The following is a 68,544-nucleotide window of genomic DNA, read 5'->3' as shown; positions in this document are numbered from 1 at the left end:
GTGCTCCCCATGCTTCACACGGCCCAGGTCAGGCCCCGGCTGCTGAGTCTCCCTGCCTTGTGAGCAGTGTTTGCATATCCATCATTCCTTGAACACTTCCAGGGACAGTGGCACCTCCCTGGGCAGCCCTCACCTCCAGCTTAGGGCTGACAACACGGGGTAATGGCATGCATTGGTCAAAACTTAGTCCCTGTGCATTGGCTTAGGTGCATCTCTGCAAGTTAACTTCTGGTCAAAGGGAACTCCATGACAGGCAAAACATCACAGGGAATGTGCAGATACAAACCTGAAGACCTTCAGGGAGGCAGCACTTGGTGGAGGAAACCAAAACCACGGCCAGGCCAGGCAGGAGTGACAGCACAGCTCTGCCAGGGAACTCCTGTGGGTGCTCTGTGTATAGGGGCATAGTCCTGCAGCTGTCCAGCAGGGGTGAGGCCGTGGCTGGAGGGAACACTGGCTGTGGGAGGAGTGCAGGAGCTGGTGCTGGGTCTGCTGGAACACATCGGGAAACAGTGACTGCTGGCACTGCTGCCCAGACCGTAAAGCAGCACTCTGTGGGTATCCTTACCTTGTCACATACTTACAGGCAGAAATCACAAATCATTTCTACACAATCATGCAGTGAAGTAAATCCTATAAAGTACTGTTGTTTGAGAATGTGGGTGCTGTGTAGAGTAATGTGTAAATGCAGCAGAGCAGGCTGGAAGAAGGAAGCCAGCCCCTTGCTGTCCTGCCCTCCGGGGGACGAGGCCCAAGCTCAGTACGTTTTTTCCATCAGAGCGTGGTCAATGGAACAATTGTACAACGTGTTGATCAGGAAAAGGATGTGGGAGCTTAAGTGGAAAACCTGATGCTATCATGCTAATGGCAGAGAGCAGCAGGAAGGATGGCAAACAGGATACTCACCACGCTCAGAGGAAAGAGCTCAAAGTGATGCTGGGGCTGCAGGGCTGGAGTCAGCCAGGGTCTGTTCTGTGAGCTGGGACAAGCTGGACCAGAAAGCAGAACCTTCCTGATCTTGCTCTCCTCTGCTGGGAACAAAGGCTCCTTGCTGATTCTTTTGGGGAAAAGTAAGCAACTGTTAGGCAACATACCAAAGCTGGTAAAAAAAACATCAGGAGAAAAACTTATTACAGTTGCCTTGGAGGCTTGGAAATGAGAGCAGTGGGAAGCTGAACAAAAGGGTGGGGGATACTCTTGGCAGGACCTCCTTGCATCCAGAGCATAAATGTGGGAGCAGGGAAATGGCTTTTAGTTGCTTCTTTTGGAAGAGTGTCTCACAGGGAAGGGATCCCATATGGAATAAGGAGCCGTTAGTGTACGTGGGACAGTTACTGACTGTGTGTTTGGGTGAGGGGAACCAGCTGTGTTTGCTTCTGAAATTGCCTGTTTTTGTAGTGTTTTGAAAACCAGGTGTTTAAAAAGTCTGTATCTCAACTGGGCAGAGTATGCTGGTCCAAAGCTAGATGTGGCACCCTGGGTTCCCTTCCTATGTCATGAAGGCTGGCAGGTGATGTTACAACATTGAAGTGATACTGGTGCTGGAGTTAAGGTGCACTGAAACAGATCATTGATGTAACTTTCCCTAAAATCAGCCCAGAGGTGTGAATTGGATTCAGCCCCAGACCCCTCCTGTTTGCCTCTGGAGCTGGATATTTCAAAGTGTGTTCCTTGGTGTGTTGCTGGTGCTGCAGTAACATTTGTGTGTGTGTAGCCTCATTTACAAATGCTTTGCATCTGGGTTTGCCCACCCTACTCATGGCTGACAGTTTTATACTGATAAGATAGTGACTATTAATTAGTTTATTTTAAAAGCAGCCACGTGCTTGTCATTCCTTGTTGGGTCAAAATGCTCTGAAGTCACCCATTGCTCAGCTTGGTGTTTTAATTAAAAAGACCCTTAAAAGAGGGTGGTTCTGTCTCCCTCTATTGCAGTCATGGCAAGCATTAGTGCAGCAGGGTGCATCACTGCCGAGAGCATCCTCCACCCTGGCCTCACATCTATTAGCAAGAGTAAACTAATGAGCAGAGAGCTGCTGGTGGTCACAATATCCAGTGTAAGGGGTTCCCAAAACTGCTGTAGGCTGACATGGAGAGATTACAAAAGGCTGCAGCCCCTGACCTCAATAAAGGCCTCAAAGGCAACTCCTGAAAAGTTTTTGCTGCCCAGAAAGGAAATTCTTCTGGTAGTGCAGCACTTTAATAGCCAAAACTACGCCAAGGCTTCTGCTGACTGGGTGAAACAGTGTCTTTGTTTCACATGTGAATGCTGTTCTGTAAAGTGGTTTTTTTCTCCATTTATTAAAAAAAAAAAAAAAAAAAAAAGACTTGAGGCTTACAAGATGAAGGTACAGCTTACTCAGGCAGCCACCTGCAGCGACCCAGCTGGGCAGGGTGTGAGGGCAGGAGCAGGGAGCAAGAGCCACACAGGCACCAGTCCCTGTGATGGGCTGGGATGATGAAATCCCAGCTCCCAAAGAGAGAGAGGACAAGGGCATGTAGTGACAGGACAAGGGGGGAATGGCTCCATGCTGAAAGAGTAAATTGAGGTTAGATATTAGAGAGAAATTCTTGGCTGTGAGGGTGTTGAAGCCTTGGCACAGGTTGCCCAGAGAAGTTGTGGCTGCCCCATCCCTGGAAGGGTTCAAGGCCAGGCTGGATGGGACTCTGAAGAAAGTTGGTTGGTTGGCAAGAGGGTTGGAATTAGGTGATATTTAAGGTCCCTTCCAACCCAAAACATTCCATGATCCTGTGATTCTATGAAGACCTTGGGGAAATCAGCAACTGCTCAGGCACCCACATTTGCTGTGGGTCTGGCCCTGGAACAGGAGCAGAGAAACCGTTCCGGGGAGCCCGGGTAGGAGGTGACAAGGACAGGAGTGCGATCCAATCCCCGGGACTGCGCCGGGGGAGAGGCTGCGGAGCTGGCGCCGCTGGAGCTCCGGCCGTTCCCCTCTCGGCAGCTGCCGCCGGGGCGGGCTGTGCTCCATCACACACCGGGTCATTCCCTTTGCCCGGCACCGTTTGCCCCTTGTCAGGCTGCGAGCGCTGAAGGCAGAGACAGAGCCGCGCTCTGCCTGCGCGCTGGACCGTGCTCTGCCGGCCGTCATTGCCGGGGCCGGGAGCCGCCGCTGCGGAGATGCTGAGTGCTGGGGAGAGCGGGGCAGCTCATCCGGCCAGGACCGTTTGTGTCTAATTAAGTTGAAAACTGTCATCCTGTCTCTCCTCCTGCCTGCAGCCAGCCCGAGGCCCCGGCCAGGGGCCGTGGGCAGCTGACCCTCATCGCCCGGGCTGCCCCGCGGTGCAGAGCACAAAGCTCCCTTCATTTTTCCAACTCTTTTTTTGTTTGCAGGTATTCGAGGTTTCCCATGAGCTGCAAGCCCCAGCCCAGAGAATGGAAGGTGACGGGCACCTGGTGTGGTTCTCCCACATCCCAAAGGCAATGCCCGTGGGACACAGCTCAGGTATGACTGCTGGCAGGCAGCAACCCCCTTTGTTTGCCCAGTGTCTCCCCTTTCCTTCCCAGGAACGGGGCTCTGTGACTGTTGCGTGTTTATGAGGGAAAGATGGAAAATGGCCCAGCACCAGGTAGGGGAATTTATGCACATCAGACTGGGCTGGAAAACCACTTGGAGGCCGGCTCAGGAAGCCCAGGGTGGGAGCAGACACTTCCTCAACTCCTTTACACACCTCGGGGGGACCTGGGAGGATGTGCTGTCCTGTCTAGAAGGTGGAGGGACAAGAGGTAAACAGAGGCAGGTAGAGAGAAAACTGAAAGAACCAAATTTCCTGGCTTTTAGGAATTTAACCCTTAGTGCTCTCCAATCCTGGATTTTGTTTCCAAATCAAAAATGGGGAAAGATTTTGGTAACCTTATAGTATCACCAACAGTTTGTTAAAAGACTAATTGCCAAGTAGCTTATGCATGTGGGACCATTAGTAATTCTGTAGCTATGCAAATTAAAACAGTGATGTATGATTTATAGCTTTAATAATGTTCTGAAGGCTCTTAAATTTTAATCACTTGCAACATCCTTTTTAATATTCAATTACTTTATTAACTAATTAGGTCACTTGCTGAAAAAGCACATAAGGCTGGTGCTATTTTAAAATCAGCTGAACATCACAAAATACCTTTGAAATGGTGTAAATGGTTTATTTATTTTAAATAGATCATTAAGATGCTGTAATTAATAAATCAATTACAGGAAAAAAGACAAGAAATTGATAGTTGCCAAATCACAATGGTAGTGGCTTCTCTGCTTACTTTATAAATGTTCACAGAGATGCTGAACTTCGTGAACGTGGCCACCGAAGCACCTTCCTGGATAATTCGTATTCAGCTGCAGGGATAAGGTTTGAGATATGCTTGCTTCATTATAGATGCTTTTTGTATGGATTTAGCTTTCTGATTGATAAAAGCTCCACAAATGACCTTGAAAAGTGAAAGCACTTAAAAGGACAGCCCTCCTTTGCCTCGTGCTCTTTTGTCTGCCTCAAAAAAGATAAACCCGTGGCAATCTGAGAGCGCTGGGCTGAAAGGGAGAGCTCGGGAGGGCAGTGGGCGGCTCCCCCTGACCAAGCTGCTCCCCTCACCGTGCACGGCCCTTGCTGCTGCCCAGGGGCTGTGGCAGTGCAGCAGCCAAGCGAGGGAAAATTCCAGGCCGGCTGTAGTGCAGAGTTCACTCCTCCCCTGTACACCAAGCCTTGAAGTAAAACTTCAAGTCTCAGAAGTTAAACTTGTCACCAGGGCGGTTGCAGCTCTGAAGGGGACTTCTAGTAATCTACTGTCTTAAAACTAAGGGTAAGACAAACACTGTTCTAGGAATTAAGTCAATCTTATTAACAGATTTTGGTTTAAATTATATTGATGTGATGATACAAAGTGCAAATTTTCTCTCTTGAGAAGCTGCTAGTAAGATCTGCAGTAATTATAGAGCACTCATCTTCCCATTTTAACTTCTCTTGCTTCCATTTTCTTGTAACAAAAACCTGTAAATCTGTGAGCAAAAAACTTTGTGTTAGAATTTCTGCTAAACTGAAGTCTGCTCTTTATAACTGAGCTGCACAGAAAACGACTCCAAATCTCAATTTTTAGAGTTTCCAGGGAACTGAAACATACATGGTGTAAGTCTGGCTCTAAAGCAGAGTCCAGGGGAGGTACCACAATGTTACTCCAGGTCCCCAAAACCAAAAAGAAATGCTGCCCCTATCCCAGGGTGCCTGCAGCCCAGATCTGCTGCAGCTGACAGTGCCCTGTTCCAGTAGTGGGGCTTGAGCTGAAATAATGGATTTTCTCTCAGGAAAATACCACCTAGGTACCATTCCTCAACTGCTGTGAGCAGCCACTGCCTGGGGGACCATCCCAGGAAAGGAAGGACCCACTGCACTAACACAGGCTGTGCAGGAAGGATAGAGAACCCTAAAATAAATCCAATTCACATTTTATGGGAGCTGCCACAGGAAACAAAGGTGCAGAACAACTGTAAAGTACCAAATGCTGGTACAGCTTGGGACAACATATGAGCTTCCCACCTTGGAACAAGCACAGATACAACTCTTGAGGGGTCAGAGATACCTGTACAGTCACATGAGGTCACTGTCACTGTTTTGAGGGGATTTATTTCACCCTACAACAATCCTGTTGTACAACACGGCTCAGGGGCTGTTCTGAGCCTCTTTACAAAGCCCCAGGTCTCAGTCAAATAGGTGCATTTTTATCACATTCCTGTAACGTCTCCCCAGTCGTTCATTCACGTGAGCAATTCCTGCGTCGCTCCAATCATTTGTGTGGGAAACCCCACATCCTCCTGTGTCAGCCCCAAACAGACACAACCGCAAACAAAAGGCCACCGGTGCCTCAAACCCAGCTGGTACCAGGAGAAATGAGGGAAAAGGCTGCAGCAGCCCCCGCAGAGCTCGGCGGGCCCGGCCCTGGCCCTGTCCCTGCCCGGTGCTGGAGCTGCTTTTCCGCCTTCTCCGGCGCAGAGCCGCCGTTAACCTCCCCGGCTCGATTCAATGTGACAGTGACACTTCACAGCACATTGCATCCAATCTCATTTGAAGCTGACAAAGATTGTTTCTGTTTTATATCTATTGGTTTATTAATGGCCTACAGCCTCTTAAGCAGATGCATATTCATTAGATAGCCAGCTGTTAGGAGGTTCCCAGATGTCGAAAGTAGCTCTGTCTTGGTATACATTCTTTTTTTTCCCTTCTCATGAAACAAAGTAATTGTAGCTCGATTAAAGAACCAGTTAATTACTGAGCCAGTACCTTATGGCACGATTTAAAAAAAAATCTGGAAATCTGTGAGGAGTAAAGACATTTTTAAAAACACACATGAGCTGAGCCTTTGCTGTGTTGTACAAATGCAGGATTTACGTAGAAATAGAGACTGGATTACTCCATGTAAAGAACCCTCAGCTGCAGAATCCAGGGATACACTGAGTTTTGCAAAGGCATCTTTATTCATTTTCCCCATTCTGCAGATTTTCTCTTACCTCTTATCATTCCTTAGGTGAATAGTGGATGCAGAAGCACATAAGAAATGAAAATTAGACACATCTCACTTTTTAAAAGGTCATTTTACATGGAGAAGAAAAATTCCATGGCATCCCAGCTAGATAAAACTGTGACCAGATCATTGAACAAGCTGTAGAGATTGACCTACAAATTCCAGGGACCATCCTTCTGAGTCTCACAACATTAACCCAGCTCACCGAGATGTCTTTGCAACTTCTTTGCTCCAAGCTCTAAAAGCAGCTCCCAGGAGCAGGGCTATCACCACCACCCTCAGGAAGCCCTTTGCCCATGGAAATGTTTAAAACATTGAAGTCAGTTCCAAGTCCATGGGATCTGGGCAAAAAAGGTTCCTGGGGACTGTGGTTTCTGGCTAACTGCACACAGCAACAGCCCCACTCCATCCCAAGAAGGAGCTGCACTTCCATCACCAGGAGAGAAAGAAGAGGTTGAAACTCTGAAACAACTGAAAACCTGAAAAAATTCTAAATTTTTGTCAGTGACACCTTGGAATAAAACTTGTGAGGAAGGAAAAAAATGAAAACCAAAAGTGCCCTCAGCATTAAAAGCCTTAACCAGAAGGCAGCGATGGCAGTATAAAATGTCATCTGCTGTGAGCGCGTTTACAGGCGAGCACAGAGGAACATGGAGGCAATTTTGTAGAGTGACTCCTGGAGCAAAGGCCTTTGAGAATAAAAGTGTCTTTAGATATTTGTTATCCTGTTATAGCTGGTATCACCTTGAGTATACAATGCCTGCCTGCATTATGTAAACACTTCATTGATAAATCCCTCCCCCACCTCCCCTAAGCTGTGTCAGACTGTTCTTAGCTGACAGATAGAGCTGAAACAGATGCTGCTATAAATACCCTTGTTTAGCTGTTTTGAATATAATTTCTTTTGTAGAACATGGTGGATGCTCTAGTTATCATTGAACTTGCACCTGTGCTGGAATTTACAACTCCTTTTTACACATCAAGATGCATTTTTTAATGATTCTATAAAAAAACCAAACACAGAGTTGGATTCTGCTGCCCTTTTCTCCCCTTCTGAAGTAGAGACAAACTTTACTAAGGATTGCACTCATTTTAATTGAACTCTTTTTAAGTTTAAAAGTTACAGAATCCAGAGGTGGTAAAAGTTTAACTCTCAGGACCAAACACACACAGTTAATTTACAGAATCATGTAATTCTATATATTGAATTCTATGTTTCTGTATTTAGATATACAACACCCAGCCAGCCAAACTCTTCTGGAGAGATCACAGGTACAGCTGGACCTGGCTTCAAAAATGAAGAAAGCAGTTGTACTAAGACAGCAGCATGATTTTGAATTCTACAATGCAGCAGTTGATAACTGGTAGATCTGTCCCCATCACACAGTAGCTCATTTGTATTTTCACCAGGAAAGGTAATTTCTAGCTTAAAGATATTTGGTTCATACCTGAAATATCAGAGATGGAAACATTTTATGGTATTTATCTTATACAAGTTCAATATTGTTTTAAGCAAATACCCATTTTATATTCAGTCTTTAAATAAACATGTAAACTACATTCTACCAAGCACTGCTACCTGTGATCCATGTGCTTGAGCTGGGGAGAGAACTTGCAGGCTCTCATCCATGCAGAAAAGATGCACAGGGATGCACCTGGCCCAGGTTCTCAAGGAACCTTCCCAGGGTTTCTTTTCTGATGTTTGTTTTGGTTTGAAGGCCTTTGTTCTCACCCACCTGCAGAGGACCTGGCTGGGCTGGCTGACAAAGCTGCTTCTCACACTCCACACACTCCCTGCTTCATAGGGAGGATATTGACCCATGGGATGAACAGAGATCAGGTCACCCCTAGGGCTGTTCCCTGAGCCAGGGCACCTTGACTGAGGTGGAATTGGCACAGCCACAAAGACCCACCCAAAGGCACCACATTTTCTGCTGGAGTTACTCCAACCCCTGACAAATCTGCTTTGTTACCACCAACGTCAATTAGAAGCAAAACCAAGGGTTCATCTGAAGAGATGTGAACAACCTGAACAGGAACATGGGTCCTTCAATTCAGAGCTATTTCACTGGCCAAACCCACCTCAGAAGGACAACATGAGGAACAGACTCATCCTATTCATGCCAAAACCTTCCAAGGAGGATTGAGAGGCACTGCACCCTCCAGCACGACAGGATAACAACACTGACTCCAGGTTTAGCTTTCCCCAGTCCCATCTCCCAGCCCTGGAAGGAGCTTCCTTCCCACCACAATTCTGCATACATTGAACCAGTCTGAGCCTTCCCATCTGTTCCAACGAGAGGGTTTGAAGATGATTATTCCAAATAAGTGTAAAGGTTTCAGAACAGGAACCAGAGCCATCTCTCCTACTCAGCCGTTGAAGGCTGCCTTGATTACTTTGATGTAACAACACTTGAAAGCTCCTATTCTTTGAAACTAATTTAAACACATTGAATTGTTGAAAGATTAAAAACCGCAGTCAGCTAATTACACTCACTCTCATCTCTTATTCAGCAAATGAATCACTTTTCATTACCACTTAGCTGAAGTACATGAATTTCTGCCTAATTAGAAATGTTGTAGATGGAGCATTAGCAAGGCTGGAGCGGGTCAGGATATCTTGCCTGCTTCATTTTTAATTCCTAACGGTAGAGCCAGATAGGAAAGGCTTCAGATAAGAAGTCATTAAACAATTTTAAATTATTTATAAAAATTACTTTGCCCAAATTATAATTATTTTTTTTTCCCAAATGCTCTCATAAACGTCAAATGGAATGAAAGGAAAAGCAGCCCAACATTGATTTTAATGAACATTTTAATGTTATGTATAACAGAACATTATGAATACAATGGAAACAAAGTTTTATCAATTTAATAATAAAAAAGAAATCCAACATAAGAAAAGGGAGGCAATAAATTTCATACCTATAGTATAGTGCTTATTCTTAACAATATTCCCAGCTTGTGAATATAACAATGTCTTTGTGTTCCAGATTCTAAAATCTTGATTCATGTGAACTTAAATGCAGAATTACAGAAGGAAAAACAAAACCCCCCAAAACCTTAATTCACTCTTTTGCTTTCAGTAAATCAGTAAAATCTTTGACTGCTACAGGTCTCCTTTATTAATATATATATTTTTTTACTCCTCTATTGGATTCCACAGCTGCTAATGCCATATTTACACAAAAGAATCACCAAGTGTTGTATAAAAGTCAGGATCCAATGCCATTGGATTAAGTTAGATTCTAAATTTACATCACTGAAGTGTGATTCACCTGCTGCTGATGCCCTAAACCAGTGGCTCCTCAGGGACATTGGTGCTACAAAGGATGCCAAGTGCCACTGGAAAAGAACTCCAAGAGTGCATTTTCTGGAGTTTTCTGAAAGGAAACCTTCCAGCTGTCTTGGATAAAGCTTCTCCCAGACTTGCACGGGATATCAGTTGTAACATTAGAAGCAGGTTAAGACCCCAAAAATCTGTTGATCACCAAATTGCTGAGAGAGAATTTTTACAATAAAAATTTGGGTAATACAGCAGTGTGGCTGGAACATTAGCAAAAGTATATATACATTCCAGGTCCCTTTGAACTAGCCACAGTCACATATGTAAGCCATTTTTGGACAAAAATATATATTCTTATAAAAAACTGATCATAGTACTTGAGTGACTTCACAATTGTGGACTCAGTGGTAGTAAAAGGAATGATCCAATTATGACAAAGCGATCAGGGAGAGGGGGAAAAGAAAGTCAAAGCTCTTCAAGAAAAAGAAAAGTATAAAATTAGATTCAAACATTTTTACCCAGTCCCCAATCCAGTCTTCCATCAAGTCTCAAAGTTAAAATTGGTTCTTCTACGTAGGAAAGGTTTTTTGATGGTCTTAATACAAATTATTTTGCAAAATCATCCAACACATTCCTTAGAAGAATCTCTGACCTCTCCAGAATTTGAACACTAGTTATTTCAACACTTAGAAAATAGCTTTTGGTTCTTTATGTAGACACTTTAACTGATAAAGAAAAAAAAATTGATCAGTGTTTCCCATCCCTTCCCCAGCTATATTTGTGCAGCTAAAAATCCTTCATTCGGTCTGCCCATTTATTTTATTTTAATCTCATCTTATTTATTTATTTTACAATCTTTATTTGCTAAAATTGGCAAAATTTGCAAAGGCATCTTGCTTGGGTTGTACAGTCCCAGGAGTCAGAGAGGCCATAGCCATGTTGGGTACCCCCATTCCTATTGTGCCCATTCCTGTGGCCGGCACTCCCATGTTCATGCCCATCATTCCCTGGTTCATCAAGGGCGCAGGGGCCATGGAGGCCATGCCCATGGTGCCTGACATCACCCCGGGCACTGCCAGCCCCACGGGCCCTCCCAGCAGGGCACTGCTCTGCGCCCTCACGGGCATCATGCTGGGCTGGGGGCTGAGGTTCACAGCTGCAAAGTTCTGCGTTATCACATTCATCGGTTGTTGCATATCTGCAGCAAAGAGAAAGAGCACAAAAATCATTGAGTGGAACCTGCTCATAGCAAAGGAGCTCATGTGATTTAAGGAACGCATGTGGTCACTTCTGTGAACATGGATATGATGGCCAGGCCTGCAGCTATTTCCTGTTTGGACACCAGGAGGAATTTCTTCAATGAAATGGTGGTCAGGCATGGGAAGGGGCTGCCCAGGGATGTCTGGAGTCCCCATCCCTGGAGGTGTCCCAGGAAGGCCACTGGACGTGGCACTCAGGGCTCTGGGCTGGGTGACAAGGCGGGGATGGGTCACAGGTTGGACTCAGCAAACCCTGAGGCCTTTTCTAACCTTAATGATTTTATGATTCTGTTCTAACCTAAATGATTTTATGATTCTGTTCTAACCTTAATGATTTTATGATTCTGTTGCACTTGTTTCCCTATTTTCTGCATGAAGACTCAGAAAGCTTCCACAGAAGGTATGAAAGTCATTGTATACCGATAAATATTCTAGAGAAGTTCTCAAGATTAGGAAGCCCAAAGTCAAGATAAAGCCATGGTGCAAGCTCTACAGCAGAACCTGCACACACACAGCCTCCTGACACACCAATCTCCATTTAAAGAACACTTGTGTCACAATGTCACTGTGGTTTAGGAAACAAGTGTGACTAAAGGAAGGAAAACAGTAAATGGACAGAAGACTTGGATCTCAGGGACAGCCTATGGAACACAGACAGGGCTCAGTGTGCACAAGAGTGCGATGATCACTTACTCTGTTGCTGCATCATGGTATTAAGCGATGGCTGTTGGGGTTTGGAAGGCTGCATCCCAGGTACTAAATTGTCCAAACTGATATTTACACTGGGATCTGACCAAGTTGAGGGTAGAGTTTTGCTTGCATTTTTCTGGACCATCTCTGTCCTTGCATTATAAAGGGAGTTAGGCTTCGGCATCATCGGGTTCACGCTTTGCAGAGGCTAAAAAAGAAAAGTTTGTTGGGATTCACTTGAAACAATCTATTGGTAAGAAATAGGACTGAACAACAAGTATTTAGTTTTCCACAGAAGACAATAAAACCCATGAACTTTATCTCTTCCAAAGCAGGGCTGCCAGGTGCCGTTCCAGTTAGATTAGAAGAGTATTTGTAAGCAGAGGTTAAGTCCCACATCAATGTGGAGTGACAGTGACCAGCAGCAGCCAAGTTTTGAACTCAAACATGCTGATTCTTTCCTCCTAATACCAAGCTGATCCCTTACAGTTTCCAAACCACTCCCCACTGCAGCAGGCACTTCTGTATTTTGGAGAACAGACCAGTCCTCACCTCCACCTACTTGAGGCTGGAAACCTGTAACATTCTGTGGAGAATGGCCTTACACTACCAAACTCAACTGCTCCAAAAAAGCAGTTACATTTCCTAGAGGAATGAAGCCCATCTTCAAGAAGAGACTTTTCTGTTTAGGATGCAATTGAAACATTTTTGACAAAATGCTGATCCCATCTGAGTGACCAGGCCTAATGCAGTCCAGGGGAGGAATGCATTCACTTTTAAAGATGTGATTAAGGAGAAGGTCATTAGCAAACTGTAGCAATAGCAGCATACCTGTGACCTGGACATGGGTAAACTGACACCCATGGAATTGGAACTCATCATGGAGAAATTCATGCTTTGTGAGGAAGTCATGGTTGTCTGAGAGGGTCCCATCAAATCAAACAGATCCATAGAATTGGAAGCAGCTGAAGGCTGGCCCGGAGCTGGCTGTGAGCCACTGAAGAGCTCTAGAGCTGGCTGCTGTGCTGTGCTGCTGAAGAACTCTCCAGATGAAGCACTGGCACAAGGAGAAGCTTGGTTGAAGGCACTCCAGTCACCAAAGTCTCCATTTCCACTTGTTGCTGTACCTGAAGAAAAGGCAACAGTGTGGGAGGAAGGAAGACAGAGAAGAAAGACAAGACTTAGAGAAAGGCACTGAGCAAATGCCATATTCCATGAACTGAAACAAATGAGAGCTGATCTGTGTCCGTCCAGATTAACATCTGCAGGTAGAACCTCCATCTGGACATCACTCCCTCTCATGAATATTCCAACAATTTTAACAAGGTATGAAAGGAAACATGAGACACTCGTACACAGAAAGTAGAAGATGTTTGGTAAGATGTCACCTGTGGATGCCAGGCAAGCAGGGACAGGTTTGTTTCAGCTGAAGTACAACTGGAAGATAACTTGGGGTAGACTAGAGACTACAGTCAGAACAACACTGAGAACTTGGATAATATTGATCAACCTTTTATCTTGGCATTCTGGTATTTGCAGAGAGAGAAGTTGTAAGGAACAAGCTACTGGATAAAGCAAATTCCATCATAATAAAGACAACTACATCCAAATTTGGTTGTATATAACGGTATCTTTTCATATAAAACTACACTGAGGGGAATAAAACTCAGAACTTTGAGAGCAGGTTGCCAGGAAAAGCTTATTTGAGGTGATAAGGAATAAGCTTTTCCCATCCATGGAGTGCTCACATAAAACACATTAGGTTTTTAAAATTTGATTCCTGAACTAAATGCCTTGATTTGAAGCAGAAATTCAGTCTTGGATCAATCATTTCTCTCAGCAGCAGCTTTGCTGAACTCTTGTAGTTCATCACTTAAACACTGTTCCATTTCAATAGTTCGAGTTTTTGGAGACAATCTTTAAATCAGAACACAGAACTCTGAGCTCTCTCTCTGTATTTCTCTGTGAAGGCAGAGCCAACAGCACGAGCTGTTTGTAGACACCTGCAAGGGCACCTCAGCATCACCACAGATGTTGTGACACAAACCAGTGAACTGAGAGCGTGTCAAACCTTGGAGTCAAACAGGAGGAGATGTTCCTCCCTCAAAACACCTGTTTCCCCATTAACAAGGAAACTGTTGATTCACAGCACTGACGGGGCAGAAAAGCTTCAAACAGCATTTGGAGAAGATGCTGAATATAAAGCAACACCATTTAAACAGCTCACAGGCTACACAGTGAATCACACTCTGAGCTTGGGCCACTGGCCAGCTCAGCTTTTTGATTCTCCTACTGATTCACTTCTGGTACTTCAGCTACATCACAAACAACAGCACTGCCATAGGAAATGAGCTTTGAGTGCTGGTGAACATTTAAATAATCTCTTGGATTTCTTTAGCTGACTGAACAAAGACTCAAACACATAGAGCTGGGGCAGATGAATCCAGTGCCAGTTTCTATTTCCTGCCCTATGCAATGGCTGCTTCCATAATGTATTCCACCCACTCATGGGTAACTGCAGCAGTCTTTAACACTTCCTGTAAATATTTATCAACATACACCTTCAACCTTTAGTCATGTTTGTTTACCAATACATTACAATTTAAAGAAAAGCAGAAGAGTAAATTTGTTCACAAAATCCAAGTATTGCCAACAACTTCAGTGCATGAAGTGGGCTAATATTCATTAGCTCAGGGCCTTACTAGAACATTTGCTTTGATCTTCCTCACAAAGAGGCACTATATTAGAATGTTTCAATTAGTATTACATATTAAAAATTAAAACCTACTTTAAATATTCCTGATAGATAAGTAAATGCTGAGTGTGCTCCTTCTGTGTTCAGACCTGTGCATTGAGCACCAATAATGGAAGAGGGGGTAAAAGGGAGGAGGTTTTGCCCCTTCAGTAGGACTTCAAAGATGATTAATCAAGAAGGCAAAGATTTCTAGAGGGGCTTACACTGTTCAGGAATGATTAATAATTTCACAGGACTCCTTGTCCCTTGCATAATGGTGATTGGAATAGATTAATCATGTTAATGCAGATAAAGGATTATATCAATTTAGACTGTATTAACACAGGAGTTATTTGCATAGTGGGCAGCTTTGTGTTTGCAAAACATCTTGGGTTTGACTGTGGAAGCTCGTAAAAAACCAGAGCAGTTCTTTCCTACCAAGTACACTGAAGGTCTATTAACTAACCCAGGCCCAGCAGAGCCTTCCCAGCACAGCAAAATAAAGGAGGAGTTGGAAACATGCTGACTAAAAGCTCCCTCCAGGTCGATTTGCTGTTCTTTCCTCATTTTGTCCCTGATCCTGCACCCTGGCTGAGAACCCCTCATCACAAACATCACTATTGCTCAAATTAACTTCACAAAGGACAGCCAGCTCTCCCCACTCCAGGGTTTTCTGCAACCCTGTAGATCCCACAAAGATTCCACCAAAGGAAAATGGATCACTTTAGGAGGTTTCCAAGCATATTTTATTGATTTCTAGTCCAATTTTAAGGGAAACCTTTTCAGATGGTGGCCATGTCTCCTGATAAGCTTGTCTGTCTGCAGGTAAAATGTCTGCACATGCACTGAGCCAGGCTGCATCTTCCTTCCTCCCAGAGCACTTGTGGTCCAGCTACACACACACTTTACCCTGGAAAGGGAAGGGACTTTCAATAATGCCACATGGCATCTCTTGCCCTCCTTCCACCCTTCAGCAGCACTGCAATCCCTACATCAATCCTACCTTGTGATGATGGGAAACTCGCTGAAGCAGCAGGTGAACTAAAATCAGCAAATCCTCCAAATGGGTCACTTGATCCACCTAGGAACAGAGAAGCCAAAAGCTGTTACAGGACTGTGCAAAGATCCATTGCAACAACTGCATGTGGGATTTATGAAGAAAAGCTGTTCTGCACTTGACATGATGCATTTATTGATTCTGCTCCCCAAGTCAGCTCTGTTTTCCTGTTCATCCCCACACTGTGTTTATACAAGCCTGAGCAACAATAAACTGGATTATTTCCAACTGCCTTGCAGATCTTGCAGTTTTGTTTTCCATGGGAAGAACTAAAACATGCAAGTTTTTGTCACCTCTAAAAATAAATTCAGAGATATTAAAAAGATTAACAAGTTTTTAACTGGGGAGTGATGCTACCAGCTTGGCACTTTGTAAAATTAAAAATCTGGAAGCATAATATAAAAAGGCCAACCATTTCTATTGTATAAAAGTTAATTTATTATGCTTCCTTATGAAAAATTACATGTCACCTTATATTTAGTTTTTGTGTTACTTAAAGCATGAATGATTCTGCAGTGATCTTGAATTAGGATTTCAGGGACAGAGCTTCCATGTGTGTTCATTTTTTTATAAGTTTGCTTCCTTTCTACAGCAAGAACATTAAGTTTTCCAACCAGACACTTGTATACAGCATATAAATTATTGACTTCTGAATATAGCATAGTAACAAATTTTCACTAAAAAGATTTGGCCAAGGTATAAAAGCAGAAGACTTAAGAACCATATTGAAAAGCTGATTCTTAAAATAAACTCAGAAAAGTTATAAAAATCACTAGTTATGGTTGGTACTGTTTTCAAGCAGGTATTCCACTGACCAGAGGAAGCCAAGAAGTTGACCTTATTTGTTTGTCCTTAAAGATTTCACCTCCAAGCAGTCCCACCCTCAGAAGAAGCTGCAGCAGTTCAATTATTTTGCTTTTAGTGTTCTGCATACATTATATAGGTTACATCACAGCTGCTTAGCCTGCAGTGCTTAGGAGGCAGCCAGGTGGGACTGGAACATCTGTGCTGCACTCAAACACCACCAGGGACAGCTTCCAACATCTGGTGCCATTTCGGAATTGTCTTATCGCTGCAAGACATTCTGCCCCATCTGCTGCTCTCAACTGGGTTAATTAAACCAGAACCATCTCTTTTTTAATAAATGGCCAGCAGTAATAAAAGGAACCATTCACTTCCTAATACATGTGTACTTGTATTTCTTTTTAATGTTATTTTACTGTAGACATTGCCAGGAAGGCGACAGTTCTTCCAAGGGGAAATGTCTTCTTGCTGAGCGTGTAGTGCAGGACATAAAACATGAGCAGAGAATGCAAGGATGCTCTCTGAATTTTCAGATACAGCACTACAGAAACTCTTTCAACACCTTTTCAAGAGGGAAACAACTTCACACAAAGTTAAGGAATTTCTTCAAATTCCCTAACACAAATTCTGAAGTGATCTAATAAACATCTCCTGTGTGTTCATACACGTTTTATTCTAACACCCAAGAATGAAAAAGGAACAGTGAAATATCAAATTAAAAATCTGATCTGATCCTATTTATCCTGTCTCCTGCAATGAACACTTTCAAGTGTTTTTTTCCCCACATATGTGCCTGCAGAGTTCAGAACAGGTTAATGGTTTGAGAGTTTATATGCTGAATGAGAAACACAGATGACACACTCCTGACCACTTGCTTGGAGGAAAAAATAAAAATCAATGCTCCCTGCTACACCCATTATCCTTGGGCTGCCTGACAGTGCCTAGGGATTAATTTAATTTTAAAAACAGAACTGAGTTCAAACCCAAAATAACCCCTTAACATCTTTGGTCAAATTTAACTTTTCTTCCCCATCTCTTGCCTGTTTTCAAGTGAAACTGAGTTTCAGAGAGAGGTGACAGAGATTAAGCTGGATGCAGCAATTCTCTAAAGAAAGGTTAAAGAACCTCAGCTCAGTAACACCAAAAAATCCTCCCAGCAGGTCTAACCAGGGATTTTACATCTCTTTTATGGCAAACAAGCACCTCCTCACATACAAACTGTGTTGCTCCAATAAAGAGTAACACTGAGCCCAATCAACCCTTTCACATCTCTGCACCTGAAAATACACAGATAAGCAAACCCCAAGTTCCCTGAATTGACATCACTTCCCTGCCAGCTCCTTCACAGGACACATCAAAGGCTGCATTTGACCCTTTCCCTCTGCCTTGCCTGACACTGGGAATGCTCCCGCAGGCTGTGCTGCAAGGAGCAGTGGTCAGAACAAGTGACCTGCATGTGAAGGACAGTGCTAATCCTCTCAACATGAGCAAGCTCAAAGGTTCCCATACGAGATCTGTCACTACAAATGAACCCTTTCCATCTGCCTGCTCAGGTCAGCAGAGGTTATTTAGCAGGACAGCTGGTAATGTGCCTCTTCTCAGCACCATTTCTAAATGCTGCTTTGGAAAAAGGAGAAAAAAGAGTAATAAAAAAACAAGAAAAAAGGCTGACTACAACAATGAGCCAAACTGATGAAAGTTTAAATACACTGTAATACAGAAGCTGCCATAGTTCTGTTTGAAATATGAGCAGGTTCATTTTGAAGTGGAAACATCTATCCTCAACGAGATCTTATTTTTATAAAAATAAAAACATACACACTGTATATAAAACAAAAAGGTTCCAAACCTTTCAGCCATAAGAATTAGGTAGAAAAAAAAATCAGTATTGACTTGGGATAGTGGTTCTGATCCAGGATCTTAACTTTCATGGAACTGTGGTAACTCTGCTGTAAAAAATCCTTTGTACTCTTACCAATCCCATAGGAAAGCACTGAAATTTAACACACTCCTAAAAAGCATCTGCATTTTGGGAGCACAAGGGTAAGTCCACTGAAGACTAACAGGTTTGTTACACATTTAGAGAGTGAAGGATGTGTTTTAAATGAGTAATTTCATTTTTAGATAGCAATTTCTTTTTGGTTCTAGGGTTTGGATCAACCAAGTGCCAAGAGAAAATAAGACAAAGAAACAAGTTTGCCATATACCTCAGATGAAAGCTTCCATGAAGATTATCCATCTCCACCTGCCCAGCCTTTGAACTGTGCTATGAGAAATGCTTGAATATGAATGGATTGCACTTGCTTTTAGAGTTAATTATAAATAACTGCATTACATACACAGTTTCTGACAGACTGATCTAGCAGTTAATCTTTGTGTTCTTAACATTTATCAGTCCCATGCAATAGCACACACAGTACCTTGCTACAAAGGGTTCTTTCTAGGCAGTTTTACATTTTTTCAAGTATTCATTTCTCTATTTATCCACTTCAATTTTATTCCAGCAACAAACAAATTTCTCCTCAGAACTGGACCAGACCCCAAACCTACCTGTGGAAGCTGGCTGGCTGGCTCCATCAAACAACAGGTCCACCAGGTCGTTAGAGGACTTGCTGCCAGAGGGGACAGCAGCCTGGAAAAGAAATGACACCAGATCTCAACTCATGATGCTGTTAATCCATCAAATGACACTAAGAAGTTTTCTGGGGTTTCGAAGGATTTTGTTTGCTTTTGCTTTGAAGATTTGGCTTTAAAGCCAACAACCATGTGGCTAAAATGTGAAATCAAATACTGAAAAACTAAAGCTCATATGTTTTTATAACTGAAGAATTTGGTAAGTTTTCAGTAAATGTGCAGCTTCATAGAATCTTTAACACATCATGCCAAAATTCTCTTCGTGTCCTGAAGAGAGCAAAACATGCTAATGACTATATTTAAAAAATTCTACACCTTAAAGCAATCACAATTAATTACAGTTATACTGTTCCACAGTGATAAACTAAACATTTCACATAAAACAGCTCCCTTGAAGGCTGCATCACAAAACCTACCCTAAATCAGAAATTGTCTTAGAGGCTAGAAGAAAACAGCTTCCCAAATGATGTGCTGTCCTGCTGTCTCACCTTTGTCGTAGGCTGTGCAGGATGAGCAGCAGAGTTCTGCTCTGGACTTGCTTTGTCTCCTGTGTAATGAGCTGCTGCTCCCAAGTCAATGGTTTTTGAAGGATTTGCTGAGCGTTTCTGTCTGATGGTGGTAATTTCTGTAGCTTGTGCAATATGAATGTGTTTTGTTGTCACAGTCTCCTCTTCATCTTTAAATTCAGCTTTGGGAGATTTGCCTCTTCTAGATTTTTCCTCATCACTGTCACTAGAAAAACAAAAGTGATAGCACAGCATTTGTGATGGACATCTCAGCTCCTTGAGAAGACATTTGGCTTAAGCTACAAGAATTTTGGTCACTGCAGTTTCTTGTGGGAACAGTTCATGATAAAAATGCTGCTTTTTCCTACATTTGAGAGAGGAACTGTTCCACCCTTACATAACACATCACACCACACAGCATTGCACCTGTTGTACAGAAGCAGGGGAGAAAAGCAGGTCATTTTGTTAAGCATGAACTGCAAGTCCACGACAGAGGATAATAGGAAATCAGTGTTTAAACCCAGTACATGGAATCACCTTTTGACAAGAACTCTCCCACACATTATGTAACACTTCAGCAACAGAAAGTTAAGTTGGCAGGTGTGCTCAGTACTTACACCACGAGACAGAAAGCAGTGAACCATATTCTGTACTGTCTTTTGGGTTTGCACAACTCCATTTGTATTTCAGCTCATTTCCTTTTCCAGGGAAACAGGCTTTCATATTCTTTGAGATGTTTGTGGGAACAGACTGCTTACAGAATTATGCAATGCAATGTTACCATTACCAGGGCACGCACGGTTGTTCTCAAAATGTAAAAGAATAAAAATATCACCCTTTTAGGCAAAAACTTTCTAGATGTTGTTGCACACTGTTTGATTCATTTGTTATATTTTCTACTTTTGTATTTTAAGTCTTTCACAAAGAAAGCAATTGGCCTCCACCACCAGTCATGTTGCCTGTTACCATCAGGATTTGTACATAACACCGAGAATTGCTGTAGAGAAAGCTTAAATACATTGGAATGTATTTTGAAATTGTAATTCCCTTAGCAACAGAGTTGAAAGTGGAAGGGTTTTATATTTTAATAATGCATTAGAATACTAAAACTGAAAAATTTAAGAAAGGCTGTCCCTTTGTCAGAGGGAATGTGACAGTAACTGCAATATACTCTGGGGGGGAGCCTTTGTTCTCTGCTAACAATGGTGGCTTTTTGGGAACATGCTGCATGTACCATTTCCTCTGTGCATGTTACCTGCTCACCACTGGGGATGGCTCAGTTCAGTAACATCACTCAAAACAAATGCTCACTCCCTTTTGCAATTCTTTTACTGTTAAAAAGATAAATTTCACAGCTGCTGACCACCCAGCAGCTCCTGGCATTGGTTTGAGCCAGCCTTTCACAGATAAGGGAGCTCAAACATCATTTAACTTGATTTTCCAAAGCACTTCAACCCTGCTGCCCACCTGTGTGCACAGAGGGGACCCCAGCCACCTCCATTTGTGACATCATTTTAACAGGAGCCCCCAGAGCAAAGGGATCTATCTGCACATGATCATGGTGTACACAGGGCATCCACCCCAAGGGCCCTGGAGGAGGGTGGAGGATGCTGGAAACATCCAAGACCAGACAACACAACTAAGGCTCAGTCTCTCCATGTGCTGTATTTAATACCTGCAATACATGTCCACACTACAGAGTCCAACACTGTTCTGTGGGCTAAGGAAACAAGTGACAAACAAAGTCTGATTGACACAGAACTGCTACAGATCAATCTCACTAATGCAAGAATGAAGAAAGTCAGTCTTTGGTGATATACAGCAAAATAAATGACTAAAGGCTCCGAGGAAAGAAATTAAACATATATGCCAGAAAGGAGAATAAATATTACAAGATTCAATTTTCTATGGCAACCTGTACTTCTTCCAAAGTCTCTCAGGAGATCCACTTTTTATTTTTCTTTAATGGTCACATTAACAAAAAAAAAAAAATTACAGATTAATGTTTGCTCTAAGTATGTTTACTGTGCTCAGTAAAATTGCAGTGCTACATCTGAGAATTGCACAGAGAACTTAAAAATAAAATTACAGCAATGTACTAAATAATGTAAAAACTTCTGCAAAGAAAGTATAGAATTACAACTTTGAGAAATCAAAGTATGGACACATATTCTTTTCCTTTGCCTTAGGTTTTTGTAGTAAGGGTTTTTTCTTAACAACCTTTAAGAAAACAAAACCAGTTTACTGAGACTTTAGGTATATCCAAATTACACCCCAATATAAAAGTTATCCTTTACATACAAGTTGCCCTTAAACATGGCTGTTGCCTCCTTTCAGAAGAGTACTGGAATTTTAGCTTCTTTCCATTCTGTTACATCAACCTTCCTGAGTACTGGAGAAACAAGGATTAACAGAGTTTTAAGAATTCTTAGGAAAAAAAATGCAGTGTTTCAGAAGCACCTCTGTGTGTCTGCAGGTAATTCAGAAACAAGTTTTCAGTGTGCAGTGCTGGACTCAGAACAGCAGCTGGTTTATCCACCTAAGAACTAACAAGCTCTAAGAAAGAAAACCAGAGGCTTTCCCACCCCATGGGGTATTGCCTGAGGTTTTCACTACTTGCACAGGGATATATTACTGGAAAAAAGAATTCATTTCCTCTATAACACTGTTAGAATTTTTCATCTAAATTTAAAAAACAAAAAAAAAAAAGGCAGCAGACTTGGCTTCTCCAAATCTCACTGTGTAAAGCAGTTGCACTGAAATCTACTGTACACTCATTATTTTGTATCATTTAGCTCTCTGGTAAAGTGATTTCCTTCAAGCATTTTCTTCCATCTATGCAAACCACTGGCTTTGCAAGTAAAGTCAGAAATCCACAAGTTTGGCCAAGTTCTTCTGGTGTGTAAAGACCATGGCTTCCAAGTTTTCTTGGCCACAGGTAAGATGTGTAAGACACATTTATTCTTTGTGCTTCAAGGCTTTTATTGGCTTTACAGTACTCAAGCAATAATGGTTTATAAAGTTATTAAGACTGCAACAATAGAACATAACAGCACGTTTGCCAGCTGAGTGAGTATCACATTTAGTCACTTTTCCAAGTGAAATGGCAACTTAATTGTTATTGTATGGCAGCAGGCTACAAATTAGTCAGTACATTTTTGGCACTTTTTTCTACAAAAAATTGCTGAAGTGTGAAAACACAAATGCAGAGATTTCACGAGGCATTTAAAAAGAATGTTATTTTGAGCCTAACTTATAGATGATAATTAAAATTTTATGCCACCTTCAGTTTTAATATTTAAATATAGTATTTTGCTAATAGAGCATGCACTAAGCCATGTATTTACAGTATTCTTAAGGATAAATACAGACATTCTATAACCATCTGTTCAATCTTCTTCTGATGGCTTCTGTAGAAACAAACCTCTTCACTCAAACCCTTGGATAAAATCCTTTCCATGGTATTTGATCCCCACGCCAGGAGAAGAGAAAAAGAAATTCCAGGCTGGGATTTGAAGCAAGGTTAGAGGAGCTGAAATGCTGCAGCCTGAATTCCTTCTTACAGCAGAATAACCTGCAAGCACCAAACTGCCTTTGCTCATGGATGTCCCAAAAATTCCTCCTTTTAATCCAAGTCTCAAGTTTATCACTTTTATAAATTTTGAGACAAACAAAACCTGACATAGACCAAAAAAAATAGGAGAAAAATCAAACAGAAGAAACAAGGGTTACAAGAGCAAAGCAAAAATGTAAAATGTAGTAGTAGTCAGAGAAAAAGAGCAGTGTTACTTGGGGCAGAGATGTACAATGGAGAAGTTATCAAAATACACTGCTTTTGCTAAAGATTAGACTTCAGAAAGGACTGTCTAAGCCACTGAAAAATACAAGACTTTATCCAGCACAAGTAAGAGACAGTTTTTATTCAGAAATAAAACAAAGGAAGTAAGACTAAAAAAAAAAAGAAGTTTACTGTACATCCCCTACATGAAACATGGCTGGTGAGGTCTGCAGACATCATGGGACAAGTTGCTTTTGAAAGGTAAGTACAGAAATGCACACAGAAATGCACCATTGGTACATGTGAAATTGTTTACTTTTCTTCTGATCCCTTCTCTTTGTAGTCCATTGATATTAGGTTCTAAGAGGGAACCCTGATGTGTGCAAAGAATACCAGTTTTATGATTTATTAATGCCCCAGCAAGAGGACCACAAGGGCTTTCCCCCAGAAATGCTGCCATTATTATTATTTTTTGTTTCCATGCAAAATTGCTTTAGTTTTGCATCACACAGATGTGTGCATGTGGATTTTTATGTTCATATACATGTGAGACTATCTAAAGATATTCTTGTAAAAAATATTAACCAAATCTCAGTGCAAATTTGATTTTTCAGTTGTTTCCCAAAAGGGAATTATTTCAATATACTTGAGCACTTTCTCTACAGCGATTTCAAATTCTATTAAGTACAAACTTGATCTCCAGATAATTAAATTCAATGCACCTGTTGAAGTGTGACAGATGTTAAGTTCTTTCTGTAGCCAAAGCAGGGTAGACTTTCTCCCTTACTGAAGAAATTTAATGACCAGATGTAAAATACAAGTATTTTCCTGAAAAGCCTCAACTGAAATTGACTTTTTCTTTTTTTTTTTTTAAAGAAATCACCTGCAGGCTGTTCTTCCTGAGATCAGCTCAGGGAAGCAGCACTGTGTCAAAGCAATTTCAATTTTCTTCCTTGGCACTCCAGCATTCAGAGTGTGTGCAGCATTAAGTGGCAGCCTTCAGTACACTGGCACATGAGCACTGAATTGCTGAGACAAGGAAAAACTCAGGATATTTCAGCCAAATTCCCTGCTTTGCCAGCAGCTGGGGCAGTAATGGAAGGCAGCCAAGAGCAGTTAACTACTGCCAGAGCCACACTGCTCCCCAAGGCCAGGGGAGCTGCAGAGGCCCAGGAAGCAGGTACTGAACCCACATCTGCTTCCCCCTACAGACAAAAAGAATGGCAGGGGATGTAGCTTATATCCAGCAATGTCAAACTGCTTCCTAAGAGCAATCTCACAGATAAATTCAGGGTACAACAGCCCCAGTACCTGCACCTCTCTGGAGAGTCCTCTCTATCTTTCCTTCGGAACTTGCTGATGGTGTCATCGATGGTGCTGCCGATCTTGTCACTGAGCTCCCCTAACTTGTCACTGAAAGGAAAAGTTGACTTTTTATCCCATTCTTCATCCCATTTGGACTTGGGCTCAGGATCATATCTTTCACCTGGTAAGACAAAGATAAGAACTATTAAAGGCACCAATAAAAAGCCTGTGGCTTTTCTGGAATCCCTCTCAAGCCCCCCCTGCCCCACACACCTGAGCTGCACAAGTTCACAGAGCAAAAAAAGCTCCCCCAGCTGAATCAACTCTACTACAGCAAGGCACAGCATGGAATGCCCATCACAAAGTGGCAGGAATGGAGGCTCAAAGACTTCTGCTTATGGCAATGACACAAGCTCAATGCCCAGCACATCAGGAGGCTGCTGGGCTCTGCTGGAGAAGCAGCAGAGGCAGGAGCAGCCCTGGCTGCAGGAGCAGCTGAGCAGGAAGGGCCCAGGGCACTTCTGGAACAGCCCCTTAGTGCAGGATATTCCACTCCTGGCTGAGCTGAGTGATCACTGGGGGTTTTACACACTGACATTAATACACAAAAACACAGTACCAAAATACTGAAAGAATGTGCATAAAACTTTTCATTTTCCACACTCAGCAATTTAGAAAAGGTTTAAAATTTTTTAAGAGAGATGAAAAAAGAAAAGGCAGTAAACTCACCTTTTCAGGGGCCACTGGATACCCTGAACATCTTTCCTGAACACTATTATCAAGAAATCAAAAACTTTTTTTTCTAATTTAGTATTCCAGAACTCCATACTGGTATTTTAGATTACAAACAGCTGCCAGTTTTACTTGAAATTAGCACATTTGTTGTACAATCCCATCAAGGAATTCTAAACCACTGAAGAGTCTTGTTTGTACACACACAGCCAACTTGAGTTTAATTCAAATTAAAAAACCAACATTTTAACAAAGACTTGACTATCAGAAGCACTGCATACTTCAACTTGTATTGTGATCTTGTATCAGATCTTCTGCACAAAATATAGGTGTATAAAGGAAACCAAACCAGCTCAGTTTCTACACAACATTTGTAGGCAAACATTTATATTCTGGGCTATCATACACATGAAACAAGCCATTTCTTGTGCATCTTTTAAAAATGTGAAACAATAGTGATTTTTTTTTTGTTTACTTAGGCTGAGTAAAATTGAGCAGCAGAAAGGAAGGACAGTGAAATAATCCCTACTTCAAGTTACATACAAATGACATTGCAGCTCATGTGATGTTCAAGGTATATTCAATTAAAGCCATTTTAATAAAAAGAAAATGATTCCAGCACTACAAGGTGCAAAATTTGAATTATACCTATCTGGTAACCTCATATCATATAGGGTGTATTTTCTTAGTAAAGACATAGGTGCAAGTCTCCAATGACATTTGTTTAGATCCATAAAACTTTTCCATTTGAGAACCTGCTACAAATCCATGAGATACTCAGTGAGATCTTTATCATTGGAAAAGAAGACACTGCTCAGAAATGTACTGCTGTAAATTTTGCAGGAGAATAAAATGGCCTTATTTCAGTTTATGTCAGGCTCTCAAGCATTTTAATGCAGATTCCTTTAGATGGGTTTTCCTGTGCAATACAGATTTTTAAATTAAAATAGACACCAACTAGAAGCTCAGTATTTTCAGGACAAAATAAACTAACAAAAAAATCTTAATAAAAGCATTTTTGTTTAAATAACTTGAATCTTTTTGATTAGAAATCTCACCTGGGAAAGGGTTTGCTTAGTGCTGCTAGAAAGACTTTTTAAAAACCTTTACTCGACAAATGAAGGAATAATTCAAAACCCTTTACCACAAAAATTAAATACAAGACAGAAACTAGTCCCTTAAATTTAAAAACCTGAATGATACCTAAAGAGCACATGGAGAAATGATCCTACCCAGCCTAAAAGGATGGATCACGACTCTGCACAGAGAAGTCAAAAGATAAGCTCAGTGAAAGAACAAAGGGACATGTACAAAAAGTACAAATACAGTGACTCATACGTATTTCCTAAAAAGAGAATCACCACAATTCCAAGCAAGTAGCAAAGGCTAAAGGAATGTAATAAAACAAGAATTATCCTGCCTTGGAAATTTTTTAACTACTTTGCATATAAGGAAAAGGGAGAATGGAGAAGCAACCTGTCAAAAACAGGAGGGATCAAATCTAAGTGGAAGGCTCACAGATAAGAAAAGTAAAAAAGCCAGAAAGCATCAGGCAAACAGGTGAAGTTTAAGCCCTGCACAGCTACTACTGAGCTCTTACAGCAAACCCTTCTCTCAAAGAAATCACCAAACCAGAGCCTTGTGCCGTTGGGACTTTGGTACTCATCCCTTAGTAAAAGCAGCCAAGGATTTACTCAGGCCAAAGAAAACACAGACTGGCAGCTGGATCATGGATGGCATGCTGGGATACATCAGATGGAAACCCCAACAAAAGCTCAGACCCCTGCTACACACTATGAGAGGGACTGGGAGCAAGGAGTAACGTACTTGGTGCCTGTAAAGTCAGCTCTGACAGACCCCAGGAAACTCACACAAAATCCACAGCTGCATTTCAAGGCTCCAAACAGTGCTATTTGGGACAGCAGAAGTGGATTGCAATCCTTGCCAAGGCAGCCCAGTACTCACTGTATCTGAACCCTCCGACACTGTCCGAGGACACCCCAATGTATTTGTCTTTGTTCTTCTTTGCTTTCTTCCTCTCCTCCCGGAGCCGATCATCGTCTTGAGCAAACTCAACCATTTCTTTCACCTTCTGGCGGATGTTTATCCCCTGGTCCTTGCCATTCTCATCTGTCAGTAATGCAGGACAGAGATGATGGATGGTAGATGGGAGGGAAAAAGGAAAACAGTAAGTAAGAGGCAGCAATACTGAACACCAAATTGATACAAAAATTTGAATCGTAAACACAACGGTTTATGAGTCAAAGATTTCGGGACTACTGCATGAGGTCCACTGCATCTCTTTAAAAGGGACTAATTAACATAAAATTTAGATAAATGAGTTTGCACTTAAACACAGAAGAGATTAACAAAGACTGAGACAGAACTTGTATTCTCCACTTGAACAATTTTAACCCCTCAAAACATCACCCTTTTTAGCACAGTTTTTGCAAGTTTCATTGCAAGAACTCAGTCTCATGGCAGAACTGATTTTGTGAAAAATTGCTTTCAGTTGGGAAGTACTATAAGCTAAATGTGCTCCTTTCCAGCCTTTTTCACATTCAAAACACACACTGGCCTCGCTGCCTTTGCACTGTAAATATTATTTGGTGGGAGGAAAAAACCCCAGCTTCAAACAGATGTGTGTGTTTTGGAGCTCTAACCTTTTCTTCCCATATGATTAAAGCTATTCCTTTACGGACACCACAGGGGACCAGTCTCTAGTGCATATTTTAATATAAACCCCAACACTCATGTTGTGTTGGTTCTGTTGTTATTAGCCAGTCTTTTCTGCAAGTTCTTGTCTTCACTAATTAATACTCTAGGGCCCCACGTCTTGGATTCTGCACTCTTCACACAACTGGCAACAGTCACATTTTAATTAGACTGGGGAAGCTTCTAAGCTGGTTCAGGTGACTGACAACTCCAACTACTGTTTTAATTTGCTTATAAGATTTTTCTATTGCTCACCTACAAAGTGGTAATTTTCCAGGGATCGCAAATCATAAATGTGTTCTCTGGCACTTGTAACAACGCGCTCTGATCCATTCCTTATGAGGTAAGCTAGGAGCAGCAAAGACTATAAAAATACAAAGCACCTTATGATTGCATGAACAAAAACTCTACCTTTCTTTTTTTTGTAAAAACCCCAAACCTACCCCCCTCCCCAAATTAGTAAATGCTAACCTTCCCTTTTTAAATACATGTTTATTATACAAGTCCCATGGAAAAATTTCTTTCCTTACATGAATCTTTTGCTCTTTAGACTATCAAAACTGTATTTTTAAAACTTCAGCTTGTTATTACAAAATCACAAGTAGTTACCTTTATCAGCCACTGCTTGTCTTAAGATAAAGCAGTAGCAATTAAGGAGAAAAAGTTAACCTGTGAAATGAGGCATTTTCTTTTGCATCTTTTGTTCACAATTTTCCAGTGGCTTTCACTGAAAGGTAACTCCTACAGGAATTTAAGAAGCCTTCTGCAGGATTCAATGGATATACAAAACTGCATTTCAGGACTACTTCAGAGAAGTGACAAAACAAATGAAGTTTAAATAATACTTTCACATTTCAGTTCTCTACGTTGAGGATTTATATCTAGAAAAAAGTAAGGCTCTTTCTCTCACGTAGTGCCTTTATCAGCTAAAACTATAATTTTATTTCACCCAATCTAAACCTGATAAGCAATTTCAAGAAGTCTTTATAATATTAAGTAGTTATGTGTGATAGCATTAAATATTAATTTCTATTGTACTTCAGGGAAAACAATTACTATGACTACAAAACATCAAGCACCTGTGAAAAACACAAACCATGCTTTAGAATTAATTGTGTCTTGCTACAATCCTGGCATCAAGAAAAACAAAATATAACCTAGTCTAATACATCAGTTCTAAAAAAGGAGGTTATATTTGCATAATTCAGTGAACATTGAACACCACTTAAAGTGCAGCACAACACAATCTCAAGCAAAAAGTTTCTGTATGAAAGACAAGAAAAATGCAAATGACTCTGATCTTTTCCAAAACACAATTAGGACATAAAACTGTCATGTAAGATCTGCAAGAAAATTTGGCCCACTCAAAGGTAAACTACAACTTTTAAAGCATTACAAATTGACAGAAAATTAAGATTAGTTTGCATTTTATTTCAGGTATTCCTGAATTCTGTCAAAAAATGTTTTCCTGATAGCACAGTAACTTAACATCTTCTCATGGAGCTCACAGCAATTCCTTTGGGTAAATTGAAATTGTGAGCACTAGTTTAATACCTGAATAGCAGCAAAATGGAATTGCTCTGTTGTGTTCATTAGGTAACGTGTTAACGTGCTTCTAAACCCAGAAATTCTGTGGGTTTTTTAATATACATCATTTGAAAAACACCTTTGACTTCACCAACAGAATTATAAAACATTCAGGGAAGAAATTCTATGTTGCTAGAGGAGAAAGTGCTGTAGGATTATCTAAGCAAGAACTCCACCAGGACACTGCATGAGCACCCTGATCCTTACACACCTTATAAACTCTCCTCCAGTTCTTTTTGTTGTCTTTCAGCATCCGAGTCCACAGCATGTTCATGAGCTCTGGAAACTGCTCGTACATGAACGTAGCCCTAAGGAATGGAACAAAAGCAGCACAGAAATGTCGTTTGCTGGGCTGGCCACAGGAGCCTGCTCACACTCGGGGCTGGCAGTAGATGGCAGGAGTGATCTAAGCCCAGCCACATCGGGTGACATTAAAGGGAAAAAGCTGTCCCTGTTTTAACTCCTAGATCAGTCATTTACATCCCAGGACTACAAAAGAAAAGAGTAATTCTAAATATCTGAGGTACTCACCCCTTCACTAATTTGTAACGAAAATAATGCTGAATATGAATACCCTAATAACCACTGCAACTGATCAAACACACAACTTCCAAACTGATTTTAACAGGAAAAAAAAAGCTCAAGGAAGAATTCAACATGTTTTGCTGTTTTTGTAGAAGTTACAAGAAAGTGCTTTGAAAAGAAATACTGCAAAAAAATCAGTTATATTGAAAGAATTCTGAGGATACATAAATGAAAAAATCAATTTAAGAAAAGAATTTTAAAAATACCTGGGCTTGATTTTTCATTTGACAGTTTTCAATACATTCTATGATTATGCATTAAAAAACTTAAGACTTTATTTACAGCAACTTTTGGGCATTATCAGTCTGAATACCACAGAGTTGATTTAGCATCAAATTTCACATTCTTATATAAAATGTACCTTTCTTTTCTTCATCACTGAGTCAAATTATCACTTACTTGGCAATCTCTCCCATGAGTTGCCCTGAAGGTCCCCATGGATCATCATTGGTTGCTTCTCGAACCTTAGACTCTATTTCTGAATAATTCATAACCACATTGGTGCTGCAAAGGAAAAAAAATTCACACACATGAAGATTAGCATCAAAACTGAGAAACACATGAAAACTTAATAATGACACTAGTGCAGATCTCACTTAATGAGATACCTCTACAGAGTGGGAAAGAAAACAGCTTTAGTGCACAAGTTACCCTGAGGACACTATACACCACATTTAAGTTATCTTTAAGAAGGTTTTACTATTCTATTAGTCTTCAAGAATACAGATGAGAAACTGGGGATTACATTACAGCTGGATTCAGTCCAGTAAAAATGGCTTTGGGTCAAATTAAAATGCAAACCAAACCACAAGAGTCAAAGCTGATGGCTTCTGCAGTTAGGTATGGTTTGCTTACAGGTTTGTAATGGTACAGAGTTATTTGCAAGAGGCTTTATAACTCAATCAGAGGCAATTTTTTTTGGAATGATGTTACAAGAGAAAAATCAAGAACATCAGTACCAAACAGGTGTTAGTGAAAAAGTAACAAATAAAAAAATCACATGGAAGACTAAAGTAAAGGAGATGAGACTCACTGGAAAGTCTGTTTCCTAGCTTGAATTTAATTAATTAAGGGAAAACAGCCAAAGAAGCTGCAGAGCACTCAGTTACAATTACAGCAATGCAAATACTGCAAGGAGCTCAGGCTGCCTCTTCAAGAGGTCACAGAAAAACCTTACTTGGAAAAGATTTTTTTCTGTGATGTTAACATTAAAATAGTAAATATGTGATTTCTTCTTAATTAATCCTTAAAACAGGTAACATCTGAGCCCAGCAACCTCCTTTGTGCCCCTAAAAGCATTCAGATGTGTTTGGTAACACAATCATTTCCCTCATCTTTTAAGGTGAGTGAGCAGCCCTAAAACCTCATCCATATCCATAGTGAGAATGTTTGGAAACTGCTCTCAGCTTCTGGAGCACCAGGACTCACCCCAGCAATGAGATCAGCAGTGACAGGAGAGCTGCTGGTCTCTGCTCCCCCTTCATACCTGGACTGTACTGAAACAACACATGTACACCTAGCATGTCACAAGTTTGAAAGTTTACTTCAAAGGACATCATAACTGATTCAGAAGCTAACAAAAACCCCTCTGAGTTTCAACACGAAGCAACCCACAATGACAAATTAAGTAAACTGTAGGAAAGATCTAATGAATTATAATGCAGTGTGGAGAAAGCATTTGCTGCTTAAGAACTTCTTCTGAACCTGAATGACTTAAAAGGAGAAAAAAAAAAATCAGAATGCTCAACAGTCATCCCAACAGTTATCCTTCTATCCATGTAGGAGTTTGCACAGTGCAGCATTCAAGCAACTCCTGCTCAATTTTATTTGGCATAAGGATAGCAAAGATCTTGGAACTGGGAGATATAAACAGCAGAAACAAGAATGAAATCCCCTCAAGTCTGAAAGGGGACACAGAAGGTAATTGTTAAAACAGAATAAAATTTCTGGACTTAATCTTGGATTCTCAGCATGAGAATTCCTGCTGTCAGATCCTGATGTATGATTTTATTCAACTTTGTGTCTAAAGAGAGCATAAGCTACATGACTGAATAAATAATCAGCAAGCTCCCAGAACCTATCTATATTACAACAAGCATGTAAGAACACAGCAGCAGTTTGGAACAACAGCAATTAATGTTTTACAAATTCATTTATGCTGAATACACCTCAAGCTTCTGTTTCTGGTATTTTCTTTACTGTACATACAAATGTAAACCAAGCCCATCTTTATTTCCCACATATATGGAAAAAACACAACCCTAAAGCTCCAGGATTTGCAGCTTCCAGCACACTGGGTCCCTTGTCCAAAGCAAGGAAAGGCAGGGAACTGAATGGAAAGGTTCTGCTTGTTTTTATAACCCCTCCTTCTGCACTTGTTTGAGAGACTTGATGGAGACTTGGGAGGGGGAAGCATAAAATGAAGCATTTCCTTAATTTCTTAGAGCAAAAAATTTAAGAATATAAAATGCTTGAAGAGATGCAAACTTAGTGTACAAAAACAAATGGCAGCATTGGCTATGCAAGAGCTCAGGGCACGTGGCTAAAGCAGCAGCAGGGCTGGAAGGGGGAAACGGAAGGAAAACAAGGGAAATTAAGTAATGCCAAGGGAAAAAAGGTGCAGTTAAGCCTCTCTAAGTACAGAAACATGCTTGACTTCTAAACCCCTCTGCAGAAAAGTTATTGTTCTCAGCAACCAGGAGAAAGCTCTTTTCTAAATGCCAAGCTGAGATCTAATGGAATGAACCATTCCAAAGCAAAGCATCTTAGAGCCACATTTAATTCAGGAACAAATGTAAACTTCAAGGAGAAAAAAAAAACCCTCACTGTTGTATAGTTTGGCATCATTCCAGGTCACTTAAAAATAACCATTTCTAAAAAGGTGGAAATACAGTTTTATTCTTCCTTTCCCATGTTTTCTATGGCCCTCATTCCCTGCCCTACCCATGATTCCTGTGACCTTTGCAGCAAAAAAATAATTTATGTCCAGATGTGAAGGGAAAAAGTGACTAGCTTGATTGCCAAGACTTCCTGTGATTGATATAAATTTAATATCCGAGGACACTTTCCGACACCAGGGGGGGCTCTCTGATTAGTTTATCCTGGGCAGCTTCCAGAGAATCGTGCTGGATCGCATGGGGAGGCTGCTCTGCAAACAAACGGCCCTGAAACGGCCGGGGCTGACAGAAAGGAACTTCTCAGGCAGGGCTGAGAACCCCCTTATCTGCCAGACTGCATCTGATTCACCCCAAATCCTTCACTGAGACCCTGCACCACTGCCATCTCGTCACAAGAATATTTACAGAAACTTCTGACACGGACAAAGATACTAAGCAGGAAAGTGTATTTTGAAAGGTACATCCAAAATAAGGGTACAGCAATAAAGGGGTTGACATGGACATCACAAACTGTTACATTCTTCTGTGTCTTACATTCAGATCTATTAAAACAGATTGATGACAACAGATTCTTTTTACTCTTTATTGTATCACTCCCAAGTGATTTCAGTATAATTTTATTTTTTAAAATATAAAATTGTTTCCAAAAGCCAAGAAAGGGAACTATCACATCTCTATGGAACAAGCAACACTGTGACAGTGAGCAAAATGCTTTTAATTTTCTTGCAACTTTAAATGTTTGCAAGAACATTTAAAGGAATTTACAGCAACACTGAACAGGTAGCTCAAGTCTGAGACTAAATTCCTCTTAAGAGAATAAATGGACATTTCTAATAAAGTCAGTGGGTAATAGCTGTAAATACCTGACCATCTCTAGCTGCAGCAGAAAAAAAATCCATTTCCCCTTAAATATTTTACATGCATTTTATTAACTATCATATGACATATACTGAAAATTAATTGTTGTACCATGTACCCTGAAATCCTACTTTGTCCACAATTTTGTCTGCATTTTTCAAATAATTCAATCAAGTGTAGATAGCTTCAAATTTTGTTCTAAATCACATTTTGAGATTTGTACATTTGAGGTAAAGATATCATCTGGGTCCAGGTGGATTACTGTACAGTTTTTTCTAAAAAAAACAAAAAATAAGCAAGAGGGGGAGAGGAGAGGGATGTGAAAGGGGAGAGCAATATTGAACACATCTCAATTGTGTAATCTGAGGTAAGAATGATGTTTAGCTGGTATTAGGGATAATAGGCAGCAAGAGGGGACAAGAAGTTCTGCAGCTCCTCATCTAAAACTCAGATCAGAGGATCTGTGAAGGTACAAAACGTCCATCAGTGTCTGCCACTTCAACATTTACAGTTGCAATAGTCTGAGAGCATTTGAACTTCCAGGCATGAAGAGGATAAAAATCTTATGGATCTGAGATTGTCCTCAGCACTTTTCTTTGAAACAGGGAAATGAAAGGCAGCTTGTGGATGGCCTGCATGAAAATAAAACCTTACAGACTGCAGGAACCCTGCACAGATGACACACAAAGCAGGCAGACTAAGAGCAGCCCTGTCTTCCTCCTCCTTATCAGAGGATACTGAATGTAACCCACAACGTGGAATGCCCACTACTAAGTGATAAATGTATCTGCAGAAAACTTCTATTTGTGTTTCATTTCAACAGACTCCAACAGATATATCTGCCTACTCTGCTCAGGCTTCTGATTTTACACATGAATCAAGCTGTAATGCTCAGGACAATATTGATGGGCATGAGGTATATTCTGCTCTCAGCAACACATTAGTGCTTCATCACCATTAGTTTTTCTTTTTCCCCCTATAAAATAGCCACAAAATAATTACTGAAAAAGAGTTTTCTTTCTATTCCAGACTAAGAAATTCTTTTTAAAATTACTTCTGTGCTGGCAAAGTAAAATCATTGTACTTCCACCCAAGATGCTAATAAAAAATTAAATAAACACTACATCCTGAATTGAAATGTTTGTTTCAGAGTGAAGATTTTTCATTGCTCAGGACTACAAGATTCTCTACAGATTCATATGCTCTAACTGAAGTCAATTATCTGTTAGGAGATTACAATCACTTATACACAACTATAACTGTACTGCTTCCAGTAATAGCTTCCAATTGGTAACACTACAATTAGTTTTGTTGTGCCTGAACTAATTATCCACATCAATCATTGCTGGTTCCAAACTGAAAAAGAATCCCACCCTAATTCTCTCTCCACCATACACCTTGAATTAGAAACTCTCTGGAAACATGGATGTGGGGATACAAAACTCTGTATACAGTCAGCAGCATACATAGAAGAGTATTTTCTCAGCTAATGTCTACTCTAAAATTAACCCTCAAACAACATTTCATGGCAACAATTTAAATACACTGCCAGCAAACCTGCTAAAGGACAAGATGCAACCATTTTTGTTTATGTGATTGAACATTTTGGTGAGAACTCAGGATTCAGCATAAAGCACTAAAAAGAGTAAATACTCCACTGCCCATGGTCTTTCCTGAAGAACATCACACAGATATTTCCACTTCATGCTCCCTCCCAGCATCTCCTCTATCTTCCACATTTTTTCCATGGTCAGTGGTGCTCTGTTCCCTCACCACCCTGACAATACATTCAAGTGCATGAAATCACAACTCATGAAGAAAGCTTGCAGTTCATGGCCAGATTTTGGGAGCAATGTTCTTTGGAAGAACTACTCCTAAGAAAATCATTCATTAGGAAAGAAATAGTGTTATACATCAAATTTTCAGATCTTCAAATATCAAATAAACTCAGCACTTTGTATGAATGCTCAAATACCAGCAGTTTCTTAAACATGCAGAAACCTTTGAACAGCACATGCACAGCTAACCTGCACTTGGAAAAACAGGCACCATGAGAAAAGAAGGTATTTATAGACTAAAGGTAATGAAAGAATAATAAATATCTATCCATCCATTCAGAATGGAACTTGAAAACATATTAAGGAATCAGAAAGTCTAACAGATCTTTGCCAATGTTTCTTGAACAAATGTAAGAAAAGCCTTGAATATGCCCTGGGGTGAGAGTCAGAGCACTCCATAAAGGCACGGGCAGGATTAGAGCTGCCATTGATATGGGTGGTGTCACCCAGGGCACAGGCACAACTCTGGGCATCACATCCACTAAAGATTTGTGAAATGCCAGGTCTAATCTTATGACAACTAAAATAACCAGAAGCCACAGAGAAGGGACATGACAACAGTTTCTTTATAGTGATGATAAAGGTATTGGATTGGACAGGGTGAGCCTAATTAGAAACACTTCTCAAGCCTCTGGGAAGCTGCCCACTGTGCTGAGGGACTCGGCTGCAGGAACAAGAAACCTGGCTACACACTTATGTTTTTTTCAATGTATATTTCAAACCAATTACAATATCATGTATACATGGGACTCCTATGTGCATAATATTCTGCCTTTAACTATTACTCCAAGGACACCTCTGGATTATGCACCTTCTGTTTTCCTTTTTTTTTAATTTTACAACTGGGAACAGTAAAATACTAAAAGCTGAGATGAGAAACTTTGTACATTTTACCACCGTTAACAGTTTCCAATGAGACACCATTCTGCAAATATCTGCTTAAGGACTAAGCACAGAATAAAAATTCAAGCTTTACTCATGTGTATGTACCATACATCCAGTAGGAACATTAATGCTATTCAAACAAACAGCAACACTAAAGAACTTTTTTTTTATTAGAGCAGGCAGGGTGTGCATAAACAGAGGACAAGAGAAGCTCTGTTACTGTACAGCACTATAAGGTGTGGTGCCAAAGTCTTACAAGAAGCAACTATTTTAACCTTTTGTTATTTAATGTGCCAAAACAGACACAACATGATTTTATCTTTTGAATAACATGTTTAACATTATCCCTTCAATAGTGAGTCTCACATACTAATAGTTTAATCTCATTCTTTTAGTAATTTTGTTAGTTTCCTTATTTTTAGAAAGTCTTCCCTGTGTTTCCTGTGACTTTCACAGTGAATAAAGGCAAAGCACACTGTAAATTTGGCCATGACAGAGCAGATGTTACTGACTCTGAATCAAATCTCATCACCTCAGTGGTGACACGACAAAGGAGACCATCACAGTAACATTCCACATGGACAAACCCCAGTAAGGAAACTATTCCACAGCTCTGTGCTGGTGCTTTTTGGATCTAAAACTGAGTGGGGACTGCATTATTCAACCAGAAAGGTTCATAAAAAGCATAAAACAGTTGAGAAAACATTAAGTTACAGCACCAGGAAGTTTGCTTGAACTGAATAGAGAAGAACACATGCACATGGTTCATTTGTTCACCTCTCCTATCTCCACCTAAACATCCCACCACTTCTATGGAAAGGCACCCAGGTGACAACTGCAGGTAAAGCTCTGAACAAAGGCAGCAGTAACTCACACCTGAGGCTGAGCCAGCTCCCTGCCCCTGCAGTTTGAGAACTACCTTTGTGTCCCAGCAGTCTCCTCTCACTGAGGAGCCACAGTCACCCACTGAGACAAGAAAGGGACCACGAGTGACTGCTCACATGACTCCCATGTTTTAGGAGTATTATCCAAATGCAACAGCAGCAATCTGTGCTCAGATTTCCCAAAAACCATTAGAGGGGCTGACAACTTAAGGCAAAATGACACTAACATAACATAGAGCTGCTTCTAGACATTTGAGATTATAGCTGTATTTGTTTTTTAAAAATGTGAAGTGATTGAATGCAGTATATAATGAGCCAAGTGAACATTCACCATCTGGAGAAGAGACAAGGCAGGCCCTGGCAATATTTTCACAATACAGTTATCTAGAAGACCCCCACCCACAGACACACATGCAATTAAGATGAAGCCCTCAGAGAGGAGTGAACACAACCTCATCTCACCATTTAACTCCTGTGAGTCATGCATCTAAACTATTTTTAGTATCTAGATTAAAAGGTTTCTGTGAAGGAGGGGTAGAAATAGAGGGAAAGCTTTCTGAGAACACAAAGCAGTTGCTTTAATGTTAAATGATCTTTTTTTAAGTTGCGTGCACAAGTTAGTTTCAACTACTGAGAACACACAGTAAATAAAAAAGCTACACAACTTGCCTGAGTACAGGATACATCTCCCCCACTCCCAGGTGTAGGAATCTTGGCATCTATTAAACTGTTAATTAGTTTCCAGAAACACTTTTGCCAATTAAAAAAATCATTTAATACTTATCCATCTGGGCATGAAATACTTTCAAGAGAGCATTTGAATTGGTGAGCTAAAAAAGAACTGATCCTAACCCACACAGTGCTGCCTCCCAAAACACCAGAGGCCAGGACACGAGTAAGCAGCACCCCATAAGCAGGGGCAGCACCCCATAAGCAGGGGCAGCACCTATCAACTCCACTTGTTTCTGTGAGCATCCCTTCCTTCAGGCTCTGAGGGATTCCAGATGATCAGTGGTCCAAACCTGTGTTCCAACAAACTGAAAGGACTTAATACAAAGTAAAACAGAAAAATGCATTTCAGGATCAGATTTAAAAATGTGTTTTAGGGTAAGATTTCAGTACCCTATGACACTGTCACTTGTTATCTTAGAGAGCTCAGTGTGCAGACTGGTTCACAGATAGAGGACATCATTTATCCACCTGTTATCCCAAACAATACAATGGATATTCAGGAATCTATGCACCTCATGCTATTCACAATTATTCAGAGAAGGCATTCCAAATAAAGATGGGGCTGCTCCTCCCTTCAGTGAACTCATGTATTCCATCTCAGCCAGCCTCTCTCCCCTTGCTGGGTGAGGACAAACTAACTAAAAAACATGTAACAAACTTAATGCATTTTCATTTTGCTCCTGTCAGTAATGTCACTTTTGTTATAAAACATGCAGCTTAGATTTAGAGCCTTACAGATAAAACATATGGATACCAAATAGGAAGCCAGCAGTCCACATTCAACAAAGAAACAGATGGGGACCCATCTGCCAAAATGTCTGGTGAAATACCTCAGGTTACAGAGAGGTAACAGCACAGCATTAGTGCTGTTGACCGTTTGAAGTTCTTTATTTTTCAGCCACTCCTCAGAACCATTACAAATATGACTCCAGCCAGTTTAGTCCATGAATGCCAGGTATTATTGCAGACCTTCTATGCAAGGAGCAGTCATACTCCTTCTGGCCAATGATACAATCTTCATTATATACAGTAGGATCTGAAATACATTTTCAGCTTTTCAAGTTCAGTTTCATAATTTATGTGGCAGATGTGCAAGGCAAACTGCACAGAAAGAGATAAGCCAAGAAAAACATCCTGATGGCCACGAATGAATTACAACTTGTGGGAGGAAGGAACTATAAAGCTATTTCCTGTGCCTTACAACTTCTCATCACAAAAGACTACCAAGTAAACAAAGTAGCCCCAAATCCACCACACACACTGTCAAAAAGAACTTTAAAAATTAAATTGCAGCCTGTTAGAGAACTCAGACCTCTCACTTACAGAAACCAACACTGCACCTTACTGAAGTCTTTGCTTTCAATGTTTCCCCCCTCAGAAGTTCCCAATTGCAGAATGCCATACCCTGAAAGGTTTTGTAATCTCTTGCTACAGCTGAATTATTTTTTGCAGATGTTGGGAACATGAAGCATGGGAACATGGCAGTTTTAAAGTGTAATTGTGCAAGGAACAAACACTTCCTCCCCCACTTGATTTAAGACTGATTTCACCTCTCCTACTGCAGATTCCCTGCAGTATGTCAGTGTTAATACTTTCATACTCTTACATAAAACAATCTCTTGTGGTTCACCAACAGATACATGGCTGCTTTGTGTATCTTATTATGTGGTAGTAAATAACTTCTCAAACTCATCAAGAATTTGCCATGTTGATAATACTGATTGTGGGTTTGTACTACTATACAAAGTGTACTTTCATTTAAAGTTCAGACCCATTTCTTTATTTCCCCATTTTTAATGGGAAATTTTCATTCCAAACGTCCACCCTCATATTCTTCAGTTACCATGCCCTAAACTTCACCCATTATAAACTATCTTCCCTTCAAATGCATATTTCTGCAGCTCCATTTTTGAAGGCTTAATAGTGTTGTCATTTTATTGTATTTAATTCAAAATCATTCTTTAAAAGGTAACTTACAAATATAAATGCTACGCTCCAACAAGTAGAATGAATCAAAATATTTCCTTTTAATTTACATAGTAAGAGCACCATAATAGCATTTCCACTGGTTTACAGTATTAGTTTTTAGGTCACATTTTTAGTTGAAATTGGAGGACAATTACACACAAAGCATTCTTGTGACAAATCCGATTAAACTTAAGCATGAAAAGCAATTTCACAAACAAGTGGAAAGAAAGCTGCCATTGAGGCCACACTTGACACTTTGGTGGGCCAGTGACACACTGAACAGTAACTCTGGTTTTCATCCAGACACAAAAACGATGCTGCTACTGCCCTGTGCAGGTTTTCAGTCTCCGTGCCTCTTGTGAGCTTCCATCTGGCACATCAGATTAGAGTCACTGCTTTGCAGCTCCTATTCCTGTGGATTTAATCCCTTCCAAAGTTCAACATGCTATGGTCACACAACAGCAGCTGTGTAGTCCAAAAAGAAGTGGACATATGAAATTTGTGTAACCTTTTGTAACTGCAGAACTAAAGAGACTTCCAGATGCATGCTGTGACTCAATTTGCTATTGCTCAATCCTCACACTTATTTTGCCACTCTGCTCCTTACACTGCAGGTTTTTTTCTTCTGTAACAAACAAGCTGCAACAATTTAAACTTTTTTTTTAGACTTAGAAAAGTCTACCTCTCCTTACCTTATAGAATTCAGACTTCACTTCAAGAGTCAGGAAATGCCATCATAAATTTTCCACCACATGATTTACCTTTAATTTTTCCCTATTTGTGATCCAGTCAGGTAACATGACTCCTACTGGAAACAAAGGTTTAATCAAATAGGACAGAGTGTAAGTGAAATCTAATAGAAAAACAGCTTCTGTAGAAGGCTTTTTATATGAATAAAATACCAGCACAAAAATGTCAATCCCAATAAACCCTGGTAGACCATTACAACATAAAACTAGAATTTAAATACATTATTTTGGGGGAAGAGAGACTGAGAAACTTCTACACATAGTTTACACTCTCCAGCCAACTGTGTTTCTTAGGGCTCTGTAGCATTCATGTAATTTTGAGTGTAACTTTCCCTGAAGATAAAATGCTGGTTTCAGATATAAAGCAAGTTCATAAGGTGTGGCTTAAGTCCTCCCCAAAATTAGTATCAAGTGCTACTTCCTTCCTTGTAGGCACACAGAATTGAGAGACCACATTCAAGCCCACAGCTCAAATATTTTAAGAAATCTTCAACAGATAAAGAGACTCACAAGTGCTCCCAGTCTGAAAAAAGTTTAAACAATGCAGGCATTGAGTTTTCAGGGTTAGGGCACAACATTTTGATGCTGAGAGAAAAATATTTACAAGAAGGATAAGGTCCTCTCCTTCTTTCAAAACAACAAACAAAAGGGGTAGAAGTTTTCAGAAGACAAGGAAGTTGTAGCTACGCTCAGCATGAGGCACCAGTGAGCTTTGAAGCTGTACAACTCCAGCTCACTTGCGTACCTCAGACTTCCTATCCTGACCACAAAAAATTTTGAGAGTGACCTTGAATGGAGGCAAAAGATAGGGAGGAGAAAGAAAGAAACCAAACCACCAACTTCACAGTAAAAATAATACACAGTATTATGTAGGTATGACACTCCACACCTTCCCAAGTGTTCTGCAGTGACTTCTTGAGGAAGTACCTCAAGTTTTCAGAATTTCAGATGTGGCATTAGTGCTTTAAGATGACCCCAAAATTACCAGTGCTTTGATAAGCCCCACTCTCCCTCTACACCTCCTGCAGTTCTATGCTCTTTGTAAACCATTCACTCACTACTCATTTAAAATGGGATCACCAACACCTTCATACCAGTATTCTGACACCATGAAGAGCTTGTACAAGTTCTAAGCCCACAGTACTGCACCAAATGGCCAAGAAAACCTCCTGATGCCATACATGCTTGAAGTGTATTAGCTGAATAGTTACAGGTAAGAGATTTTACTTGGAAAAGCAGAAACATTGTACACGAGTCAGTGCACCTGTGAACAGCACAGATCCATTCAGTGACACTAATCACAATGAATTCTAAATAATCCAAACTTTCCCTACTCAAAGAACTGCTTCAGTTATTTGTCAGTTGACAGTCTTTGGTGAGGACAGAAGAATGAACAGGCAGTTATATGGAGTTTAATATTGCCAAAAACCAACACCCCAACATTAATGGGCCATGCTTAATGATCCTTGTAGTTTCAGCTATCCATTCATTGCAGGCTGAGTACCATTAAAACATGGCCCTAATTCCAGATTCATTACAAATTAAGCATTGCTCTAAACACATGCTTGCTGTTCCACCAGGGAGGGCTGAAAAAAGTTTAAACAATGCAGGCACTGAAGCTTTTAACACACAAACTGATAATTCTCTGCTGCCATATCACCACTTTGGCACTGTGACATCCCAGGCACCCCTGTACTTTGCAGTATCTGTTTCTTTCTGTGATCATTTCTGAGACATAAACCTGAGTACAGGTAACTCCTCTAAGCCAACAGCAAGCACCTGATACAAGCTCTTTGATCAGATTCAGGGGCACAGTACAGCAACATGAACAGGTCAGTCTGGAGTCCCACTCTGGGAGTGCTACCCTTGTTACCTCCAGAGCTCCAACTCCCACCAGCTCCTCTCCCTGGCCTTTCAGGCTGCAGGCAGCCAGGGTCACACAACAGCAACCCAACTGCACATAAATCACACACACTGAACATACCAAACCTTCTACAACACAAGCTGCTCTCTATCCCCAACACCCAGGCTGTTGTGAAGGGCTTGCAGCTTCCTCCTGCCTTTAACTACACAGCCATGACTCTGTACAGCTCCCCATTGCACCTGTGTGGTAGCAAAGTATTGCAACACATCACCCAGGAAAGCCTGGGACATGTGTCTCATCAGCACAAGCATGGTCCAAGTAGCAGGTGAAGCAACTAAACCAGAAAGCCTTCAACTGCACTTTTAACATGGCCTTGTGCCCTGGAAAATGTCCTAAGGCTGAGGCAGGAACTGAACTGCACTTCTGAGGAGAAAGGAAGAGGAAACAACAGTTCATACCAAATAATCCAACCACAGGTTCATAAGCAGTTGTTTCCTTCATTTATGCAAATGTCCTGCAGTGGAATTGCTAAGCAGGAGGCATTCAGGAGGAGTGAGATCACTGCCTTTATCCTGGCTATTATAAAGTGAAGTGCATTATCATTTACTATGCTTACTTCTAAGCTTACATGAATTAATTCTACAGTTGCTATTGCTTGCAAAAAGACCCAAAATGTGCCACCTCAACATCAGATTTCAGACCTTTTATTTCTGGAAAATAATCAAAATAAAACCAGAAAATGAATACCAATGTCACTACAGAGAAGCTGATCAGCTTCTCTTCTCAAAATTGTTTCCTTTCAGTCTGCTTGTTTGCTATTTGAAGCTGAAAGCAAGAATTATTCTATTATTCCATGAAGAGCTACAATAGCTGTTACACTCAATAGCTCTAATGCACCTGCAGAATTTCCTTTCATACCCAATACTGAAATCCAATCCAGAAGACCATTACATGTCAGCCAACACAAGGAAGATGCTGTCTTTATGTAAGATTACATGGAATATGTCTGGGTGCCAGGAACTTATTTCTTGACTCCACTGCACACAGACAGAGAAGAACACACAATCAAGGTCCTTCAGTTTCTGTTTCAGTGTCTCCAAAACTACCCCCTCCCTCTTCCCAAGAAGGAAGCTATTCACAACACCAAACCTTCCCCTGCATCCCACCTTGCTAACAAGAAAACAAGAAATTCAACATTTTATAATTAAATTGCAATTAAGACTTTGCAGTCTCACAGCAAGTACTTTGGACACCTCTAGCATAAGCAGAGCTGTGCAAGGGGAAACCTCAGCATCCTAATCTGACAATTTCAAAAGATGCCCATTATATTGTGGAAAGACTAAAGGCAAGTATGCAGTGATAATTCTGCTGAATAAGCTGGGAGCATCCAAGATTTTACAGGTAGAGACAAAACACAGTCCTCTTCTGAACTTGCTCTGCCCTCAGAATCCTGAACTGCCAGCTCCTAGGAATAGCACAATTATGTAGTTTTCCAACAGTAAGTTAAAATAAAAAAACAAACAACCAAACAAAAAACCCCAAATACTTTCCTACTTCAGATCCTTTATCTGTTAATAAACTTGAATTACTACATTTCTTCTCTGCTACAAGTTTACCCAAGAATAAAAAATAGTCACCATAATCCTAAATAGACTAAACTTGCTTAATACCACTTGTCTTTAGTGATTCTATTTTCCATGAAGGTAGGTTACAACCTTGCAGTCAGTCCTTCTGTTGCTGCATTACACAGCTGGACAAACAAATTTTGGTTAATAGTTAATGACAGTGTCCTTCCAGAGCAATTCAGGGTTGAGTATCTAAAAATGGGCACGAGCAGTAAGAATACAGCATTCAGAATAAGTATTACAAAAGCAACGTCATATTAATGTTATTTCATTAAATTTTTTAGGTTGGTGTCTCACATTAACTAAAAAGCTGGGCAAACAAAACCCCATAAGTTCACAAACGTGCACTTTGACTGAAAGCAAGTCTTCTTTTGTGAAATGAATCTGGTCAATTACAGACAAATTAACATTCACATTTCCAAGCCATGTTTATTTGTGGAGGATAATGATGTTTCCTCTGTTTTCATAGGTATCCCTTTGTTAAACTGGTTCCTCCAGGAGATCAAGTAACTCATGTCCTAAAAAGGTAACAGGAGCTGCTCCATTTGCCTCAGAGACCCAGTTTCTGGTTCCTGACCACACAGAGATGGTAATTTCTAATGGCACTGTGTATTTGCAACAAACAAATTTCACAATGGCTCAACATGGGCACTATTTATTTATTTACCCATTAATGGTAAGATCACTGGATTTTTCTGAGCTAATGTCTGCAGCTACAGGAGTTACAGTTACTGTGTAATTAACAAAAAAACAACACTGGCAGGCTGAAGGCTGAGACTGCACTTGCCAATTAGGAGTTTATTAGCACTATGTTTTCAAGCTGTCTCAAGAAATGCAATCAACTGTTTGGTAGCAAGGAGAGCTAGAACCCTGTGATAGAAGTTAACTCATATAGACAATAAATACCTCAGAACAGAGAGTTTCCTCCCACACTTCACATAGTCATATAGAGAAACACTTTAAATAATTCAGTAATTGTCAAAACAAGGAATAATTAAAAGTGACAGCAATCTTTAAGATATCAGCTCTATTAGTAAATGTAAGTTACCAAGACTAATTTATTTTTCAGAAGATGCATTCACCTACTGCAAGTCCAATAAAATGATCTAAGGTTATCAAAAGCCTTCTCTTCACACCCCAAATAGTCTTAGAGACCCTTTCAACTGAGTAGTCTTGGAGAATGCAAAACAAAACACACCTCCAAAAATCACACAGGGAGCTATCTGTTTACTAAGTATAAAGTAATGTCTTGAGAGGAAACACTGAGCACAGTCTGCAACCTACATTAGGATGACTCTCAACAGCTTGACAGGATGGGGAGAGTAACCACCAAGAAACACATTTGTTGTTCTGACTCAGAATGGAGTAGAGGAAAAAAACCCTCCCTAACTCCCAACAGATCTCATTATTATTACAACAGATTAAAAAAAAAATGCAGGCTAGTCTCATTAAATAAGTTGAATATACACTAATATTTCTAATTGTATCCCAAATGAACCAGTTAATATCTATTAAGCATGCAGTAAATATTGAACTGGTCAGGATAGGACACACCCTTTGGATGAGGAGAGGAAAAAGTTCAACAACTTTGAGGTGGTTTCCTTATAACCCATGAACAGACCCTGATAACATTGGTGTCATGGTAGTTTCATTCTTAGTGGCAAACCAAACACCTCTAGAAAGATTTAATCTATTTAAACTAACAGTCTACACAGAACACCCACTTCTCCACTCTGATATAACCCAAATATATATCACCAGTATTCCTATTGCAATAAGCTGCAGAAATTGAATTGAAAGCTTCTCATATGAAGATCTGTTTGAGCCAGAATGATTCAAAGTAGCCCCACACAAGTCACAAAACTGTATTTCAGTTTATATCCTTTCTCAGAAGTTTGTGATCCAAGAGTGGAAGTAGAATATTGATGCTTACCCTTCCCATCAAAACAGTGATACAACAGAAAGGTTGGCTTGGGACCTTCAAGTTGTGATATATGATAGGAGAACAACCTTAAATAAATTCAAACTTACAGCTAACAAACCACCAACAGTACAGTTTTAAATAACAAAAATATGTAGAAATGTCTTATCATGGAAAAAGGCTCCCACAGTTGACCTTCCTGTCCTTTCCCCATCACCACAAGTGTTTGTGGTGCCATGAGCAGCTGTTTGCAAAACAGGTGCCCAAATCAGTTATGAACCCTAAAACCATTATGGGGGCTCTTTTAGCTGTTATCAGCCAGAGAGCACAAGCAAATACTGAACCACACACCAGTAGCACAAGAAAGGCAAAGACAGGGAATGGCCAGGTATAAAAATAAGTTCTGTATTAGTAGAAAAATAATCTTAGAGCTCTTCAACCTGCTTGTGAAATCACATGCTAAGGGTGTATTGCTCTCAACCTGTACTTTGCCCCCAGCCACTTATTCTTGCCCAAACACCATTCCTTCCTTTCTGCCAGTACAAATATTTGTGTGAGGATGGAGTTAACTACACCAGGGACCTAATCCAGTGGAGAATGAAACTGGCAAAAACAACTGGTTAGTCAGAGATTCTCTCATCAGGCAGAAAGTCTGCAAGTGCCAGCAAAGGGAGAGAAGTGTGCAGGCTGTGGCAGACAGGAGGCTGTGAAACCTCTTTCACCATCAGCCTACGCTCACACCGAGTGTGAAACTACAAACTCTGATTTCATGGCTTGGGCTGTGTTTTCTTGTTGGTGAAAATGCTGACTGTGTTTGAGATTTCAGGGCAACTGCAAGGGGAGATTTAACTCTGGGTCCAATGTCCTCCACTTACTCGAGAACTTTAAGGGTCCTTCTCTCCTTTCCCATCTCAACACTGCGTCCTCAAATGTGCAACACAATTGTATGGCAAATAAATTTAGGGAACTACTCTAACTCCAATCCAGATAATCGAAAAAGCCCTTTTGGGAGAGACAGAGCTTCCAGTTGGGTCTGTTCTTCTTTCCAATTCCTCACACAGGAACCCAAACACCATCATTACACAGCACACAATGCAAGAATAAGTAATGTATACCCTTTCTAACTGGTACTGAAAAAATAAGAGTACTCAGAGCAGCACAGCCTACAGAGCTTTCTGAAAAGAAGTAAGGTACCAACTTATAACAATTTCTCATGACCTTGCCTTGGAATACCTTAAGAAAAATGAATTCACCCCAGTTAGAATCAGATCTTGTTTAGCAGAGAGGCAGAATAGGAGGATCATTTTGTTCTGGAGAGTTCTGCTCTTCTACACAACTGCTCTTTCTAAAGAGGCCACCGAGCATCATTCAAGTTTTAGCTGTGTAACAGCTCTTCATTCCAAATGGAACAGGTAAATAAGCTCCTACTCCAAACCAAAACATGACAGCAGCTGTCAATCCTTGTGTCTAACTGGGTCCATTTTTGACCAGTGTCAATAGGATCCAGATCACTACAAGGAGCTGGAAAAAGACCAACTGCAAATCTGACTATTCACTTGGTCCATGTGCTACTAATTCTGCTTTTCATTCTCTTGCCCTTCACTAGTTCTGCCTTATAAATAAAAAAATTGAAATCAGCATTTAAACAAAGTCTGTGAAACAGCCAACTTTTAACAAAATGTTATGCCATTGTACAGCTGTGTATCAGTAAAAAAAAACTATTAAAGGGAAGAGTTCTTCTCAAGAAGTTTCAATTTCCTGCCCCTCTTCTCTAAATACCATCTCAGTTTAAGTTCAGAGCACACAGTGGTAATTTGGAAGCTGAAGTTCCTCATAAAACACACACCAGAAAAGTATTTGAAACATACTTGAAGCAACAGGTCAACAGGCCAGTCACACTCTGTATGTTGGATATGAGCTCAAATTGGAATTCTTGCATTATGACTTTGGACAAGCTGTACTCACACTTCAGAATAAATCAATGAAAGATATTCCAAAAGTACCAGAATGAAGCACACAACTTTCAATCATTACATTTTTGTGTTCTTCATCCTGTGAAGCAATGCTTCACTCATTCTCCAATGGCTCATCTTTGTTTTTAGAAATAAACATCATTTTCATATAAATAGAGAAATTCATTTAACACTTGAACTGAATGGAGACAAATATAAAAGAATCAGATCAGCAAAATTGTATTTTAGGACAACTGCAACACAGTTGCACACTGAAATAGCAAAGCCTGAGGAGAGAAAGCAGTAGTGTGTCCAATGCTTTGGAAGTAATTATACCTTGTATATGAAATAATTATGCAAATCAGCTAATATTCTGTAATACACTAACTGGCAACACAACCAAGAGAATTAGCATAGAAGTGAGTTAAGCACCTTGATCCTTTTGACCAGAGCTGCACACAGTGATGTAGGTAAGGCTCTTATCCTTCACCAGTTCCATGCAGGAGCCCAGACCTGCTTGGCAAGGGCACACAAAACTCTGCTTTAGAGACATTTCAAGAACACACAAGTTGTCACACATACATCACTTAGATTCCTTGAAAATACAAAAAGCCAACACCTGAGCTAGCCTTACACAACATAATACAGACTATTGTCAGCTACCACAGGGTGTAAAATGGCAATAACACATTTGAAAGAGCAGTAACAAAAGCACCACTAGGAGTGTGCTGATGAAACTGTGCTTGGCCACAACCACCTTATGCCAACTCTTAATAAATCCATCAGCTTGTCATATTTGCCTGTTTGATGGATTACTCCACCAGCTGGATATTCAAACAAGAGAACACTGTACCTATGTGAGATAACAGAGCATAATACTTTCAGAGATGCTTATCTCCCATACTCAATTACATGGCCCAAAGACTAGAACCCTTTTTCTTCCTAATTAATACCAGCAACTTTCTGCAAGTTTTTTAAGGGAAGGAGGAAAGCCTGAAGAGGTAACTTGCTGTTACAAGTACTGGGCAGACACAGCCATGCCTGGCTGCAGAGCCAAATGCCACGTTCAAATCCAGTCCTCCTCTGTATTGCCAAGACTTTCTCAGCTCTCTGGTAACCAGTCAGAGGACAAACCCTTCCAGGGCTGAAGATCATCATCATCATCTGGCTTGTAATAGTAATACAAAATGCTGTTCTTAAAGCAGTTATCAGCAGGGCACCTCTTTAGCAGCAATAGGAGAATAACTCATGCAGTGAGGGTTAACCAACTGTCCCTTACATAAAACTGTGGAAGTGTTCACTGCCCTGAAGATCTTGCTTATGCAAATCAAAATAAATCTTAAATATAGAGAAAACTAAATGATCCTGGGACTGAAGCAAAGGAGTTTACAAGAGATTCAGATAGCAATGGACAAATGTTAAGACAGTCATTTACCCTTCTGCTGGATATATTATTTTATGATGGACCATTTACAATAATCCTGCTATTACTGAATGAGCAAACAGCATTTCATTAAAGAGCTCAGTAGTCTGGGTGGACAAATCCATGAACCACAAGAAAATCACCTGTAAATAAGAACAATTACAGGCACATTAAAAAGACAAAGCAGTTAGGCTGGAGGATTGAAAGCCCCCAGCTAAGGCTACATGGGATACTGCCTATTTCTGGCCAAACATGAGCATTCCAAAGGCAGAGAGCAATCAAAAGTCAATGGAAGGTCTGTAATTGTAGGGTAAATGACTGAGGTGCATTTATCAGATTAGTATCCTGCAGACATAGCATGAGGTAGCAGACAGCAACAGGAGACTGGAAGCCAACAAATGCAGATTTTTAACTGTTACCAGCACAATGAGAAGTGGTTTACTTGACAGAATTATCTTACTAGCTTCCCTCATCTGTGACCTGGGAGTGAAGTGCAGGGCCTCATTATGTGCTTTAGGTTACAACAGCAAGAAATTGCAACAACAATAGAAACAGTAATTCATGCTATTTTACCAATAATTTACCCTCCTCTTTACAGATTGTACAATTAGAAGCACTAAAGAAAACATGCTGTTTATCAACCAGAACTTCTCCCCTGCCTAGTTCTATTGGAGCTCATGACAACAGCTCCTTTAATCCTTCCTTTTCCCCAAACACTAAAAATCCTTTCTCTTTGCATAGATGTAGCATCAGAATAAATAACAGAGGACCCAAGTGGCTACATCTAAAATACACTTTAAAGTGTTATAATGCTTCCTTATTACAATCAATTCTAAACAAGACTATTTGCTCTCCATTTAAAAAGAAATTAAACTATTATATTCTGGGCAATTCATCAAGTTTGTGAAGCACATGGAAACAGCTCTGCAACACTTCACCTCCCACTCTGCAACACAAGGGAGTGCAAACACATTCCTGCTGGGCCACCAGAAAGGTGTGGCTAAGAGCAGTCATAGCAAAGCAGGGCTCAGGTGGACAAAACTGAGCTGGAAGGAGCACAGAACAAAACAGGAGTATGGCAATTGTCATATCCCTATTACTAGCAAGATATTCACAGGCCCTTTCCTTCAACTTTTACGTAAGTGACAATACCTCACCTGAATTAAAGAACAGCCGGATAATACTGTCCTAACTACATTCAGATCTGTCACCTTCATCCCTCTTTTATGAGACTGTTTCTGATCCTTTGATGTGTGGAAAGGTGCTTAAAAGGAGCCCTCTCACATTAAGGTCATGCACGCAGAAAATCCCAAAAGCTAAGAATGGCAATGGAATTTTAAAGAAAGTGGCTGTAAGGTCTCACCACGCTGCTGCATAGGCAGCAACCTGATCTCAATGGGTTCAAAGGTTTTCCAGCCTGCCTGCTGCATGTCCTACATGTCTGTGACAGAAACCAGGCAGCAAAAACGTTAACATGACATGTTAAGAGAGAAGTTATTGCCATGAGCAGTCCAGCTGGCCTTGCTACCTATATACATACAAAGACTGTGTTCTGCTTTGAGCTGAACCCCTCATGCAGGTTAACAACATAAGGGAACCTTTCAGTACAATCAGAATCAGCAGTTTCTGCTTCAAGGAGAGGAAATTCGACAGAACTAAAAAGAGATGAAGGCCTGGCTTTTGAACTTGGCCACTAGGCCAAGCTGATATCTCCAAGTTCCTGACAAGTTAAAATGTGCTTTAGCAGGAATTCTTAATATTCCTTGGGTTTGGTTTTTTTGTTGTTTTTTTGTTTGTTTGGTTGGTTTTTTTTTAAGCCATGGGGTTTTCTTTGTAGCCCTCTCCTAGAAATCTCACAGGGAACACAAAGCACAACCTGTACTTGTCCAGTAAGACTTAAAAGTGAAGTTACCAAGTTGCATAACACTCTGTATTTCCACAGTCCACAGTCAGAACTCTTGAACTCACTCTCAATGACCACAACAGCTTTTGCCAGTTCTGTTATCATACAGTGAGGAGAAACTTGGTTAAAGCCCTTGGTGATTGGATTATCAAAGTACTGATACACCTATACCAATAAAAATATGACTTTCCTGGTGTAAGCTGCTTCTACACAGTACCAGGCAGGCTGCAGATCCTTAGTCTCCTGCAGCTCACAAGCAGTAAATGCAACACTTGGCCTCAAGTTTCATCACAAGTGCAGGATTGTTTCAGAGCAGGCACGGGGTAACCTGAACTCTGCCACGGGTGCCACAATACCTGGGACTGCTCTCACCAGAGCATCCAGAGACAAAGCTGCAGATCCCCTGAGGCTGCAGAGCAGGGGAGGGAGGGACACCAGACTCCTTCCCAGCGGCAGCTCCAGCGTGTGACATGTGTCCCTGTGCTCTGTCACAGCCACTGGCCACCTCCTGCCTGCAATGCCGAGGAACACAGCCACACTGCAGCCCTCAGCTGAGCCTGTGACAAAAGAGAATCGAACAAGAAATCTCTGCCATTGCCTGAGGAGTGACTCAGAACTGCCACCTGACTCACCAACCTTGCACCAAGCACCACCCTGGCCCTGAGCCATCAGAAACCTCTGCCATTTAAACAGTGCTCACTGTCCTGGAGCCAACGAGCTGAGCACAGAGGGCTGCATTTATTTTCCAACTGTTTCGTTTACTTTACAAATTCAGTTTTGAATTACTGGGGAAAAAGAAGCCATACAAGTGACCACAAAAGTGAAAAGCTGCCTTCTTAAGTTAATTTATTCACATAATAATATGAAATAGAATTTACTCCAGAAGAAATAAGAGTACAGAGACCTGCACCTTCTAAACTATAAACTAACCAGAAATTCAATATAATTTCACACACTTTAAGAACTCTTGAATACACTGCAGTACCCATTAAGAAATTGCAGGGTGGAAGAATTTTGACAGTTATTTTGACATTGCAAGATTAAACCTCATGACAAGCAGACTTTACTAGGTACATACAGGTTTTATTATAATTGATTTAAACTGCAACCTTATTTACAATGCCCAGCCAGAAACAAGGTATTACTGTTCAAACCTAATCAAGGTACTTAATATTTAAAGGAGGGAGCTGCATTGGCATTGAAAAGCAGTGAAGTTAACAAAGGGCAGAACAAGACACAGAACAAAAGGATTCCACCACATCCTAGAACAGTAAATCCAATACTCTACCACAGAGTCTTCCTCCTAAACTTCAAATACAATAGGACTACCACTCAATATCTAAATAAGTGTCTCAAGCACAACAGGATGCAGATCCATACTTTGCAGCTACTAGAAAATGCTACCATAAAAATAAGGTGATTGTGAAGAGAATTACAAAGCAGAATTTACCTGATGAACTTCACTGCCCAATTCCAACCACATCAAAGAATAAACAGAGACCAAATACTTCAAAAATACTAAATATAAATTTGAATTTCTCACATGTATTTTGCAGTTGCTAACTTATTTTTTGGTTCTAAGACTGATGAATGGTAACAGGTTACCATTTTAACCTGGGTTTTAGCATTTAAAGTAACCCACAGCTGTTTATCATCACTTACAGAACCTTCACACACCAAAGTACCTGAGAATTGTGTAAGAAAAGTCCTTCATGTTGAAATAGCTGACCTAACTGAGCTCTCAGTCACTGAAGCACAAATAAGGATAAAAAAATAAACCTCAGATGAGTAAACTGAAACTCTAAGATAAGTATCAGCTGAATATGGAACCAAGAGGCAGAACTCAAAACCACTATCAAAGCTATCAAGGAAAATTTCAAGCTATTTGAACATTTTCAAAATCCCCATATAATCACATTCCCTTTTTAAGGGAAGAAGGGCAGTTTCTTGCTGAAGTTCAGTATGCTGCTGCCACAGCACCAGCTGTTATTTATGAGGCAGATTATATCATTTAGCTTCCTCTGCAGAGAATTTTCTAAGTCATGGCCTTAAGACAGAAGACATTATGACAAATCTGCACCACACACAATGGGACTATTGATCCTGATGTCTCTAAATACTATTTACTCTGCAGGCTCCACCTTCCCCCTGCCCCTCCTCCCCTTTTTTTTTAATAAACAATCTGCTTTATTTGGATACTGTTATTCCCAGAAAACTGAGGTTTATTCAAAAAAATGTTTTTTATTATTGGAAATGTTGCACCTGTTCTGGAAATAGAATGTCTTTTACAATTCAGATTTTGATGTAGTGTTGGACTTACTTATATCCTTAGAAGTAAACATTTTAAAACCAGTGACAATATTATAATGCTACAGTGATCATTAGTCCTACAGACAAAAAAAGTACACAAGTAAAACTTAGGAAAAACTTTATTTCCCTGCAAGGTCCTGGAACTCAAGTCAGGGTTGTATTCCTAAATACCTCATCTGTCACATTATTAAAACTACTTTACCCAGGGCTGACTTTGTATACAAGAAGCTGTAAAAAGTAAATAACTTCCTCAGGACAAGACTTAATCACAGTGGTTTTTGAATGTCATCCAAATCTTGGCCTAGAAAAGTCCCAGTCTAGTACAAAGCACCTTGAACAAAACAGTTGATTATCATGAATAAGCTGACACTTCTCTTCAGTTTGCCTTTATCTTTAAGCCTATACATCACACAGGCCCTCTTAAAAGCTGTTTGGAGAAACAAAAATTTTTTAAAAAGTTTAAAACAGAGGCTCAGTTTTGAAAGACTTTTGACTTGTAAAGGCAGGTACAACTGTTTGTCATTAATATCATCTGGTATGTACCAATCTACAGACTTTCAGACAGTTATTCCTCCTAGCATTCCACAGTTCATAAAACACAGATTGGTTTGGATTGGAAAGTAACTTTAGGGAGCATCTAGGACAACCCCCTGCCATGAGCAGGGACATCTTCAACCCACAGAGTTACAGGGGTTGGAAGGGAGCTCTGGAGACCATCCAGTCCCACCCCCTGCTAAAGCAGGTACACCTGGAGCAGATTGCACAGGATCACATCCAGCCAGCTTTGGAAGAGCTCCAGAGAAGGAGACTCCACAACCTCTCTGGACAGGCTGTTCCAGTGCTCTGTCACCCTGAAAGTAAAGCAGCTTTTCCTCATATTCACACAGAACTGTGTTTCAGTTTGTGCCCACTGTCCCTTGTCCCATCACTGGCACCACTGAAAAGAGTGATGGAGAAGTGCTCCAAGCTTTCCCTATGGGCGTTTTGTTTGAGGAGGCAAAACAATCTTTGCTAAGTTCTCCACCATACCAAATTTTTCTCATGCCAAAAATGAAGGAGGGGCTGACACACGCAGTAATAACATCACACTCTCCATCTGCAACACAATGATCACGCTAAGCAAGTCCATAGACAAGTATTCAGCGGGAGGAGGCTCTATTCAAGGAAACAAACTTGTAAATATCTGAACTATTTAAATGTGTAAGGGGTGTGAACGGGCATCTCAGCCCAATACCACTCTGAACAGCCCGGGGTTGTGAGTCAATGGCAATGGCAGGCCAATCTGTCCTTAGGAAGGAGAGAAACACTTTAAAGAGCATGTGGCGACTTGGGAAGCTCTCTCAAAACCTGCAGGTGATTCTTTCCCCCTCTCCTGCTTTGAGAGACTTCTCTGTTCCCCCTCAGGGGCCTAAGGGCCACGCTGGGAGCCAATCCAGCAGAGCCAGACTCCAAGGGCTCGCACACCGAACCGGGCACACACAGACGGGGACCCTGGCACAGGAGGGGGCACACGAAGCTGAAGCGCTGATCGCCAACTGCTGGAAGGGCCCAGATGCGCCCGAAAGGGGCGGGAAAGTAGCCAGCCATAATGGAAAGGCCACAGACTACCTGAACAGCAACCCCTGGCTGCCTGCAGCCCCAGAGGGACCACAAGGCCACGCCGGGAGGACGCTCAGGGGCGACCCCGGGCAGTCAGCGGGGAACAGGGAGGGGAGCAGGGAGAGACAACGGGGCCGGGGTCAGCCGGGCACAGAGGGGGTGTGAGGCCGCCACCTCAGCAGGGGAGGGGCCGCGGCCATGTTGGGGGGGGCGGGGGGAACGCGGGCCCGGCTGAGGGGCCACGGCCGAGCCGCCCCCGGCCCCCCGCGCGCGCCCCGCCGTACTCACGCCTTGTCCACCAGCTCCCGCACTTTCCACATGTTCAACATGGAGCCGACCTCCCGGAGACCCGCCCGGTCTCGCTCCCTCCGCCGCCGGCCCCAGGAGGCCCCGCTCGCCGCGCTCCGGCCGCCGCCGCCTCCGCCAAGCAGGGGACGCGGCGCCGCTCCCGGAAATGAAGGGTCGGGCAGGCCTACGGGGTGCTGGGAATTGAAGTCTCGGGGAAGGAGGGGCCGGGCGCGGAGCCTGCTGGGCGCCGCGAGGGCTGCCGGGAGTGGTAGTTCGGGGCTGTCCGCGCGGTGCCTGCCGGGAGCGGGCGTGAGGGGCGTGAGGGGGGCCGGGCCCGGATGAAACTGACCGGGATAAAACTGACGGGGATGAAAGTGTGAAAGTGACCGGACTGGTATGAGGCTTCACCGGCCGTGTCCTGAGGGCTGAATCGCCGATCTCACATGGCGGGGACACCGAGCGGTTGTGCCCGTCTGGGGGGCACGGACAGCCTGGCTTAAAGCTGGTCTCAAAGTTCCCTCACGCCCATCCGCAGCCCGGCGAGGTACAGGATGGAAATAGGCTGTGAAATAGTTGGTTAAAAGTCAAAACACTGGTGTAAAACCCATTATTTTGGACCAGAATGTGGTTTTATACTCGGCTTTCAGCGCGAGGAACTCGTTTCAGAGCGGCATTCTGCCCTTATGGCTGTCCGTCTGCTGATCGTGGTGTGCGGCCTGGAGCAAATTGCTGCTGGAATTTCCGGATCCCCCAGAGCCAGAGTTTAGAAAGAAACTTCTGGAAAAGCAGAGGGAAGGGTGCAGCATGAGGGCTGCCCCACCGAGGCACTGCACAGGCAAGAACCTTGTCTGCACTTCTGGAGAAAGACCAAGCTGATTGACAAAACCCAGGGAACAGTCACCCACATAAAAACTGCCTCGGGAGAATATTGCCTATTTTAACACAGTTGCCAACAGGCAAGACCATCTTCAAATATTGTCCATGCAGGCACTGAGCAGGAATCAGTTACAATGAAAACAGTGAAGTCATCAAAGTGAGTTTGCAATCAGGATTGTCATTTTCATTACATACATTTATTTTCTTACAAATTGTGTTTAATATGGGTTTTAAATGGCCCAGTTTCATTCTTGATGTATGTTTTTTGTTTGTGTGTTTGTATCATATATTTTGCCAAAAGACAATATACATCTGCAAACTTTTATCAAAATACAAATGCAAAATATTTTCATTTTAGTTATTATGTCAGAACGGGCAAAACAAGGCACAAGAAAGACCAGTTGCAGTGGCACTTGCTGCTTTAATAAGTCACTTCTTTTAAAAGTTAGTGGTTCTAAAAAGGAAAGCTAAACAGCTCAACTCTTGCCCATTTTCTGACATCCCACTGTATCTTTTCACACAGACACTTTCATGGCTTCCATCTCCTGAACATGTCCATGAAATCTATTTGAATAATAAGAACTTCCTGAACAGATCATCAAATCCAGCATCCTCTTCCTAACAGCAGTATTAGAGGTTCATTAAGGTGAAGGATGTGGATGGATCAGTCCTCAGGTACATCTTTCAAATGTTCATTTTCCTGTAGCTTAGGAACTCAGTTCTGAAGTATTCATGCTAAAACTTTCCCTTTAGGAGCACCAGATGGACTTTCATTTTATGGACTTAACTGATTGCTTTTTGAGCCTTTTTAGATGAACCTACACTACACCTCGTGGCAATGAATTCAGTGTTCTAACTGTCACATGACAAAAAGGTTCCTTTTGTGTGTTTTAAATTGCCTGCTTCATGGCATTACCAGTTCAAGTAGTGTGACAATTAGTGCATAACAATTCCCTAGCACTCTTTTCCTTGTCAGTTGCAAATTTAGAAATCTGTTGATTTCTTACTGCACTGTTTATTACTGCCTAAGACTTGCAATGTACTTAATTTCTGCAGAAGGCTATGACCAGCCTAGAGATGTTTTATTGTGGGGGGATAGAATGTAAGAAATTAAAGATAGTGCAGAAGGTAGTCTCACACCTGAGGAGGTGCAGCTGTACTAATCACCAAAATTAGGAACAGGCCTGCTCTTAATGGGTCACAGCTGTGTCCAGTAAGGATGAGTGCTACAAAAGAATGGGTTAGGTGACTTAGGGGAGAGTTGGATTTTGTTGACTGAGTTGTGAAGAAGAAGGGGTCAGTGCTGTGAGGAGATGCCCATGAGAAATCACTGAGAATGTATGGGAGTTTTGCAATAAGATGATAACAGTTTATGGCTTTTTGGTTTTTTTTTCCTCTTCATAAGAGTTCTTAACAGTGTTTTCATTTTTGAATGCTACTGAACCCTGAGGTGATATTTTCACCTGCAGCACAATACCTGTGGTGGCTGTGGCTGGTGTGTAACTGAAGTCAGCACCACTTTTGCTGCCCCACAGATGAGAGGCACGTGGCCATTGAGCACTGGGAGGAGGGAGTTGCTAAATTTCATCCTGTAACACCTGGCAAAGCAAGCTGGGTGAGGAGTCTTGCTGTTTAATATCAGTCTTTTGGTTTTTTCTGTAAGTACACTGACATTTGTCTTCAGGAGCAGATGATCTTTATAACCTCTGTTTAACAAAGAAATAACAGGGAGTACAATAATTGGAGCTTGCAGAATCACACCTTTCCTGATTGGCTGGAAATGTTGTTATTTTTAAGTGTGGCTTCAGTCCATATTGGATCAAGATCAGATTTCTAAATGCAGTTCCAATGAACTGCAAATTCCCCAGATTCTGCTGTGGTGCAATGAAATTGATGTTCTTGTTAGAGCTGGTTTCCTTGAGCAGCTGCAGAGTTCTGAGTGCTGGGGCAGAGCTGCCAGCTCATGGGGGGCTGCCAGGGGCAGATTCCAGGGCCCAGACTCAGCCACACCTCAAAGTGCACCTATCCCCAAAATCAAATGCACCCACTCCTCACTGTTTTCCCATCAGGGATAACATTTGAATTGAAACAGTTCAGGGTTAAAAACCATCAGGATTTGGCTGATTTGTTTGTTTTATACAAATTGTTGTTTCCACGTGAAAAAAAACATTACAGCCCACTGTAATCTCACACTTCAGAAAAAAAAGAGAATGGTAAAGAGTATTTTAGGTGCAGGCATTGGAGAATAACAAGATGCAGAAGAAAGAAAGGCTGAAGCAGGGATTTAAAAGATGAAGGTGAGTTTCTTCTCAGCATTGCTTGCTATGTCTGGATGCAGTAATGGGGCAAGGAGAGATGACTGGCATTTATTGTCAATTTTAAGGTATAGTAAAAAGCAGGTCTTTATGTGACATTGAATGCAACATGAGTGACAGTAATTTTGCCATCCCCATTCTGTCAGCTGCTGATAAAGTGCATGAGCATATGTATAATTTCTGAATGATGTGAAGACACTTTCTGGTTCATAAGTAATTCCTTTAAAAAAAAAAGATCTGATCGGTGAAGGGAGAGGGTAATGCAGTTTCAAAGCAATGCAATATTCAGCATAACAGGTAGTACTTGTAACATATATCATGTAGAGGAACTGTACTTTATTATAATTTGAGCCATCAATTACAGGAGAAGCAGTTAGAGAAATTGAACTAATTTGAGCACTGCAATAGAGTTTGCACCTGGCTATTCCAGAAGTTAATATGGGCCATTTGGTGCACAAAAAGTCTTGCACATTCCAAATGCCTGGAGAGCAATATTGTTGTTAATATCAACCATATTAATGCACAGTAGAGACATATCCAAGTCAGTGATTAATTTACAATTAAAATTCAAGGGGGGGAAAGAGGAATGTCAAGGAAAATCACATTGTGGCAGCTTAGGGAGGCTATGGCACAGACTGAGAAACTTTTCATTTAAAGCAGTATTTCTTTCTATGATTTCATAAAACTCTACTTTTTACCCACTTACACAGCTGAAATCTGAATTCCATAAAGTTTGTTTGTTCTAAGAATTAGTCAGTAGGGCAGAAGCAACACTGGGATAATGTTTCCCGTTTGTAGGCTGGTTACCATCCAGGCTTTTCTGAAAAATTGCAGCTTCTCTGAGTCCAAATGTGTCTTTCTGTAACACATCCCAGCCACACAAACATCATATTCCAACCAGAGAGTCCCTATGTGGGCTGTTTCAGAACCTGCATTCCTGCTCTACCACAGAATGGTTTTGCCTCTGGTAAAATCCTCCAGTCCCTTCCATGGGTGCAGAACTGCTTGTGAAGCTTCCACTACTTGAGCCCACACCACACTCATTTCAGGAGAAAATCTTGAGGGGCAGGCAGTAACAGGGAATATTGGCAGGGAATGGTGGAAAGTGTGGGGAGAGTGAAAAAAAATACTGTGAGTGATGTTCCAATGTTATCCCTCCTCACACTGCCCTGCTGAGAAGATCCACCCATTTACCAACAGCCTTTGCATGGCCTGGACCTGTCTCACTGTGAAGGAATATAGGTAGCAAGCTTCAAAGTTTTTTAAGAAGTGAAGATGATTCTATTTTAAGCTTTAGAACCAAGACTACAACTGCCTGTGTTGTGCTTGTGGAAGACTGGGAGTGCCAGGCAGAGGTGATGATTTATCTCAGGAGCTGGGAGGACAACCCTGCCCTTCAGACAGCTTCTTCTGCCAGCAGAGCATGGGCAGAAGTCCCTGCAGGGAGGCTGTGCTGAATGTTAACATCAGGCTGCATCCTACCCAGAGCTGCTTTTTTTTCTAGCCTGAAGAAATGAAGGTTGATTCTATAGTGTGGGTTTTCACTCTCTCCTCAGTCTTTTGAAATGCTTGAACCAGTTCACTGAGATGAGGCAGAGGTGGTTTGCTCTGAGAGTTACAAATTTATGCAGAGTTCTTACAAGTTGTCTCAAAATAAATGACTGAACAGGAGAGACTTGATTGCTACTGCTCCTGAAAAGATGTGCTCAGCCAATAATGAAAAGCATTTAAGGTCAGAGTTCTCAGGGTTCTCCATTGTCCAGTAAGCAGTAAATTCTGGCTTTTCCTGTGCCTGGGGCATTCACAACATTGCTTTTTTGTTGTGGATTCCCTGATGTCTGGAAAGGGGTGAATTCCCACTGCCAAAATATTACCATTTAATTATCAAACCAATCAACTGTGAGACAAATGTCCCCAGGGAAGCAATCTTCATTAGTTCCAATTTTTACAGAGCTACTTGGGGTTTTTTTGGTTTCTCATTTTCTCCCACATTAGTAACTGGCTGTGTATGCATGTCTCCAAATTAGGATGGAAATGTGGAGTTTGGGGATTGCCAGTTAATGGATAATATTCGATGTTCTGAGCTTTCCTTCAGGCTGATGATGTGATCTGATCTGACATTGTTCTTGGGGAGGCTTTGGAGATACAGGCTTTAAAATGTTACCACTGTTAGAAGTTTAAAATACAGGGAAACCCCGTGTGAATTATGTCCTGATGTCACCACAGCTGTCTCTGTCACACCCTTAGACACCTCCTTTAAGTGGATATGGTACTTTCCATGGAAAGTTTAGGAGCTTGTATTTGAGAACTGATCCTCAGTAGAATTCTCTCATATGAGCCACACATGATCTTTATTCTTCCAGAAATTCATGTCCAGGTTCCTCAGTCTTTTGTTCCAGCTTTGGTACATTCTAAGACTCTAGAGCCTGGATTGTTACCGATTGCTGTTGTGCAGCTGTTCCAGTAAGTTCTTTTCTCTACTGACAACAATTCACCTCTCTGGCACTGAAACTGTACAGGAGGAGGAGAAAAGGACAGGTCACTGTCTGCTTTTTGTAACAGTCAGCTGCTGACAGATTTCTCTTGGTTAGCAGGCTGGGTTTCAAGTTCCAAAATGCCTGTGACAGTGGCCAGAGTTAGAAAACTGGTAGCAGAACAGGGCTGAACCAGAAGCACATGCCAGACTAGTGAGGTCAGAATTCTTGGGGATGGTTGCAGCCTGTAAGTGTTCCCATTTATTACATTGTCAGTTTGATTGTGGTCCAAGTCACTCAGCTTTGTGCCAGATCCCCGAGCCAGAAAGGTCTTGTTTGCCTGATTTCCTAAGAATACAAATCTTATGAGATCTCCCTGTCTCTGTATTTGTGTCTTTCAGTCCCCTTGCAATTACTGTTGGGCCAATTTCAATCAGATGAGATACAGGGGTGGCTGGCTAAAGGATTTGAAGTTGTGTTTTGTGAAAATGCACAGCTGTGTGGAGAGAGATACCTCAGTAAAGCTCTGTGAGGATGTAGTAGGAGTGGAAAGGCTGTAGTAGGAGTTCAGTTGGATACTGAGGATCCCCTTGGAGAGCATTCTTACCCATGTTCCTCAGGGAGTTGTCTTACACACAGGAGAATCCAACCACAAGACACAAAAAGGAAGACAGGTCTCCTTTACTGCTCTCTGAAGACCTCATTTCACTTTGCCAAACTGATTAACTGGTGCCATAAATGTCTTACATAACCCAGCAGATAAAGCCCTACTATGGCTTCCTGTCAGCTGTGAACAGGAGAGAACAGAGTTGTAGTCTTCCTTCTTGGTGCATCCAATAACCTCAAAACAGCCAAAAGAAATGGCAATTCAAAGTCATCTTCCAGCTGTGGTCAAGGGCAGCTGCTCTTTGGTGAGGCAGAGAAACATGGTCCAAGAAATCACTGCAGCTTTTTCTCTTAAAGGTCATGGTGCATATTTTCATGGATGCAAGCTAACAAAAAACCCAGGGAGAACTGAAAGCAGTGCTTGAGCAGACAAAAATTAGTCTCATTTTCATTTTGGCTGGAAATTAAAACTGGCACGGTAACACTACACAGGATGGTCTTCAAAATCCTCTTTTCAGAATATTTAGCTGGACTTGGATTAAAACACAGTAGATGGAGACATTTTCACAGACTGGCAGACTGGGACTCTCCAGGCTGGAATTATCCAGCCAGTTTTAGTCAGAGGAACTGGCTTTCTATCTCAAAGTGGGAGACAATGCCTTAAAGTGCTGCTTTTTTTGTTTTTTTTTCCACCCACCACAGTTTTTCATTAGGTCATGTTTCAAAGAAAAGAATGGAAAAAAGTGCTGCTGATTTTTCTACCTTCAAATAATAATCAAGAAAGTGCTGTTTAATGAGTTTCTTTTCTCTGTATTAGTTCACACAATAATTTATATGCATCAACAGGAAAACAGTGCAAATGCAAGTCCTGTCATGAAGAGTTCCCACCTGAGTAACTTCTGTTAGGGGGAAGAAATGGTGTTTTAGCAATTTTGACTTCCATGTTTCCCTCATTCCTTCTTCCCTATTTCCATTGCTTGCATGGAATGTGGTTGTTTTGGTTCAGATTTTTTTACAAAAATAAGTCTTTAAAAGCTGTTGTTGGCTATTAGTATTTTACAAAAGCAAAGTGCAAATACCATCACCAGCATCAAAGCTACTGAGGTTTTAATGAAATAAAAGGAAAGTTGAAAGAGCAAACTCAGTTTCAAAGGTGAAATTGATAGGGTTTATTGTTAAGTTGGGAGGAATGTCAGATGGAAGAATGTCATAAATAAATAGCATGTAGTTCTTGTCTTAAAGAACCAGATCTGTTCCACTGGCATTCAAGTGGACATTTTTTGCAGCACTGAGTAACCTTACCCATAATTATTTACTACAGCTTCTTTCTTAGGATTATTTGGCCACCATCAGGTGAAAGACAGTGAATTGAACGTATGAATCACCTCCAGTTCCAAAGCTCTTCTGTGAGGTTCTTGGCAATTCATTCAGCTTCATTCAGCATTGAATTTACTGTGTCTGGACCTTCAATTCTTGGATCCCATCAAAGCAAGAGAGAGCCACCATCTATTCTTTCTCTGATGTTGAGGATCACTTTGGGAACAAAGTGATGCTCATTTCCAGCTGCCTGTGTCCTCCTCCTGGAATAATTGCTAGACAGATCTAAAATTGTGCCTTGCATGCAGTACCAGCCAGTTAAACAAACATGTTGCACAAGACCAGAATGCAGTGGCTGGGTTAATTTTGTGCTTCTTTCTTGATTTCCAATATTTTCAATTCTTCTGGTTCCCATTGGTGTGGAACTGTCTCCCACTGTGTCATGAACTAAATGTTTACCTTTGGATGGAGGCTGAGGGCTGAGTTGAGAGAGGAGATGTTGGCAGCCCTTAGGCTTTGAGGTGCTTGTTCATTAGAGTTCATTAGCTTGGTGACTCCTTGCTGTTTTGGAAGAGAGGAACAGGAAAAAAGAGACCATAAATGCTGCTGAACTGAATAAAAGGTTCTGTTATTGGGAAAAGGAAAAAAAACCCCAACCAACCTACCACAGAAACAAAGAGGTAAGAGCTCTAGAGAGGCAGGAGTTGTCAAAAAGCCTTCCCCATCAAACAGACTTCAGAGAACCACAGCAGACGGATTTTCAGTAGCAGTCAAATGTAAGAGTGTAGGAAGTTGACATGCTGTCCCTTGGAGAGCCGAGGTATTGACAAAAGACATGCAAACTTGAAAAATGTACATTTGTGGAAAAATCCATCCTGACAAGTGACTGCACTTAAGTCGCCAAATGGACTTCACCCCTGGGATGAAACTCAATTATTGTTGCACATCCAATGAATCCATCCATGGAGAAAGCACATGGCCAATAAAAGGGAACCGTTCAGTAATCAGATCTTTCAAAAACTATTTAGCTCTTTGCCACTGAGTCCCTGCTCTAAGTGACGTGTGCTTCCCTGCAAACCTGCTTGGCTCCTCCACTGGCTGGTGAGGAGTGCTGAGCCACTGGGAGCTCTTCTGCAGCACTAACACATCCTGCACGAGCCGCTCAAAATCATTCCTCTAACCCCTCTGAGCTGTTTGACATCAAAGCTTTTTAAATTGCAGCTTGTATTTAGTGCTCATGAAGGATGCTTTTGGTTTGGAGATATTTTTACAATCCTGTGAGTAAAAGCTATTTATTGCCTGAAGGATTGTGTTAAATGGTTTAACCCAGTCAAGGCTCCATTAAGTAAGGAGCTTGCAAGCTGCAGTCATTAAGACAGTCTTCCATTTTGAGTGAGGAAGTGTCTTGTGTGCATCTGCTGCTCAGAGTTCATCTTTCCATACCAATATTTAACAGGTACCATCTCTCTTCTTTTGAGATTACATTATACTTTGCACTATCTGTGTACTTTTTATCTGCCATCTTCTTGATTTCAGCAGTCCACAGTTATTATCATGAGTAAATCCCTCTTAGCAAGAAGTCTATTTTGGGTAATTTTTATTTTCTGATTCACAAATGAAAGCCAGCCCCACTACTGGCCTCGAAGCCATTTGTTTTAGGATGCACCTGCACACAAATTGTTTCATAACAAAAACATCTTTGTGAAACTGAAACACTGCATCTGTTGTTTGGGAAAACAGGCAACAGTGGCTGACAACAGCCGCTTTTAAGAACATGTATATTATGTGCAAGTGTTTCATAAGTTTACTTAGTTGCCATGGCCAGATTTGAAACCTTTGCCTCTTTTACCAGCCATCTAGTTTACTGCTGTGTCTGTCTGTTCTCATAGATCTGTCATGCTGATTTTTAGATATTGTTCTCTAGAATAAATTGAATATCCAGTTTTTCATGACAATTCAGAATGCAGTTTCCCTCAGATATGTGAAATTCCAGTACCAACACTGTGTGCCCACATATATGTGACATGAACACAGACATCTGCCCTTCCACCCATCAATAAGAGGAAAAATGTCCCGGTGACAAAGCTACACAATTTTTTGTCTTCATTTATTTTTTACTCCCATTGTTTCAACCGTTTCATTATCTGTCTGTCTTTCTCTTTACAAGCTGGCAGTTTGGTCTTGGAACATTCTCTGGGCTGCCAAGCAACAAGCTTCTCCTTATTCAGATTTTCAGGGAAAAATGTAGCACATCTGTTTACACTGTCACCCTGACATAAGTTTGAGCCCACTTGCCAGAGTTATCAGGCATTATTATGTCAAGCACCAATGTTGAAGGAGCATCAGCCATCAAGTCTTGCATCATCCCAGCCTCAGAGAAAACTGTTTAGCACAATTTTATTCATATACTGTGAGTGGATATGAACATGGTACTGGATTTAACTCTTGTTTCAGCCAAAGACTGTTTAACTTTTCTAGCAATGACATTAGCAGTTTTATCTCAACAAGCAAAAAATCCACATTTGTCGAAGAATCTCCTTGGGGAACTGAAAAAAAACTGCCTCCAGCCCAGTAACACATTTTCATAAAAACACCCCATGTTTGCTTCATACTTATGACAAATTTTCATCACACTCAAAGTCTATCCAGCAGTGTTTTCTCTATCTAACATTCTCTTCAGCATTTGTCTTCGCTGATACAGTGACTCAGCACAACATGAGCATGGTATGCAACTCTACCATTAGGCAAATATTTGTCATTGTTTGCAGAATCCCTAGAATTCAGCAGAGGAATAGACTGGTATTTGAGCCAAGAAACATCTGAATGTCATGTAAAGTTCAGTTAATTATTTTCTAAATAGTCACCAGCACTGCTCTAGCTTAGAGTAGAGTTCAACTGGTATTGTTGTGATCACACTGGAGCCGTTCAGAGGGGGGGAATGCTTGCTTTCATTTTGGTCTGCCTGGTTCCACATTGTGACAGAGCCATTTCACTAAAGGATGCATTCACAAAAACTTAGGAAAACCATGGCTGTGGTCTTTTAAAAATTGCACCATTGTGTCTCCAGGGAATCAGCTTAGTCTGCTTTAGCCCTCTGCACATATTCCACGTGCCCCTCAGCCAGGAGCACACAACCCTGCTGTGGCACAGCAAAATTCAAGTGAATGTGCATTCAAGTCATTGTAATCTGCATCTGTGTTTATGACACCATAAAATAAAGAGAGGAAGCATTTTTGGTTGTTTAGGTTCAGCTCTACAGGGCTTGAGCTTTCTGGCTCTGCTCTGGGCTCCCTGACCTGTTCTGGCAGTGCTGAAGGGATTGGGAGCTGATGATAAAAGGGTTGCTCTAGCAGCAATGACTCAACACTAGTGAGCAACCTCTGAACACATCTCAGCAGGAGTCCTCTAACGTCACAGGTTCCAAAGGTAGCAAAAAATCACCTGATTTGCAGTTCATACTCCAAATCTTGACTTCTACAAAATAAGTTAGGAGATCTGACTTTGTTCTATTCCAAAACCCTGGAAAACAACATGAGGAGCATGGGAACACAACCTTGCTCAGGTTTACAAAGGTATTTAAACATACAGAGATGCAGACAGACACCTAATAGGATTTATAAAAGTGCCTAAGGGAGTTTGGGACCTAATTCCCATTGGCTGTCAATGGGAATTAGATGTGTAATCTACTTAGGCAATTTGAAAATCCCACTGGCTGCATCTTTTCATGGCTAAGTACCATTACAAGCCTTAGCCCTAATGAATAGAATTATTATTATACTTGGTTTCATTTCCTTAAACTATGATCTTGGTATAAAGGTTCAGTGAAAAACTGCTTGAATCCAAGTGTAGATGTGTGCTGTGGATATGAAATGTCAGGAAGGAATAACTGAGCTGGTGAAACCATCTTCATATCACCACTGCATCTGCAACAAGCCTAGAGAGCTCCCAAGGGGTCATGTATTGGTCAGCTTGGCTTTAATGTGTGTCATGTAAAAAATGCAAGTGACTGGTGAAGGAAAATTCTGCTCACTCACAGCAAAGTAATAAAGAAAATAAAATCAGAAGTGCCCAGAGGCTGTGACTAGCCAGTTGAAAGGGTTTCATTTTTCCTGCAAGGAATGGCATTGGAATCTTCTTACCACTCCATGTGGTCCCATCTGGTGCTGGAGAGAATTTACAGCTTTGGGCAGTACAAGGACTCTTTGGTTACTCTCTTTTGCTCAGACAACCCAGACACAGGCTGCAGTGCAGAGTTTAACCAAACAACACTCTATTCCTTTCCCCTTTTCTTGTCAGACTTGAACTCAAACAATAACCAGAACTCCCCTATCCATACAGCTTTACAAAATCTGTGAAAAACTTGATTTCCCTGGATTTCTACATGGTGTACTTTTCACTGAACCCAACTTGAACGTCTTGTAATTGTTTATCCACTTAACTTCACATGCTTAGAGTTGTGTTGTGCAAATCAGCCAGCATACAAAAGAGTCAGAATGACTCTTGGGATAGGAAAATGTTGGGATTTCTACACTGTCTGAAGCTGAAAAAAGTTACTAATTATTTACAGGGCTTCAATAAATGTGTATGAACAAAACGAGGTGATACAGTGACCAAAGAGGTGATACAAGCCCTTTGAGCTTGGTGAATTTGGAAATAATGTTTGTGTTCAATAAGAATAATTTGATACCGCAAACTTTAACAATCAAAACTCTTTTAAAAATATTACATGTATTGCTGGTTGAGACCTTGCTGGAAGTCAGATGACACCAAACTGGGGAGGAGTGTTGATGTGCTGGAGGGCAGGAAGGCTCTGCAGAGAGATCTCCACAGGCTGCATTGATGGGTCAAGGGTGTACCTGGGTAGGGGTTGGCCTCTTCTTCTAGAAATCTAGTGACAGGAAAAGGGGAAATCAAGCTGTGCCAAGGGAGGTTCAGAATTTCTTCATGGGGAGGTTGTCAAGCATTGAAACAGACTGTCCAGAAAAGTAGTGGAGCCACCATCCCTTGAAGTGTTGAAGGAATGCCTGGATTTGGGGCCCTGGTCTGGTTGACAAGATGGGGATTGGTCACT

At 41.2% G+C, this 68,544-nt stretch overlaps 1 protein-coding gene across 1 annotated transcript; it reads right to left on the bottom strand.

Annotated features, from left to right (window-relative positions):
- Positions 1–9,314: 9,314 nt before the first annotated feature.
- CLINT1 (clathrin interactor 1) lies at positions 9,315–56,063 on the bottom strand. Its single transcript, XM_054642801.2, has 12 exons — positions 55,886–56,063; positions 30,589–30,693; positions 29,816–29,912; positions 28,273–28,381; positions 27,268–27,432; positions 24,577–24,751; positions 19,470–19,713; positions 18,898–18,979; positions 15,490–15,567; positions 12,584–12,879; positions 11,756–11,960; positions 9,315–11,001 (listed from the first exon to the last, which is right to left on the bottom strand). The coding sequence occupies exons 1-12, from the start codon at positions 55,924–55,926 to the stop codon at positions 10,661–10,663; spliced, it is 1,938 nt and encodes a 645-aa protein (XP_054498776.2). The 5' UTR covers positions 55,927–56,063; the 3' UTR covers positions 9,315–10,660.
- Positions 56,064–68,544: the final 12,481 nt, after the last annotated feature.

The sequence above is a fragment of the Agelaius phoeniceus genome, chromosome 15 (assembly GCF_051311805.1).
Source record: "Agelaius phoeniceus isolate bAgePho1 chromosome 15, bAgePho1.hap1, whole genome shotgun sequence".
Classification (NCBI taxonomy): Eukaryota; Metazoa; Chordata; class Aves; order Passeriformes; family Icteridae; genus Agelaius; species Agelaius phoeniceus.
This window is presented reverse-complemented; position numbering and strand designations above follow the sequence as displayed.

Bases quoted from the DNA above. Each gene is read 5' to 3' on its own strand.
- CLINT1 (XM_054642801.2), bottom strand. From the start codon at position 55,926: ATGTTGAACATGTGGAAAGTGCGGGAGCTGGTGGACAAGGC. The intron at 27,433-28,272 runs GTGAGCAATAGA...CATTACTGACAG, and splicing joins GGAAAATTACCACTTTGTAG to ATGAGAATGGCAAGGACCAG. The intron at 12,880-15,489 runs GTAGGATTGATG...CCTTTTCTTCAG, and splicing joins GAGTTTCCCATCATCACAAG to GTACAGCAACAAGTGGAAAT.